Genomic DNA, 72,089 nt, shown 5'->3' on the forward strand with positions numbered 1-72,089 from the left:
TGGCTTTAGGGATGATCAGTGAGATACACCTGCTGGAGCGCGTGCTACGGGTGGGTATTGCCATCGTGACCAGTGAACTGAGATAAGACGGAGCTTTACCTAGCTTGGACTTGTAGATGACCTGGAGCCAGTGGGTCTGGCGACGAATATGTAGCGAGGGCCAGCCGACTAGAGTATACAGGTCGCAGTGGTGGGTGGTATAAGGTGCTTTAGTAAAAAAACGGATGGCACTGTGATAAACTGCATCCAGTTTGCTGAGTAGATTATTGGAAGCTATTTTGTAGATGACATCGCCGAAGTCGAGGATCGGTAGGATAGTCAGTTTTACTAGGGTAAGTTTGGCGGCGTGAGTGAAGGAGGCTTTGTTGTGGAATAGAAAGCCGACTCTAGATTTGATTTTAGATTGGAGATGTTTGATATGAGTCTGGAAGGAGAGTTTACAATCTAGCCAGACACCTAGGTACTTATAGATGTCCACATATTCTAGGTCGGAACCATCCAGGGTGGTGATGCTAGTCGGGCGTGCGGGTGCAGGCAGAGAACGGTTGAAATGCATGCATTTGGTTTTACTAGCTTTTAAGAACAGTTGGAGGCCACGGAAGGAGTGTTGTATGGCATTGAAGCTCGTTTGGAGGTTAGATAGCACAGTGTCCAAGGAAGGTCCAGAAGTATACAGAATGGTGTCGTCTGCATAGAGGTGGATCAGGGAATCGCCCGCAGTAAGAGCAACATCATTGATATATACAGAGAAAAGAGTCGGCCCGAGAATTGAGGCCGAGGTTGGAGTAGCCAGGAGGAAGGCATGGCCAGCCGTTGAGAAATGCTTGTTGAAGTTTTCGATTATCATAGATTTATCGGTGGTGACCGTGTTACCTAGCCTCAGTGCAGTGAGCAGCTGGGAGGAGGTGCTCTTGTTCTCCATGGACTTTACAGTGTCCCAGAATTTTTGGAGTCAGAGCTACAGGATGCACATTTCTGCTTGAAAAAGCTAGCCTTTGCTTTCCTGACTGACTGCCTGTATTGGTTCCTGACTTCCCTGAACAGTTGCATATCGCGAGGACTATTCGATGCTATTGCAGTCCGCCACAGGATGTTTTTGTGCTGGTCGAGGGCAGTCAGGTCTGGAGTGAACCAAGGGCTATATCTGTTCTTAGTTCTGCATTTTTTGAAAGGAGCATGCTTATCTAAGATGGTGAGGAAGTTACTTTTAAAGAATGACCAGGCATCCTCAACTGACGGGATGAGGTCAATATCCTTCCAGGATACCCGGGCCAGGTCGATTAGAAAGGCCTGCTCGCATAAGTGTTTTTGACTGCGGACCAGTAGCGGATACAGGCAATGAGGCAGTCATCGCTGAGATCCTGATTGAAGACAGCGGAGGTGTATTTGGAGGGCCAGTTGGTCAGGATAACGTCTATGAGGGTGCCCTTGTTTACAGATGTAGGGTTGTACCTGGTGGGTTCCTTGATGATTTGTGTGAGATTGAGGGCATCTAGCTTAGATTGTAGGACTGCCGGGGTGTTAAGCATATCCCAGTTTAGGTCACCTAACAGAACAAACTCTGAAGCTAGATGGGGGGGGGGCGATAAATTCACAAATGGTGTCCAGGGCACAGCTGGGAGCTGAGGGGGGTCGGTAGCAGGCGGCAACAGTGAGAGACTTATTTCTGGAGAGACGGTTCGAACGGTTTGGGTATGGACCTGGAAAGTATGACATTACTTTGCAGGCTAACTCCTCCCCCTTTGGCAGTTCTATCTTGACGGAAAATGTTATAGTTGGGTATGGAAATCTCAGAATTTTTGGTGGCCTTCCTAAGCCAGGATTCAGACACGGCAAGGACATCAGGGTTGGCAGTGTGCTAAAGCAGTGAGTAAAACAAACTTAGGGAGAGAGAGAGCGAAGATTGAAACAGCAGGTCCGTGACAAGGCATCTCGTCCGGAGCACACACATTTCTCTTCATGTGATACATGATGTTTGGCTGTGCTGTGCGAAGTGTTATCTTATGGGTTTGGTGATTGTTCTGTGTGAAGCCGTATTCTGCATTGCATCATGGAATGTGATGTGAAATCCCTGGGCCTATGGCTGTTGAAGATACTCCACTGCACTGCTGCTGTGAGCAGGAGTGGGAGAGAAGTCATGCTTTTATTATACTCTTGTTCTGTCACTCCTTCTCCTGCCTCTCCATCTCAAAGGCTGCCAAATATTTTGAAGAGTGGTTAAAGAGGTGGCTGTGTGTACACACACTCAGACTCCAACTCTATGTAGGTTTGTCTTATTCCAGAATACACCAATAATTGTGATCCACACAGTATGGTTCTATGTTTTCCACTCTGTGATTAAAAGTAGTTCTCAGAGTAGAGCTATTTTGAATTGACCAAAGCCCTTCTCCCCCGATTGCTCAGTTTTGCTCAGAGTCTTGGTGGTTCCAAACTTCTTCCGTTTAAGAATGATGGAGGTCATTCTGGTCCTTGGGGACCTTCAATATTGCAGAAATGTTTTGGTACCCTTCACCAGATCTGTGTCTTGACACAATCATGTCTCTGAGCTCATCTGACAATTCCTTCGACCTCATGGCTTGGTTTTTGCTCTGACATACACTGTCAACTGTTGGACCTTATATTTTCAACATATAGAAAACATCTCAGAGGGTTGATCTAGCTACAGATATTTAATTCTCCTCTATGTGTTTTCCCCTTGATGCTAATAAGCTCTTACCAATCTAACTAAATTAATAGAGAACATCTGGTTATCTGACTGTCTATGCAGCAACTATTGTATTAGAGTCGAGCTCTGGTTATTTTACTTATTTTACTAGACAAGGCAGTTAATAACAAATTCTTATTTACAATGACAGCTTAGGAACAGTGGGTTAACCAACACAAAAACATCCTATGGCGTTCTGCATTAGCATCGAACATCCCCCGTGATATGCAACTGTTCAGGGAAGCTAGAAACCAGGCAGTTAGAAAAGCCAAGGCTAGCTTTTAAAAAAAATACATATATTATTTTTTTACCCCTTTTTCTCCCCAATTTTCATGGTATCCAATTGTTGTAGTAGCTACTATCTTGTCTCATCGCTACAACTCCCGTACGGGCTCGGGAGAGACGAAGGTTGAAAGTCATGCGTCCTCCGATACACAACCCAACCAAGCCGCACTGCTTCTTAACACAGCGCGCATCCAACCCGGAAGCCAGCCGCACCAATGTGTCGGAGGAAACACTGTGAACCTGGCAACCTTGGTTAGCGCGCACTGCGCCCGGCCCGCCACAGGAGTCGCTGGTGCGAGATGAGACAAGGACATCCCTACCGACCAAGCGCTCCCTAACACGGACGACGCTAGGACAATTGTGCGTCGCACCACGGACCTCCCGGTCGCAGCCGGTTACGACAGAGCCTGGGCGCGAACCCAGGGACTCTGATGGCGCTGCAGTACAGCGCCCTTAACCACTGCGCCACCCGGGAGGCCAAAGCTAGCTTTTTCAAGCAGAAATTTGCTTCCTGCAACACCAACTCAAAAAAGTTCTGGGACAATGTAAAGTCCATGGAGAATAAGAACACCTCATCCCAGCTGCCCACTACACTGAAGATAGGAAACACTGTCACCACTGATAAATCCACTGTAATGAGAATTCTAACAGAAATCCAAACCCCAGCAGAAGATTACCCAGTTGACGTCACACGCAAGTCACAAGACCTGATCCCTAAAGTTATGGAGGTCTTCTGTGCATCGTCAGGCTGCTCTGAGACACAAGCCTATCCAGAGAACTTGAGGATTCATAAAGTCTACAGAGTCGTCTATAAAAATCTGTTGGAGGAGTTTGGCTCGGAGAAAATCCTCCAACAGGCCGTGTCGACTCAGGACTCTTCATTTGATAGGATTCTTGTCAAGTCTTTGAGTGAAGCGCTTCTCCACAGATGTAATGAGGCATTGAGGGCAGCCTCAAGAACATCAGTCAAAACCACCGGGCCTAAGGCTCTTCCACTGGCTGAGGATGTGAGGGCTAGCAGCGGGAAACTATCTTTTCTACAAAGGCTGGTCAGGCTGACAAGCAACTTAAAGGTACAGCAAACATATTTAAATGAACAGTTGTGAGTAAACAATGCTATTTAGTGTAAAAATATAAAACCATCCGTTCATTCCAAAACCAATCATAAATGTTGTTGTGCTGGTGTGGTAGGTGTGATTGTTATCATCATGAGGTTGTTCAGCTGTGACATTTTTTAAAACATGTTTTTCTCTTTAAATACTTAGCTATTCAAGAAGGGGAACAAGAAGGATTCCCACCGCTCTGAATCAGAACAAGTACAGACCACTGCTGAAGATGGCATGCGTAAGTTCACACAACAGGACAACAGTCTGTTTGAGAGATTGGTGTACAAATAAATGCCATTTCAAAATAACCTTACAAAGGTTATATACGCAATCAGTAGTCATCTCTTATGTAAAAGTAATTATATTCTCCAAAACTCAAGCTGTTGGTTCTCATTTTATCAGTGTCAGTTATGTTGAGTTGTAACATACATTACATCATTTCTGAATTAAAGTGCATGTAAACGCTCTCTCTCTCTTCTGTAGTGCCCAGCATAGTGCCACATGCTGCCATGTCTGCACTGCCAAAGGATCTCCCCGCCAGCTCCCAACAGGAGACGCCTCACAAACGTCCACTTCTCGTCAGGATGTTTTCTGCCATCTACAAAGGCCTGTTCAAGCCCTTCAAACAGTCCTTAAAGACCAAGTAACTTCAGACAATTTATTAAACGTCATTTATTGCAATAAATTGGCCTTTGTCTTCTTATGTGCTCCCGTTAACAGACCAGATTACAATACTGGTCTTTTAAATGTTAGCAGTGATAGCAACATTAACTATAGTGGTGTGTGTATAGCCCTTCTACACAGTCTGACTCTTCTGACACTGTGTGACATGCCCTCTGATCCAGTGATCTAGGATCTTCTGAGTGGCTTTAGGCCTGAATCTCTGCCCTCCGGCCCAAATAAAGGTTTTCTCTTCTGATATATCTGCCACTGTCAGCAGCCAGCAGGGGAAAACAGACAGCGCTGTTGAGAGCTTTCTTTTCTCCCTCATGACTAAAACACTGAGAAAGGCTTTTATCTATTGCAGCATATTCCATCTTTTGATTTAACCTATTATACGGTAGAAGTACCCATTATTTCCCAACGGTTATATCACAGGAAATGTGTTATAAAAAGTAAACTTACAGTGCATCCGGAAAGTATTCAGACCACTTGACTTTTTCCACATTGTTACGTTACAGCCTTATTCTAAAATGGATACAAATATTTTTTCCTCTCATTAAGCTACACAAAACACCTCATGACAAAGCGAAAAGTGTAGAACATTTTAGCAAATTTATTAAGAATAAAAACAGAATTACCTTATTTAAATAATTATTGAGACCCTTTGCTATGAGACTCGAAATTGATCTCAGGTGCATCCTGTTTCCATTGATCATCCTTGAGATGTTTCTACAACTTGTTTGGAGTCCTGTGGTAAATTCAATTGATTGGACATGATTTGGAAAGAAACACAGACCTGGGGGAAGGGTATGAGAAACAATATTCTCTGATCTGATGATACCGAGATTGAACTCTTTGGCCTGAATCAGGATCCTGGGAAAGATGAACGGAGCAAAGTACAGAGATCCTTGATGAAAACCTGCTCCAGAGGTTCACCTTCCAACAGGACAACGACCCTAAGCACACAGCCAAGACAATGCAGGAGTGGATTCGGGACAAGTCTCTGAATGTCCATGAATGGCTCAGCCAGAGCCCGGACCTGAACCCAATCGAACATCTCTGGAGAGACCTGAAAAAACTGCAGCGACTCTCCCCATCCAATCCGACAGAACATGAGAGGATCTGCAGAGAAAAATGGGAGAAACTCCCCAAATACAGGTGTACCAAGCTTGTAGCGTCATACCCAAGAAGACTCGAGGCTGTAATCGCTACCAAAGGTGCTTCAACAAAGTACTGAGTAAAGGGTCTGAATATTTGTAAATGTGATATCAGTATTTTATTTTTAGTACATAGGTTTTTGATTAAAAAAATAATAGAACAGTTTTTGCTTTCTTATTATGGGTTATTATCTGTAGGGGGGGGGGGGGGGGGGACGATTGAATCAATTTTAGAATAAGCCTGTAACGTAACAATGTGGAAAAGGTCAACGGGTCTGAATACTTTCCGAATGCACTTTATGTAATGAAAATATTAGCTGGTTGCCACTATAGATAGCTAGGTTATCCAGTGCAGTGGTAATACTGCCTGCCTTGGGAGATAACGTAGGATGCGTGCTTATCCGGGTGCCAGAGACACAATCACAAGCTTTCTTCAGACTACATAGCTCAAACTTACAACGTAAAGATATGATTATCACTACATAGGTTTTTTTTAACAAGAAGGGTCTTTTCTATATCTACCAACTATGAAATTACAGACATCATAAACGGTAAGCATGAGAATAATATCATCAAGGCGGACAGGGACAATGTATGAATACACAAAACATTATTCAAATGGACATTCCCCAAATGAGCTATGCACCAGCCCATAGCCACAGGATATCTATGGAGGAACATTAATATATTCATCAATTTAAAAAAAGGCATGAATATTGTTTTTCTGCTTTTCTGATCTTAAACCTCCCCCTGGATGTTGGTCCAGGTTTCCTCCAGGGGAGACCTTCTGAAACAGTCGCGAAGGAAACAGCCGACAGTTACAGTACTGTGTTGAAGATAGATGATGACACTCTTAAAAGACAGGTCATTCCTTTACATGGATCAGTTCCTTAAACCAGGTTAGATTCAACACAGCCACCTCAAACTGGACTCCACCACTCCTTCATAACGCTGGATCTCTTCATAATGCTGCTCCTCAGTCACTGAGTGCATTTACACTGATGAGATGTCCTGCTTAGCCTAGCTGAAAGGGGAGCTCTAACTAGTCCTGTGGGCACCTAGCTGCTGCCCCCGCCAGGCTTGGACTGGGTCTTGCCCCTCATAGCCCCTTCGCGAGCCTGGCCCTTGGCTGGCTGCTGCTGTACTGGGGACTCTGCTGCAGCGGAAACTGGGGCCTGTTGGGCCGGGCTGTGAGGAACGACTGATTTTTACCTTGTCAGCTCGGGGATTTGATCTGGCAACCTCTCGGTTACTGGCCCAATGCTCTAACCACGAGGCTACCTGCAGCCCCACATACATACATACATACATACATACATTGTATGTATGTATGTATGTATGTATGTATGTTATGTATGTATGTATGTATGTATGTATGTATGTATGTATGTATGTATGTATGGTGGAAAATAAGAATTTGGTCAATAACAAAAGTTTATCTCAATACTTTGTTATATACCCTTTGTTGGCAATGACAGAGGTCAAACGTTTTCTGTAAGTCTTCACAAGGTTTTCACACACTGTTGCTGGTATTTTGGCCCATTCCTCCATGCAGATCTCCTCTAGAGCAGTGATGTTTTGGGGCTGTTGCTGGGCAACACAGACTTTCAACTCCCTCCAAAGATTTTCTATGGGGTTGAGATCTGGAGACTTCAGGACCTTGAAATGATTCTTACGAAGCCACTCCTTTGTTGCCCGGGCGGTGTGTTTGGGATCATTGTCATACTGAAAGACCCAGCCACGTTTCATCTTCAATGCCCTTGCTGATGGAAGGAGGTTTTCACTCAAAATCTCACGATACATGGCCCCATTCATTCTTTCCTTTACACGGAGCAGTCGTCCTGGTCCCTTTGCAGAAAAACAGCCCCAAAGCATGCTGTTTCCACCCCCATGCTTCACAGTAGGTATGGTGTTCTTTGGATGCAACTCAGCATTCTTTGTTCTTTGAGTTTTTACCAAAAAGTTATATTTTGGTTTCATCTGACCATATGACATTCTCCCAATCTTCTTCTGAATCATCCAAATGCTCTCTAGCAAACTTCAGACGGGCCTGGACATGTACTGGTTTAAGCAGGGGGACACGTCTGGCACTGCAGGATTTGAGTCCCTGGCGGCGTAGTGTGTTACTGATGGTAGGCTTTGTGTGTGTGTGTGTGTGTGTGTATGTATGTCCTCTCACTGTCAACTGCAATTATTTTCAGGAAACGTAACACTTGTAAATATTTGTACGAACATAAGATTCAAAAACTGAGACAAACTGAACAAGTTCCAAAGATATGTGACGAACAGAAATTGAATAATGTGTCCCTGAACGAAAGGGGAAGGGCAAAATCAAAAGTAACAGTCAGTATCTGGTGTGGCCACCAGCAGCATTAAGTACTGCAGTGCATCTCCTCCTCATGGACTGCACCAGACTTGCCAGTTATTCCTGTGAGATGTTACCCCACTCTTCCACCAAGGCACCTGCAAGATCCCAGACATTTCTAGGGGGGAATGGCCCTGTCCTCTCCATCCGATCCAACAGGGCCTAGACATGCTCAATGTGATTGAGATCCGGGCTCTTTGCTGGCCATGGAAAAACACTGACATTCCTGTCTTGTAGGAAATCAGCCATACTGCTCGTTCTGTGCGTGGTGGCATTGTCATGCTGCAGGGTCATGTCAGGATGAGCCTGCAGGAAGGGTACCACATGAGGGAGGAGGATGTCTTCCCTGTAACGCACAGCATTGAGATTGCCTGCAATGACAACAAGCTCAGTCCAATGATGCTGTGACACACCGCCCCAGCCCATGACGGACCCTCCAACTCCAAATCGATCCCGCTGCAGAGTACAGGCTTCTGTAACGCTCATTCTTTCGACGATAAGCGCAAATCCGACCATCTCCCCTGGTGAGACAAAACCGCGACTCGCCAGCGACGGTGGGTTTGTGCCCATAGGTGACGTTGTTGCCGGTGATGTCTGGTGAGGACCTGCCTTACAACAGGCTTACAAGCCCCCAGTCCAGCCTCTCTCAGCCTATTATTCAGTCTATTCAGTCTGAGCACTGATGGAGGGATTTTGCTTTCCTGGTGTAACTCGGGCAGTTGTTGTTGCCATCCTGTACCTGTCCCGCAGGTGTGATGTTCGCATGTACCGATGCGGGTGTTGTTACACGTGGTCTGTGCAGGTGTTACACGTGGTCTGCCACTGCGAGGACCATCAGCTGTCCGTCCTGTCTCCCTGTAGCGCTGTCTTCGGCGTCTCACACTACGAACATTGCAATTTATTGCCCTGGCCACATCTTCAGTCCTCATAACTCCTTGCAGCATGCCTAAGGCATGTTCACGCAGATGAGCAGGGACCCTGGGCATCTTTCTTTTGGTGATTTTCAGAGTCAGTAGAAAGGCCTCTTTAGTGTCCTAAGTTTTCATAATTGTGACCTGAATTTCCTACCATCTGTAAGCTGTTAGTGTCTTAACGACCATTCTACAGGTGCATGTTCATTGTTTGGCGCCCCGGATAAACCTCCAGTATAAAGGATAAACCTCTAGTAGTTGGCAAACTCTAAAAATCACTGCACCTCTTTTACCGTGGTGGGAGTCGGCTAATTACGCACGGCTGCAACCCATACGGCATGACGAGGTACTCATAATGCCCTGAGGTGGTACTAAATTCGGTCTTACGCTCGTCTCCCTTCCGAATACGCACCAGATTGTACGCACTCCTGAGATCCAGTTTATTGAAGAAGCGAGCCCTGTGCATTGACTCAATCGCCATAGCAATAAGAGGTAGCGGGTAACTATACCTCACCGTGATTTTATTGAGACCTCGATAATCAATGCACGGGCACAAACCGCCATCCTTCTTCTTCACAAAAAAGAAACTCAAGGAGACAGGTGAAATGGAGGGCTGAATGTACCCCTGACGCAGGGATTCGGAGACATATGTCTCCATAGCCACCGTCTCCGCTTGCGACAGGGGATACACGTGACTCCTGGGAAGTGCAGCGTCTACCAGGAGATCTATCGCACAATCCCCCCGTCGATGGGGTGGTAATTGAGTCGCCTTCTTTTTACAGAAGGCGAGAGCCAAATCGGCATATTCTAGGGGAATGCGCATGGTGGAGACATGGTCTGGACTTTCCACCATAGTAGCACCAACGGAAACCCCTAAACACCTACATGAATACTCTCGCGACCACCCCGTGAGAGCCCTCTGTGGCCAAGAAACAGTGGGGTTATGACAAGCTAACCAGGGTAGGCCAAGCACCACGGAATACGCAGGAGAATCAATGAGAAAAATATTCATCTTTTCCCTGTGACCCCCCTGCGTTACCATACTCAAAGGAGCGGTTGCCTCCCTGATAAACCCTGACCCTAATGGTCGACTATCTAAGGCATGAACGGGGAAAGGCATATGCACAGGAACAATGGGGATCCCTAAACTATGAGCTAATCCTTTATTACTGAAATTCCCAGCCGCGCCTGAATCTACTAGCACCTTATGCTGGGAACACAGGGAAAATTCAGGAAAAGTAACAGAGACAAACATATGTGCAACAGCGGGCTCTGGATGAGAATGGTGCTTACTCACCTGGGGTGACGCCAGAGTGCCCTGCCTTCTACCTCGATTCCCAGAGGAACCAACCCGGCACCGACCAGCAGTGTGACCTCTGCGGCCACATATGGTGCACGAGAGGGAACCCCCTCCGGTCTCCCTGCGCACCGCACCTCCCAGCTCCATGGGTATCGGAGAGGGTGTGCGGGAGGATGGAACAACCAGACCCCGATCCTGACATCCGCGAGTAGCCAGCAGGTTGTCCAGCCGGATGGACAGGTCCACCAGCTGGTCGAAGGTGAGGGTGGTGTCTCTGCAGACCAGCTCCCGATGGACGTCCTCACATAGACTACAGCGGTAATTGTCGATCAGGGCCCTGTTGCTCCATCCAGCGCCGGCAGCCAGGGTCCTAAAGCCAGGGTATTTGGTCCTAAACTCCAGCTCAAACTTCTGTGCGCTCCTCATCTCCTGCCTCAGATGGTAGAGGCGCTCACCTGCCGCTCTGCCCTCGGGTGGGTGGTCGAATACTGTCCGGAAACAGCGGGTGAACTCCTCAAAATCTTCCAACTTCGCATCTCCCCCTCCACACACAGCTCCATCTCTGGGGTACCTTCTCCTGCTGACTTCATTTTGGTCGGAGATTCTATCACAGTCGTGTTTACACGTGGCAGGGAAGTCAGGCGCAGGATAATTAACACTTGGTGGAATGGAGTAGTTTAATAACTTAAAACACATAACTCCAAAACCATGAAATACAATGAAACAAAGTGGGTACGAGGACCCGTCGCGCACCAAATACAAAACACGAATACTGAACATAAAACAATCTCTGACAAAGACATGAGGGAAAACAGACGGTTAAATACACAACAGGTAATGAATGGGATTGAAACCAGGTGTATAGTAAGACAAGATAAAACCAATGGAAAATTAAAAATGGATCAATGATGGCTAGAAGACCGGTGACTTCGACCGCCGAGCACCACCCGAACAAGGAGAGGCTTCGACTTCCGCAGACGTTGTGACACCCACAGGGTGGGCTTTTTCATACATGCAGGATTTTCTTTCCCAATGTACCTCTAAATGTATTCTGCTCAACCAGTATCTCCGTCTCAGACAGATGACAACAAATCCCCAGCCGTGATACTATCCTGACTGAAGCAGTAGGGTATGTGTCAACACAAATATTGATAATATCTCTCTGACTGGAATAAGGTTCTCATTGGCAAGGCTTTTCTTCGTCAAAGAGAGACATCCATACAACGGTAAAAAAACACCCGGATCCCACTTTCTCTCACATTTGACACCGTTCAGAGGTAAATCAGGCACTCCTGAGATAAACACTTCATAGGATGCCTGCCCTGTGCCTGAGCAGAAAGATGAAACTGACTCTGAAAGCCCCACCAGCTCTACCCAGTACTGCTTTATCTGCTCTGTCGGAATGCGGGAGACACTGTCAAAGGAGATGAGGATATCAAAACACAATGCTACACTCCAAAGTGCTGCCGTGGGGCCTTCCTGAGCTGAACAAACTAGCTGTAAAACCTCTCGCTTTCACTGGCTTCTAGATCAGAGCGCTTGCATCATTGCTATTTTACAAGAGAATGAGAAATCGACTGAAGGGAAACAGTCAACCATGTTTCTTGTTTGAGAAATTTGACTTCATCTTGCCTCATTCTTAAAAAGCTAGGGATGAAAATGATCTATTACAATAATAAAAAGCTACAACAAACGAACGCACAATTCTGTATTTCATCACTTTCTACCTCTGTCAGACACACACACACACACGCACACACACACACACACACACACACACACACACACACACACACACACACACACACACACACACACACACACACACACACACACACACACACACACACACGCACACACACACACACACACACACACACAGGGAACAAGAGCAAAAAAGTGCGGTGATTCATCTACTGTCCTTAACACCATGACAGCTCCTGTCCTCTGAGGTCTGCTCAAACTGCTCCTATCCCAGGTTTAATGGGACCAGCCATTATGACCCTCAGAGGTTTCCTCTGTGCTGTGGTTTCTGGTTTTATGTCATGCCACAAAAACCCTTCATGCTTGCCTCTGCATTGACCCACAGTGAAATCCTCCAATCCCTCACACTAATAACTACAATGACCTGTTACTCTGTTCATGTCTGTGATCAGCCTGATCTCATAGACTAGACGGAACATAGTAAATGTAAATCCGGGACACTCAAATTAGTATAATATGTTATGTTTGGTATGGTTATATAAGACAAATGGTTATTTAAGGCAAAAACGAAAGTAGGGTGGTTGGTCAGGGTGGAGGGGTGGGCATACAGTATAACACGGATGTCTAACGATCCAAAGGTTATGATTTTGAATCTCATCACAGAGGACTTTAGCTAATTAGCAAACTTTCAACTACTTACTACTTTTTAGCTACTTTGTAACTACTTAGCATGTTAGCTAACCCTTCCCCTAACCCTTACAGCTAACCCTTCCCCTAACTCTAACCTTAACCCTTTAACCTAACTCCTAAACTTAACTCTAACCTTAACCCTAACCCCTAGCCTAACTAACTTTAACCAGGTAATTTGTTTTTGATGGAAGAGGGAGGTGCAGACATGGGATAGATGGTAGAAGAGCAATGATAGACGCTGCCATCGGTTTTCTGAAAAAAAGTGCCTGATTTTTATTTTTATTTTATTTCACCTTTATTTAACCAGGTAGGCTAGTTGAGATTAAATTCTCATTTACAACTGCGACCTGGCCAAGATAAAGCATAGCAGTGTGAACAGACAACAACACAGAGTTACACATGGAGTAAACAATAAACAAGTCAATAACACAGTAGGAAAAAAAGAGTATCTACATTGTGTGCAAAAGGCATGAGGAGGTAGGCGAATAATTACAATTTAGCAGATTAACACTGGAGTGATAAATGATCAGCTGGTCATGTGCAGGTAAAGATACTGGTGTGCAAAAGAGCAGAAAAGTAAATAAATAAAAACAGTATGAAAACAATGGAATCTCACCATACCTTCTCTGCTATGCAATCTGGTTTCAGAGCTGGTCATGGGTGCACCTCAGCCACGCGCAAGGTCCTAAACGCCATCGATAAGAAACAGTACTGTGCAGCCGTATTCATTGATCTGGCCAAGGCTTTCGACTCTGTCAATCACCACATCCTCATCGGCAGACTCGACAGCCTTGGTTTCTCAAAAGATTGCCTCGCCTGATTCACCAACTACTTCTCTGATAGAGTTCAGTGTGTCAAATCGGAGGGTCTGCTGTCCGGACCTCTGGCAGTCTCTATGGGGGTGCCACAGGGTTCAATTCTTGGACTGACTCTTTTCTCTGTATACATCAATGATGTCGCTCTTGCTGCTGGTGAGTCTCTGGCCCTTCTTTGGACACTGTGTTAACAACCCTCCAGGCAAGCTTCAATGCCATACAACTCTACTTCCGTGGCCTCCAATTGCTCTTAAATACAAGTAAAACTAAATGCATGCTCTTCAACCGATCGCTGCCTGCACCTGCCCGCCTGTCCAACATCACTACTCTGGACGGCTCTGACTTAGAATACGTGGACACTACAAATATCTAGGTGTCTGGTTAGACTGTAAACTCTCCTTCCAGACCCACATCAAACATCTCCAATCCAAAGTTAAATCTAGAATTGGCTTCCTATTTCGCAACAAAGCATCCTTCACTCATGCTGCCAAACATACCCTTGTAAAACTGACCATCCTACCAATCCTTGTCATTTACAAAATAGCCTCCAAAACCCTACTCAACAAATTGGATGCAGTCTATCACAGTGCAATCCGTTTTGTCACCAAAGCCCCATATACAGTGCCTTGCGAAAGTATTCGGCCCCCTTGAACTTTGCGACCTTTTGCCACATTTCAGGCTTCAAACATAAAGATATAAAACTGTATTTTTTTGTGAAGAATCAACAACAAGTGGGACACAATCATGAAGTGGAACGACATTTATTGGATATTTCAAACTTTTTTAACAAATCAAAAACTGAAAAATTGGGCGTGTAAAATTATTCAGCCCCCTTAAGTTAATACTTTGTAGCGCCACCTTTTGCTGCGATTACAGCTGTTAGTCGCTTGGGGTATGTCTCTATCAGTTTTGCACATCGAGAGACTGAAATTTTTTCCCATTCCTCCTTGCAAAACAGCTCGAGCTCAGTGAGGTTGGATGGAGAGCATTTGTGAACAGCAGTTTTCAGTTCTTTCCACAGATTCTTGATTGGATTCAGGTCTGGACTTTGACTTGGCCATTCTAACACCTGGATATGTTTATTTACTACCATTCCATTGTAGATTTTGCTTTATGTTTTGGATCATTGTCTTGTTGGAAGACAAATCTCCGTCCCAGTCTCAGGTCTTTTGCAGACTCCATCGGGTTTTCTTCCAGAATGGTCCTGTATTTGGCTCCATCCATCTTCCCATCAATTTTAACCATCTTCCCTGTCCCTGCTGAAGAAAAGCAGGCCCAAACCATGATGCTGCCACCACCATGTTTGACAGTGGGGATGGTGTGTTCAGCTGTGTTGCTTTTACGCCAAACATAACTTTTTGGCAACAATGCAAAACGTTACATTTTGGTTTCATCTGACCAGAGCACCTTCTTCCACATGTTTGGAGTGTCTCCCAGGTGGCTTGTGGCAAACTTTAAATGACACTTTTTATGAATATCTTTAAGAAATGGCTTTCTTCTTGCCACTCTTCCATAAAGGCCAGATTTGTGCAATATACGACTGATTGTTGACCTATGGACAGAGTCTCCCACCTCAGCTGTAGATCTCTGCAGTTCATCCAGAGTGATCATAGGCCTCTTGGCTGCATCTCTGATCAGTCTTCTCCTTGTATGAGCTGAAAGTTTAGAGGGACGGCCAGGTCTTGATAGATTTGCAGTGGTCTGATACTCCTTCCATTTCAATATTATCGCTTGCACAGTGCTCCTTGGGATGTTTAAAGCTTGGGAAATATTTTTGTATCCAAATCCGGCTTTAAACTTCTTCACAACAGTATCTCGGACCTGCCTGGTGTGTTCCTTGTTCTTCATGATGCTCTCTGCGCTTTTAACGGACCTCTGAGACTATCACAGTGCAGGTGCATTTATACGGAGACTTGATTACACACAGGTGGATTGTATTTATCATCATTAGTCATTTAGGTCAACATTGGATCATTCAGAGATCCTCACTGAACTTCTGGAGAGAGTTTGCTGCACTGAAAGTAAAGGGGCTGAATCATTTTGCACGCCCAATTTTTCAGTTTTTGATTTGTTAAAAAAGTTTGAAATATCCAATAAATGTCGTTCCACTTCATGATTGTGTCCCACTTGTTTTTGATTCTTCACAAAAAAATACAGTTTTATATCTTTATGTTTGAAGCCTGAAATGTGGCAAAAGGTCGCAAAGTTCAAGGGGGCCGAATACTTTCGCAAGGCACTGTACTACCCATCATTGCGACCTGTACGCTCTCATTGGCTGGCCCTCGCTTCATACTCGTCGCCAAACCCACTGGCTCCATGTCATCTACAAGACCCTGCTAGGTAAAGTCCCCCCTTATCTCAGCTCGCTGGTCACCATATTATCACCCACCTGTAGCACGCGCTCCAGCAGGTATATCTCTCTGGTCACCCCCAAAACCAATTCTTTCTTTGGCCACCTCTCCTTCCAGTTCTCTGCTGCCAATGACTGGGACGAACTACAAAAATCTCTGAAACTGGAAACACTTATCTCCCTCACTAGCTTTAAGCACCAACTATCAGAGCAGCTCACAGAGTACTGCACCTGTACATAGCCCACCTATAATTTAGCCCAATCAACTACCTCTTTTCCTACTGTATTTATTTTATTTTATTTATTTATTTATTTAGCTCCTTTGCACCCCATTATTTTTACTTCTACTTTGCACATTCTTCCACTGCAAATCTACCATTCCAGTGTTTTACTTGCTATATTGTATTTGCCACCATGGCCTTTTTTTGCCTTTACCTCCCTTATCTCACCTTATTTGCTCACATCGTATATAGACTTGTTTATACTGTATTATTGACTGTATGTTTGTTTTACTCCATGTGTAACTCTGTGTCGTTGTATGTGTCGAACTGCTTTGCTTTATCTTGGCCAGGTCGCAATTGTAAATGAGAACTTGTTCTCAACTTGCCTACCTGGTTAAATAAAGGTGAAATAAAAAATAATATTTAAAAAAATATAGAAAGCATCTCAGAGGGTTGATCTAGCTGCAGATAGCTAATTCTCCTCTATGTGTTTTCCCCTTGCTGCTAATAAGCTCTTACCAATCTAACTAAATTAATAGAGAACATCTGGTTATCTGACAGTCTATGCAGCAACTATTGTATTAGAGTCAAGCTGTGGTTATTTTATTTATTTTCCTAGACAAGTCAGTTCAGAACAAATTCTTATTTACAATGACAGCTTAGGAACAGTGGGTTAACTACCTTGTTCAGGAGCAGAACAACATATTTTTACATGGCCAGCTCAGGGATCTGACCTAGCAACCTTTCGGTTACTGGCCCAATGCTCTAACCACAAGGCTACCTGACGCCCTATGTCCTGCCAACTCAAAAGCTGAACAATAAATGTGTAACCAAGGGGGAACTAGTGCATTTCTCTGAGAAAATCTGCTTCAGTATTATCAATCTTCCAAAACACTTGAAATTCTTGTAAAATCATTGGCATTTATTTGATCAAATAGACTTTGAAAGGTTAGACATGCAGAAATTCCTCTTGTCAAAAGTCTTGCTGTTACAAAAGTAGTTCTTCATGCAGCGTAACAGGTTACAGGTTCTTCTTGGTGAAGCGCCTGAATGGCTTCATCATTGCTGAAAAGACCCTGACAATCAAGGATCGTTTTTTGACAGGCTGAGATTTGGAGGGAGAACCCTCTCCAACTGGAGCTAGAAACACAAGAGAAATTGATGGGGTAAGAGAGAGAGAGAGAGAGAGAGAGAGAGAGATGCAGTATAGTAACATTGAAAAATAACAGTGCTATGAGTTTGGTAGGCATTCCTATGTTTCTAACACACACCTAAACAAAACTACAAGCTATAGCAGAGCTCTAAAACATCCTTACCTATCCAATGTCCATCAGTAGAGCGAATCTCAGTCTGGTCCTGGACTGAATGGCAGTCCTTTTTGTTTCCTCTCTTGGAACGCTAACAGAAGAAAGGTAAAGAAAATGGTACAGAGAATAAATAAATGGAACACTTCTGAATCCAAGGCAACAATTTAGTGGTGAATAAAAAATATTTATTTCATGTATATGTCTTATCATAGCCACATCAATAACATCAGCACCTAACTGGAACCAAAAACAAATGCTAACTCCCTGCTATACCTTGAAGTTGATCCTGAGTTTGGTCATTGAAAAGCAAAGGAAGCTCCTTCTTGCTTTCTGCTCAGCCCCCCTCTCCATCTCAGCCTGGTCTGATGGGTTTGTTGCAGCAGAAGCTGGTCTTGACGCCTCCTTGCGTCCCTGCACCAGCTGCTGGGTCAAGGACTTTACCAGGACTCTGTCAAATGCAGGGTCCTGGGAGGACATAGCTGCTTCCAGGGTGTTATGAGAGCCAAACTCCTCCATGAGGTTTTTATGTACATCTCTGAACACCCTTTGGATGTTCAGGTTCTGGGAATATGCCTGTGTCCTGGATAATCTGGATGCAGCACAGAACTCAGACAGGACTTGTCTGATGAGTTGCTGAGATGTTTCTGTCAGATCTGCTGCCTGTTGGGAGGGTCCATCTAGGGCTGAGGGTCTGATCTCCGATAGCAACCTTATCACCAGTATGGTGACAAAACAGATGCCATCATCTTTGCTGGAGTCCATCAAGTACTGCAGTGGGAATGCAGTGGCACTGCTGATGTCCGGGATGATTAAGAGCTCCCTCAGATGGCCAGAGCTGCTGGGGATACACACCTCCTTCTCTTCAATGTCAATCCCCTCTCCCTTTGGTACCAAAGAGGTTCCCTTGCTGGTGAAAGACGGAGTGGAGGATCGAAAAGAGACTTTAGCACTCGGTGGTCGGCTGCTGTCAGTCATTGGACTGTTACGATGCAGGGGTTCATCTGTGTGTGCCATCATCTTGTCCCTGGTGTCGTTGCAGGAGCTCCTGACGATGGGGCAGGTCAGATCAAAAGGCACTTTGTCAGGGATGGGAGTGCCAGGGAGGTTGATCTCTAACTCACACTCTGACCTAGGACCCTTTGAAGAGCTGGACAAGGAACTACGACCATTTAAAGAAGTGGATAAAGATGAACAGGTTCGAGGGATGTCTTGGCAGACTTGTTCACTGTCATCCTCACTTTTCTCAATCTCCTTCAGCATAGTTCCTACCATATCATTGATCTGAAGGAGCTCCCTGGAATCCTTCATTCGCCCGAAGTTTGAGATTTCACTCTGGATAGCAACCAGGATTTCCCCAAGGGTCTCTTTGGAAGAAGCCATTTCTGTCCTTTCGGATCCGGATGGCTTCAGCCCTGTGAAGAAATCCTTAAGTGTGTTCTTCATACTGACGCAGATGTTCTTAGCTGTTGACCAAAGCTTCTCCTCTGATATTTTAACACTCAATTCAGTATAATCCAGTTGGGAGCCCCCGTGGGAGCACTGTGAAACTCTCCCACTTCTTTCCAGTAGCACAGTGTCAGTGGACTCATTTTTCTGGAAAATAGTCGCCATTCCTTTGACAAAGGTTTCCACTAATCCAGAGGCTGTATTCTCAGAGGACATGGAGGACATGGATTCTGAAAGGACATGGATCTCTGATGGTGAGCTAGATGATAAGCCAGCCTGCAGACTTTTCTGAAGACCAGTATGGCTGATCTGTGTGATAAAGGAATGACTGGATCTCATCAGCACTTTACTCACTGCCTCTTCTGCCTGAGTCTGAAAGTCATTGCTAGAGAGCTTCTTAATGCTCTGAATCAGACTAGTTGAGGACTCTGTGATTCTGACACTCCCTTCTGAGCTCAGTTGAGAATATTGAGTACTCACGCTCAAGTCTTCATTGGGTGAGGGTGACTGGGAAATAGTATAGTCATCAAGCTTTGATAGGACACCATCAACAAACCAACAAGCCTCTAGGGACTCATCAGATGAACTGACAACGGCTAAGGATTTACTCTCCACTTTTGATAACTCTGACTTGTAGATGGAAAAAACACTGCTAAGAACTGCTTGAGTACTGGTATCCAGATTGGAGAGACAGAGAGCTGGTATTGGTTGGCTCTCTCTGGGAACTCTACTGTGTTCGGTGCTGGGTAACTGGACCTCAACAGTTGAAACAGTTGCCTTTTCCAGGGTGTCTGAAGACTCCCGAAGAGAAGCATCCTTAGCCACACCTTCTTCTCGAGCGGCTAGAGTTAAAAGGTCCCTCAGCTTTGCTCGTATACGGCCATAGAGTGTGCCGGCTAGAGAGAAGGTTATCTTCTGTGAAGACCCTGTTTTGTGGTCATTTACAGGAACTGGCCAATCAACTGCTTCACATGTGTCTTCAAATGATGCTATCGTCTCCATGCCTCCCACAAATGCCTTAACAATCACTGTGGCAGTGGAGGTTACAGATGTCAGGGCTGTGCAGCTGGTATTCAGCGGGGCTTCAGTAAGGCTAGGAGCAGCACTAGAAGGCCTAGAGGAAGGAGCCATGCCAGAAGAGCTGCTGACTTTCCTTGTAAGGATGGTGCTCACCGCCTTCAGGGCTTTAGACTGAAAGTCGGGGCTAGAGAGGGTCTGAATCTTTCTGGCCACCACACTGGTAGAGGATCCAGTCTCTTTGAGAAAGTGAGTGGTCCCTTCCTTCCCAGATGGACACTCAACATCTAGGTCACATTGAAGATTGGTCAGAAATTTAGACCCCAAGATTGTCATCTTCTTGGCCAGATCCAATAGGATGTTGAAGTCCTGTGCCATTTTGTCCATTGTGCCGACAATGGCCTCCAGCACATCATCGGTCACAGGGTCCATGAGGGGCTCGATAAACCCTACCCACTCTGGCTCAGATGTTTGGCTCTGTAGCTCGGCCAGGATCTGAACCGAGGCTACCCGAATGACCTCCTTGCCTGCTGCTATGTCCTGACTGTCCATAGGGGGGCAACTCCCCGGGCTGGCCTGAATGGCCACTGAGAGGCCAGAGTTAAGCTGGTGTACCACCTCCCCCACGATAGCACAGCTCAACTCGGAGGAGCTGGAGGAGGTGGGGTTGGAGTGACCCTCAACCAGGGATATCAGAAGGCTCTCTTCCGTTACCCCAAAAAGAGCCTTCAGAGGCTCCTCCATGAGGGGAGCCTCTCTAGTTGCAGGCAAGCTCTGCAATGAGGTCTGGGACCTTGAAGATAAACACACAATCACCACTTAAGCCATGCAAATGTAACCAACTGTATCTAATCTGGGTCATTAGTGAGCCTGAAAACCAAATTAGAGCAATGATGGATTACTTCTCATACCACCGTAGTTCTAGAAGCCTAAAGCCAACTGACACGATTTTTTGCCTGATTTTTATGTTTATACGACATCAGAATATGATTATATCTGAAAGGCATGTACCTGATCTATTTATTCATAGATGACTTCATGGCTTACCCAGTTAAAAATGACTTTCACCTGGACCCCCCCCCCCCCCCCCCCCCCCCCAGTGGCAACATTTCTGACCAGAACTTAAAACTACAAGGTGTGAATTCCAAGTTAATAATTTATGATAAGTATGGATCAGGTCTTGCAATTATTATGTTGAAATATTGCTGTGAACATACCTCTTAGGCGAACAGCATGGTGATGAGGTTCTGCGAGTGGATTTTTGGCGGCATCCTGCACTGCCATTCCTCCTCCTCTCCTTAGTCCAGTAGTTCATCTCACTGATCAGCAGCCTTTTCTCTCTCTCATCCAGACCGCCTAAGGAATCCTCAGACCCTGTCAGAGAGCACTGGGATTCTGGGGAGGTTGCCCCACTCCTCAGGTTCACCCCCATGATACGAGCTAGCGCTGGTAGGAGAATGCGGAGGGCTGTCTGGGTCACGACTTTAACAATCTTCAGACACAGCATGGAGAGCTGCTCGAATGTGAGCTATGGCCAACAAACAGAGTAATGTTTTTGTCAATCAAGCAATTCCATGACACCATTCCCTATATAGCGCACAACTTTTGACCAGAACCTTATGTGGAGAGACTTACATTATTTTTCATGCCCTGCTGAATCACTCTCCATTGGCTAGAGAAAAGAAAAGAAAGGAAACATATTTTACCTGCACACTGGTGTTGAGTTAGTGGAGTCACTAGATAGCCATGTCAGGGAAAATAAACGTGTATTTATTTAAGCAATTAGCAAGTCCATGAGATATTTTGTTCTTGATTTACAGGAAGAGTTAGGTGTGTGGTTACAGTGATGTTAGGGTTAGGTGTAGTGTTTGAAATCCCATTTGTGGTTAGAAGGTGCACTATGACTATAAATTCAGAGTTGTTGTATGTGAGGTTGGAAAAAGACATGGGACTTGCTCATCAGTTAGACTCCTCAGGAAGGAGAGGAGGATTGGGGCACAGCATGTCCCAATCTTGAGAGAAGGCATTAGAGTCCTCTGAGCCTCCTTCTCCAGCTGCTCAATGATAGATCCCCTTTCCCGGAAACCACACCCGGGTGTCTGAGAAGACTCTGGGAAACCGCAAAGAGAAATCTAAAGTTGAATCTGAACTTGATCCCTAATTTCCTTCACCTTTAGGGATTTGATTGCACTGGACAGGTAAAAGCACATCTCTCTGCGGGCCTCCACTATATTGCTTTCACCTATATAGATACTATCTACTCAGATCGGTGCTGATGAATTTGAACACGACCTGCACCCAACATGAAGTAATCTCGGACCTGCACCAATGCTGCTGTCCTCCTCCACGGAAGTCTTCTTGGCACCGCCACTGGACTTACGTTTAGCCTACATGACAACAGATTATAGGTCTAATAGCAGATCTAAGGTCAGTGTAGCGTCTCCTCCTAATGCTTTAAGGCTAGGATTTAGTGATAGTAAACTAATCCTAGATCTGTGCCTTAGTAGGCAGAGCATGTGTAAAGGACAGCATATTTCTTACCTTGCCTCCTGTCCTGTTCTTGTTGGTCTCATGTGTCTCTGTTTCCTTCATGTTCTCCACGACTTTATTTTGGTCATCCGGGGGATCCTCCCATTTCACGCTCTGGTGGATAAATAAGAGGTCAATATCAGTCCTAGGTTGTGACTTTATGAAACAACTTATTCGCTCCTATTTTAAACAAAACGGCAATAGTGGTCAGATTTCAGGCCATGGATCAAACCAGTGAGACCTATTGCTGTGTTAGTGACCTACTATATTGTTAGTAATTTCTCCTCTAAACTCAAAATAGGCAAATGAACCATACCTTGCTGTCATCTGACATGATGAGTAGCTTATTGTTGTAGGCTGTTTAGAGGAAATACTAATACCTCCTTTGAAAAAACGTCAGTGAACCATCGGCAGACAACTGAAGTGAATATGAACGTCCTTGAATTATGCCAAAGCATTGTTGAATACTCGATTCCGATTGGCTGAAGCCAGAGCATTCTTCAAAGATGTCATACACACATGATGTCACAATTAGGCCTAAGTCTAATATCTATATGAATTGTCAATTTCATTAGAAAACAAATCAAAGCTTGTCAAAGTTCTGCCAAACGAAAATATGTCTAAGTGCACGTTTTTGCGTTTAATTTATGGTTTATCATGCATCGTCATTCATCACCATGCACAAAAACGTAACTCGCTGCCATCCATTAGCTATAATTCTGAGGTTGCAAAGCTGCAAAACTAGGACGTGCAATAAATTATAACCACTTGCAGAATAATTTCAAATCAGACGTTCAAGGGGGCTTGAACTATTTCAGCACTGTGGAGCTGTCCGCTGCATAGAGCTGACACGTTTCTTGGCATCAGGGGACCGTCCCATTTCGCTGAAATGTTTCGAGTCTGGGCAGCACCTGAGACCGCGGCATGGTGCTGAAATGGAGCAGGGCTCAGCTCTATGGATATCTCATGCGGATTTTCCTGCTAGCCTATGTATAACGATACTATAATTACATTATTTTCATCCATCCGTCAACACAAATGGCATGTCAACGTTCCCCAAATAATAATGCAATGAAGCCAAGCCGAGATGTATGGTTCTTCATCCAGAGGACGAAGCACCACTGTATCATCTAAAACCTTCAGAGAGATCCCTTAAAACTGTAGTATAAATTCTCCACGGCTGTTATGGTAGCTAGGTTAATTTAGCGAGACATGGGCAAATCCAACACATAGCGTTTCTACTGAGTCCTGCTTAGAGGTGACTGACCGTCATGTTGCTAGTTGTAATGACACTTTTAAAACAAGAATAGTTATTTGTAATTGCTCTGGGAGCTAATTATTGCAGAGCCCAGCTACACATCCTGCTCGCTGGGCTCATTATGGACAGCCAATGAGCAGTTCAGGTGAAAAAGTCAGCCAGATCTGATCCCTATAACATACATGATACTAGGATCCTGTAGCAACCTGCCGGCCTGCACAATCCTCCATGGCACGAATGTTACACGCGCAATATGGTAGGCTAACATCCCACAACAATTCCCCAATTGGAATTACTTGCCTAAACTTCCAATCATACTTATTTTCTAATATCAACCATAGTTTCTGCACTTAAGGCAGACTTGCCATTAGAACAAGATGGAATTAGGACAACTGTAAAGCTCGTAGGCTAAAATGAACCTTACCTGGCTGTCGTCAGCCATTATGTGTAGCCCGTTAATTAAGGCTCTGCGCCTCTGATACTGCAGCTATTCTGTAACTGTTAAACTCGTCTAATCGTATCCGTTGAAAACCCGTCAGTGAACCGTCCTCAAACACAATGAACTGATGTCAATATGGACATTAACCTTCACATAAAGATATCAAATACATGACGTCAGATATGTCTAATCAGAATATATATCATAGTGTCACAGTACGTGCTGTTGACAGCCTACCCCGAAATCAAACAGGAACATGGATTATGTGAAATCTGTTGTTAATGTATCGGGAATGTTTTTACAATTGTATAACTGCCTTCATTTTACTGGACCCCATGAAGAGTAGCTGCTGCAGCTAAAGGGGATCCACAATAAATACAAATGCAAACCCAATGCACCATGTATCAACTTGTTTTGACATATCACATGGGATATGACAGTTCCTGATTCTGAGATACTGTAAATCAACAGACCTTGAGAGGAGATAAAACATCATCTGTTGATCTATTTCACAGGTTTCTGGTGGTTTCTAAGCATTCTACATGTGTTGGGGAAGGAGGGTGGGATCTGTCCAGAGCATCTAATTACATCAAGTCTTGCTGTTACAGTATAACTTTAGACCGTCCCCTCGCCCATACCCGGGCGCGAACCAAGGACCCTCTGCACACATCAACAACAGTCACCCTCGAAGCATCGTTACCCATCGCTCCACAAAAGCCCTCTGCACACAGCAACAACAGTCACCCACGAAGCGTCGTGACCCATCACTCCACAAAAGTCGCGGCCCTTGCAGAGCAAGGGGAACCACTACTTCAAGGTCTCAGAGCAAGTGACGTCACCGATTGAAACACTATTTAGCGCGAACCACCGCTAACTAAGCTAGCGTTTCACATCCGTTACATTGCCATGCATGTGATATGAGATAATGTTATGCACCACGTAAATATACATTGTAAATATACACTGTAAATTTACATTGCCTAAGGCTGCATCAAACAACAACATTGACGAATACGCTGATTCGGTGAGCGAGTTCATTAGAACGTGCTTTGAAGATATCGTTCCCACAGCAACGATTAAAACATTCCCAAACCAGAAACCGTGGATTGATGGCAGCATTCGCGTGAAACTGAAAGCGCGAACCACTGCTTTTAATCAGGGCTAGGTGACCGGAAACATGACGAATACAAACAGTGTAGCTATTCCCTCCGCAACGCAATCAAACAAGCTAAGCGTCAGTATAGAGACAAAGTAGAATCACAATTCAACGGCTCAGACACAAGAGGTATGTGGCAGGGTCTACAGTCAATCACGGATTACAAAAAGAAAACCAGCCCAGTCACGGACCAGGATGTCTTGCTCCCAGGCAGACTAAATAACTTTTTTGCCCGCGTTGAGGACATTACAGTGCCACTGACACGGCCCGCAACCAAAACATGCGGACTCTCCTTCACTGCAGCCGAGGTGAGTAAAACATTTAAACGTGTTAACCCTCGCAAGGCTGCAGGCCCAGACGGCATCCCCAGCCACGCCCGCAGAGCATGCGCAGACCAGCTGGCTGGTGTGTTTACGGACATATTCAATCAATCCTTATCCCAGTCTGCTGTTCCCACATGCTTCAAGAGGGCCACCATTGTTCCTGTTCCCAAGAAAGCTAAGTTAACTGAGCTAAACGACTACCGCCCCGTAGCACTCAGTTCCGTCATCATGAAGTGCTTTGAGAGACTAGTCAAGGACCATATCACCTCCACCCTACCTGACACCCTAGACCCACTCCAATTTGCTTACCGCCCAAATAGGTCCACAGATGATGCAATCTCAACCACACTGCACACTGCCCTAACCCATCTGGACAAGAGGAATACCTATGTGAGAATGCTGTTCATCGACTACAGCTCAGCATTTAACACCATAGTACCCTCCAAACTCGTCATCAAGCTCGAGACCCTGGGTCTCGACCCCGCCCTGTGCAACTGGGTACTGGACTTCCTGACGGGCCGCCCCCAGGTGGTGAGGGTAGGTAACAACATCTCCACCCCGCTGATCCTCAACACTGGGGCCCCACAAGGGTGCGTTCAGAGCCCTCTCCTGTACTCCCTTTTCACCCACGACTGCGTGGCCACGCACGCCTCCAACTCAATCATCAAGTTTGCGGACGACACAACAGTGGTAGGCTTGATTACCAACAACGACTAGACGGTCTACAGGGAGGAGGTGAGGGCCCTCGGAATGTGGTGTCAGGAAAATAACCTCACACTCAACGTCAACAAAACTAAGGAGATGATTGTGGACTTCAGGAAACAGCAGAGGGAACACCCCCCTATCCACATCGATGGGACAGTAGTGGAGCGGGTAGTAAGTTTTAAGTTCCTCGGCGTACACATCACAGACAAACTGAATTGGTCCACCCACACAGACTGCATCGTGAAGAAGGCGCAGCAGCGCCTCTTCAACCTCAGGAGGCTGAAGAAATTTGGCTTGTCACCAAAAGCACTCACAAACTTCTACAGATGCACAATCGAGAGCATCCTGTCGGGCTGTATCACCGCCTGGTACGGCAACTGCTCCGCCCACAACCGTAAGGCTCTCCAGAGGGTAGTGAGGTCTGCACAACGGATCACCGGGGGCAAACTACCTGCCCTCCAGGACACCTACACCACCCGATGTCACAGGAAGGCCATAAACTTCATCCACCCGAGCCACTGCCTGTTCACCCCACAATCATCCAGAAGGTGAGGTCAGTACAGGTGCATCAAAGCTGGGACCGAGAAGCTGTTTTTCAGTCTCTATCTCAAGGCCATCAGACTGTTAAACAGCCACCACTAACATTGAGTGGCTGCTGCCAACACACTGACTCAACTCCAGCCACTTTAATAATGGGAATTGATGGGAATTGATGTAAAATATATCACTAGCCACTTTAAACAATGCTACTTAATATAATGTTTACATACCCTACATTATTCATCTCATATGTATACGTATATACTGTACTCTATATCATCTACTGCATCTTTATGTAATACATGTATCACTATGCCACTTTGTTTACATACTCATCTCATATGTATATACTGTACTCGATACCATCTACTGAATCTTGCCTATGCCGCTCTGTACCATTACTCATTCAGGTTTCCTTATGTACATATTCTTTATCCCTTTACACTTGTGTGTATGAGGTAGTAGTTTTGGAATTGTTAGTTAGATTACTCGTTGGTTATTACTGCATTGCCGGAACTAGAAGCACAAGCATTTCGCTACACTCGCATTAACATCTGCTAACCATGTGTATGTGACAAATAGATTTGATTTGATTTTGATTTATACTCCATGGAGGCAGTGCCCAATGTTCATTTTACATGATGGATATATGCTACTCCATTTCATACAATCAATCATCAATCAATCAGTACAATTTATTTATAAAGCCCTTTTTACATCGGCAGATGTCACAAAATGCTTATTCCGACACCCAGCTTAAAACCTCAAATAGCATGCAATGCAGATTTAGAAGCACGGTGGCTAGGAAAAACTCTAGAAAAACAGGAACCTAGGAAGAAACCTAGAGAGGAACCAGGCTCTGAGGGGTGGCTAGTCCTCTTCTGGCTGTGCCGGTGGAGATTATAAGCGTACATGGCCAGAATGTAAGGCCAGATCGTTCTTCAAGTACTGTAGTTCAAACATTCTTCATAGATGACAGCAGAATCAACAAAATAATGTGGTTACAGAGGGTGCAACAGGTCAGCACCTCCGGAGTAATTGTCAGTTGGCTTTTCATAGCCAAACATTCAGAGGTCGAGACAACAGGTGTGGTAGAGAGAGAGAGAGAGAGAGAGAGAGAGAGAAAGAAAGAGAGAGAGGTGGGGGAGAGGGAGAGCGAAGATCAAAACAGCAGGTCCATGACAAGGTACCACGTCTGGAGAACACACATGCCTCTTCATGTGATGCATGATGTTTGGCTGTGCTAAGTGTTATCTTATGGGTTTGGTGATTGTTCTGTGTGAAGCCATATTCTGCATTCCATCATGGAATGTGATGTGAAATCCCTGGGCCTATGGCTGTTGAAGCTACTCCACTGCACTGCCCTTCCCCCGATTGCTCAGTTTGGCCTGGCGGCCAGCTCTAGGAAGAGTCTTGGTGGTTCCAAACTTCTTCCGTTTAAGAATGATGGAGGCCACTGTGTCCTTGGGGACCTTCAATATTGCAGAAACATTTTGGTACCCTTCACCAGATCTGTGTCTTGACACAATCATGTCTCTGAGCTCTATGGACAATTCCTTCGACCTCATGGCTTGGTTTTTGCTCTGACATACACTGTCAACTGTTGGACCTTATATTTTCAACATATAGAAAATATCTCAGAGGGTTGATCTAGCTGCAGATAGCTAATTCTCATCTATGTGTTTTCCCCTTGCTGCTAATAAGCTCTTACCAATCTAACTAAATTAATAGAGAACATCTGGTTATCTGACAGTCTATGCAGCAACTATTGTATTAGAGTCAAACTGTGGTTATTTTATTTATTTTCCTAGACAAGTCAGTTTAGAACAAATTCTTATTTACAATGACAGCTTAGGAACAGTGGGTTAACTACCTTGTTCAGGAGCAGAACGTCATATTTTTTACATGGTTAGCTCAGGGATCTGACCTAGCAACCTTTCAGTTACTGGCCCAATGCTCTAACCACAAGGCTACCTGCTGCCCAAGTCCTGCCAACTCAAAAACTGCACAATAAATGTGTAACCAAGGGGGAACTAGTGCATTTCTCTAAGAAAAGCTGCTTCAGTTTTACCAATCTTCCAAAACACTTGAAATTCTTGTAAAATAATTTGCATTTATTTGATCAAATAAACTTTGAAAGGGTAGACATGCAGAAATTCCTCTTGTCAAAAGTCTTGCTGTTACAAAAGTAGTTCTTCATGCAGCGTAACAGGTTACAGGTTCTTCTTGGTGATGCGCCTGAATGGCTTCATCATTGCTGAAAAGACCCGTACAATCAAGGATCGTTTTTTGACAGGCTGAGATATGGAGGGAGAAACCTCTCCAACGGGGGGGGGGGGGGGATGCAGTATAGTAACATTGAATAATAACAGTGCTATGAGTTTGATAGGCATACCTATGTTTCTAACACACACCTAAACAAAACTACAAGCTATAGCAGAGCTCTAAAACATCCTTACCTATGCAATGTCCATCAGTAGAGGGAATCTCAGTCTGTTCCTGGACTGAATGGCAGTCCTTTTTGTTTGCTCTCTTGGAACGCTAACAGAAGAAAGGTAAAGAAAATGGTACAGAGAATAAATAAATAAATGGAAAACTTCTGAATCCAAGGCAACAATTTAGTGATGAATAAAGCAAATGTATTTCATGTATTTGTCTTATCATCAATAACATCAGCACCTAACTGGAACCAAAAACAAATGCTAACTCCCTGCTATACCTTGAAGTTGATCCTGAGTTTGGTAATTGAAAAGCAAAGGAAGCTCCTTCTTGCTTTCTGCTCAGCCCCCCTCTCTGTCTCAGCCTGGTCTGATGGGTTTGTTGCAGCAGAAGCTGGTCTTGACGCCTCCTTGCATCCCTGTACCAGCTGCTGGGTCAAGGACTTTACCAGGACTCTGTCAAATGCAGGGTCCTGGGAGGAAATAGCTGCTTGCAGGGCAGAGCCTAACTCCTCAATTAGGTTTTTATGTACACCTCTGAACACCCTTTGGATGTTCAGGATCTGGGAATATGCCTGTGTCCTGGAGAATCTGGATGCAGCACAGAACTCAGACAGGACTTGTCTGATGAGTTGCTGAGATGTTTCTGTCAGATCTGCTGCCTGTTGGGAGGGTCCATCTAGGGCTGAGGGTCTGATCTCCGATATCAACCTTATCACCAGTATGGTGACAAAACAGATGCCATCATCTTTGCTGGAGTCCATCAAGTACTGCAGTGGCACTGCTGATGTCCGGGGTTATTAAGAGCTCCCTCAGATGGCCAGAGCTGCTGGGGATACACACCTCCTTCTCTTCAATGTCAATCTCATCTCCCTTTGGTACCAAAGAGGTTCCCTTGCTGGTGAAAGATGGAGTGGAGGATCGAAAAGAGGCTTTAGCACTCGGTGGTCGGCTGCTGTCAGTCATTGGACTGTTACGATGCAGGGGTTCATCTGTGTGTTCCATCATCTTTGTCTTTAGGTCACTTGAAGAAATTTCTGGCATTTTAGAGACCCTGGTGTCGATGCAGGAGCTCCTGACGATGGGGCAGGTCAGATCAAAAGACACTTTGTCAGGGATGGGAGTGCCAGGGAGGTTGATCTCTAACTCACACTCTGACCTAGGACCCTTTGAAGAGCTGGACAAGGAACTACGACCATTTAAAGAAGTGGACAAAGATGAACAGGTTCTAGGGATGTCTTGGCAGACTTGTTCACTGTCATCCTCACTTTTCTCAACCTCCTTCAGCATAGTTCCTACCATATCATTGATCTGAAGGAGTTCCCTGGAATCCTTCATTCGCCCTAAGTTTGAGATCTCACTCTGGATTGCAACCAGGATTTCCCCAAGGGTCTCTTTGGAAGAAGCCTTTTCTGTCCTTTCGGATCCAGATGGCTTCAGCCCTGTGAAGAAATCCTTAAGTGTGTTCTTCATACTGACGCAGCTGTTGACCAAAGCTTCTCCTCTGATATTTTAACACTCAATTCAGTATCATCCAGTTGGGAGCCCCCGTGGGAGCACTGCGAAACTCTCCCACTTCTTTCCAGTAGCACAGTGTCAGTGGACTCATTTTTCTGGAAAATAGTCGCCATTCCTTTGACAAAGGTTTCCACTAATCCAGAGGCTGTATTCTCAGAGGACATGGAGGACATGGATTCTGAAAGGACATGGATCTCTGATGGTGAGCTAGATGATAAGCCAGCCTGCAGACTTTTCTGAAGACCAGTATGGCTGATCTGTGTGATAAAGGAATGACTGGATCTCATCAGCACTTTACTCACTGCCTCTTCTGCCTGAGTCTGAAAGTCATTGCTAGAGAGCTTCTTAATGCTCTGAATCAGACTAGTTGAGGACTCTGTGATTCTGACACTCTCTTCTGAGCTCAGTTGAGAATATTGAGTACTCACGCTCAAGTCTTCATTGGGTGAGGGTGACTGGGAAATAGTATAGTCATCAAGCTTTGATAGGACACCGTCAACAAACCAACAAGCCTCTAGGGACTCATCAGATGAACTGACAACGGCCAAGGATTTACTCTCCACTTTTGATAACTCTGACTTGTAGATGGAAAAAACACTGCTAAGAACTTATTGAGTACTGGTATCCAGATTGGAGAGACAGAGAGCTGGTATTGGTTGGCTCTCTCTGGGAACGTCTACTAAGTTCGGTGCTGGGTAACTGGACCTCAACAGTTGAAACAGTTGCCTTTTCCAGGGTGTCTGAAGACTCCAGAAGAGAAGCATCCTTAGCCACACCTTCTTCTCGAGCGGCTAGAGTTGAAAGGTCCCTCAGCTTTGCTCGTATACGGCCGTAGAGTGTGTGGGCTAGAGAGAGGGTTATCATCTGTGAAGGTCCTGTTTTGTGGTCATTTACAGGAACTGGCCAATCAACTGCTTCACATGTGCCTTCAAATGATGCTATCGTCTCCATGCCTCCCACAAATGCCTTAACAATCACTGTGGCAGTGGATGTTACAGATGTCAGGGCTGTGCAGCTGGTATTCAGGGGGGCTTCAGTAAGGCTAGGAGCAGCACTAGAAGGCCTAGAGGAAGGAGCCATGCCAGAAGAGCTGCTGACTTTCCTTGTAAGGATGGTGCTCACCGCCTTCAGGGCTTTAGACTGAAAGTCGGGGCTAGAGAGGGTCTGAATCTTTCTGGACGCCACACTGGTAGAGGATCCAGTCTCTTTGAGAAAGTGAGTGGTCCCTTCTTTCCCAGATGGACACTCAACATCAAGGTCACATTGAAGATTGGTCAGAAATTTAGACCCCAAGATTGTCATCTTCTTGGCCAGATCCAATAGGATGTTGAAGTCCTGTGCCATTTTGTCCATTGTGCCGACAATGGCATCCAGCACATCATCGGTCACAGGGTCCATGAGGGGCTCGATAAACCCTACCCACTCTGGCTCAGACGTTTGGCTCTGTAGCTCGGCCAGGATCTGCACCGAGGCTACCCGAATGACCTCCTTGCCTGCTGCTATGTCCTGACTGTCCATAGCTGGCCTGAATGGCCACTGAGAGGCCAGAGTTAAGCTGGTGTACTACCTCCCCCACGATAGCACAGCTCAACTCGGAGGAGCTGGAGGAGGTGGGGATGGAGTGACCCTCAACCAGGGATATCAGGAGGCTCTCTTCCGTTACCCCAAAAAGAGCCTTCAGAGGCTCCTCCATGAGGGGAGCCTCTCTAGTTGCAGGCAAGCTCTGCAATGAGGTCTGGGACCTTGAAGATAAACACACAATCACCACTTAAGCCATGCAAATGTGACCAACTGTATCTAATCTGGGTCATTAGTGAGCCTGAAAACCAAATTAGAGCAATGATGGATTACTTCTCATACCACCGTAGTTCTAGAAGCCTAAAGCCAACTGACACGATTTTTTGCCTGATTTTTATGTTTGTACGACATCAGAATATGATTAATTCTGAAAGGCATGTACCTGATCTATTTATTCATAGATGACTTTATGGCTTACCCAGTTAAAAATGACTTTCACCTGGACCCACCCCCTCAGTGGCAACATTTCTGACCAGAACTTAAAACTACAAGGTGTGAATTCCAAGTTAATAATTTATGATAAGTATGGATCAGGTCTTGCAATTATTATGTTGAAATATTGCTGTGAACATACCTCTTAGGCGAACAGCATGGTGATGAGGTTCTGCGAGTGGATTTTTGGCGGCATCCTGCACTGCCATTCCTCCTCCTCTCCTTAGTCCAGTAGTTCATCTCACTGATCAGCAGCCTTTTCTCTCTCTCATCCAGACTGCCTAAGGAATCCTCAGACCCTGTCAGAGAGCACTGGGATTCTGGGGAGGTTGCCCCACTCCTCAGGTTCACCCCCATGATACGAGCTAGCGCTGGTAGGAGAATGCGGAGGGCTGTCTGGGTCACGACTTTAACAATCTTAACAATCCGTGACACCATTCCCTGTATAGCGCACAACTTTTGACCAGAACCTTATGTGGAGAGACTTATTTTTCATGCCCTGCTGAATCACTCTCCATTGGCTAGAGAAAATAAAAGAAAGGAAACATATTTTACCTGTACCCTGGTGTTGAGTTAGTGGAGTCACTAGATAGCCATGTTAAGGAAAATAAAAGTGTATTTAATTAAGCAATTAGCAAGTACATGAGAGACTTTGATCTTGATTTACAGGAAGAGTTAGAGGTGTGGTTACAGTAATGTTAAATCAAATCAAATTTTATTTGTCACATACACATGGTTAGCAGATGTTAATGCGAGTGTAGCGAAATGCTTGTGCTTCTAGTTCCGACAATGCAGTAATAACCAACGAGTAATCTAGCTAACAATTCCAAAACTACTACCTTAGGGTTAGGTGTAATGTTTGAAATCCCATTTGTGGTTAGAAGGTGCACTATGACTATAAATTCAGAGTTGTATGTGAGGTTGGAAAAAGACATGGGACTTGCTCATCAGTTAGACTCCTCAGGAAGGAGAGGAGGATTGGGGCACAGCATGTCCCAATCTTGAGAGAAGGCATTAGAATCCTCTGATCCTCCTTCTCCAGCTGCTCAATGATAGATCCCCTTTCCCGGAAACCACACCCGGGTGTCTGAGAAGACTCTGGGAAACCGCAAAGAGAAATCTAAAGTTGAATCTGAACTTGATCCCTAATTTCCTTCACCTTTAGGTATTTGATTGCACTGGACAGGTAAAGGCACATCTCTCTGCGGGCCTCCACTATATTGCTTTCACCTATATAGATACTATCTTCTCAGATTAGTGCTGATGAATTTGAACACAACCTGCACCCAACATGAAGTAATCTCGGACCTGCACCAATGCTGCTGTCCTCCTCCACGAAAGTCTTCTTGGCACAGCCACTGGACTTATGTTTAGCCTACATGACAACAGATTATAGGTCTCATAGCAGATCTAAGGTCAGTGTAGCGTCTCCTCCTAATGCTGTAAGGCTAGGATTTAGTGATAGTAAACTAATCCTAGATCTGTGCCTAAGTAGGCAGAGCATGTGTAAAGGACAGCATATTTCTTACCTTGCCTCTTGTCCTGTTCTTGTTGGTCTCATGTGTCTCTGTTTCATCCTTCATGTTCTCCACGACTTTATTTTGGTCATCCGGGGGATCCTCCCATTTCACGCTCTGGTGGATAAATAAGAGGTCAATATCAGTGACTTTATGAAACAACTTATTCGCTCCTATTTTAAACAAAACGGCAATAGTGGTCAGATTTCAGGCCATGGATCAAACCAGTGAGACCTATTGCTGTGTTAGTGACCTACTATATTGTTAGTAATTTCTCCTCTAAACTCAAAATAGGCTAAATGACCATACCTTGCTGTCATCTGACATGATGTGTAGCTTATTGTTGTAGGCTGTTTAGAGGAAATACTAATACCTCCTTTGAAAAAACGTCAGTGAACCATCGGCAGACAACTGAAGTGAATATGAACGTCCTTGAATTATGCCAAAGCATTGTTGAATACTCGATTCCGATTGGCTGAAGCCAGAGCATTCTTCAAAGATGTCATACACACATGATGTCACAATTAGGCCTAAGTCTAATGTCTATATGAATTGTCAATGTCATTAGAAAACAAATAAAAGCTTGTCAAAGTTCTGCCAAACGAAAATATGTCTAAGTGCACGTTTTTGCGTTTAATTTATGGTTTATCATGCATCGTCATTCATCACCATGCACAAAAACGTAACTCGCTGCCATCCATTATCTATAATTCTGAGGTTGCAAAGCTGCAATACTAGGACGTGCAATAAATTATAACCACTTGCAGAATAATTTCAAATCAGACGTTCAAGGGGGCTTGAACTATTTCAGCACTGTGGAGCTGTCCGCTGCATAGAGCTGACACGTTTCTTGGCATCAGGGGAACGTCCCATTTCGCTGAAATGTTTCGAGTCTGGGCAGCACCTGAGACCGCGGCATGGTGCTGAAATGGAGCAGGGATCAGTTCTATGGATATCTCATGCGGATTTTCCTGCTAGCCTATGTATAACGATACTATAATTACATTATTTTCATCCATCCGTCAACAAAAATGGCATGTCAACGTTCCCCAAATAATAATGCAATGAAGCCAAGCCGAGATGTATGGTTCTTCATCCAGAGGACGAAGCACCACTGTATCATCTAAAACCTTCAGAGAGATCCCTTAAAACTGTAGTATAAATTCTCCACGGCTGTTATGGTAGCTAGGTTAATTTAGCGAGACATGGACAAATCCAACACATAGCGTTTCTACTGAGTCCTGCTTAGAGGTGACTGACCGTCATGTTGCTAGTTGTAATGACGCTTTTAAAACAAGAATAGTTATTTGTAATTGCTCTGGGAGCTAATTATTGCAGAGCCCAGCTACACATCCTGCTCGCTGGGCTCATTATGGACAGCCAATGAGCAGTTCAGGTGAAAAAGTCAGCCAGATCTGATCCCTATAACATACATGATACTAGGATCCTGTAGCAACCTGCCGGCCTGCACAATCCTCCATGGCACGAATGCTACACGCGCAATATGGTATGCTAACATCCCACAACAATTCCCCAATTGGAATTACTTGCCTAAACTTCCAATCATACTTATTTTCTAATATCAACCATAGTTTCTGCACTTAAGGCAGACTTGCCATTAGAACAAGATGGGATTAGGACAACTGTAAAGCACATTAAACGTAGGCTAAAATGAACCTTACCTGGCTGTCGTCAGCCATTATGTGTAGCCCGTTAATTAAGGCTCTGCGCCTCTGATACTGCAGCTGTTCTGATAGGCTACTGTAGCTGTTCTGTAACTGTTAAACTAGTCTAATCGTATCCGTTGGAAACTGGTCAGTGAACCGTCCTCAAACACAATGAACTGATGTCAATATGGACATGAACCTTCACATAAAGATATCAAATACATGACGTCAGATATGCCTAGAGGTATTGTTGACTTATCATAGTGTCACAGTACGTGCTGTTGACAGCCTGCCCCGAAATCAAAAAGGAACATGGATTTTGTGAAATCTGTTGTGAATGTATCGGGAATGTTTTTACAATTATATAACTGCCTTCATTTTACTGGACCCCATGAAGAGTAACTGCTGCAGCTAAAGGGGATCCACAATAAATACAAACCCAATGCACCATGTATCAACTTGTTTTGACATATCACATGGGATATGACAGTTCCTGATTCTGAGATACTGTAAATCAACAGACCTTGAGAGGAGATAAAACATCATCTGTTGATCTATTTCACAGGTTGCCATGCATGTGATATGAGATAATGTTATGCACCACGTAAATATACATTGCCTAAGGCTGCAGTGCTATACTCCATGGAGACAGTGCTCAATGTTCATTTTACATGATGGATATATGCTACTCCATTTCATACAATCAATCATCAATCAATCAGTACAATTTATTTATAAAGCCCTTTTTACATCAGCAGATGTCACAAAATGCTTATTCCGACACCCAGCTTAAAACCTCAAATAGCATGCAATGCAGATTTAGAAGCACGGTGGCTAGGAAAAACTCTCTAGAAAAACAGGAACCTAGGAAGAAACCTAGAGAGGAACCAGGCTCTGAGGGGTGGCTAGTCCTCTTCTGGCTGTGCCGGTGGAGATTATAAGTGTACATGGCCAGATCGTAAGGCCAGATCGTTCTTCAAGTACTGTAGTTCAAACATTCTTCATAGATGACCAGCAGAGTCAACAAAATAATGTGGTTACAGAGGGTGCAACAGGTCAGCACCTCCGGAATAATTGTCAGTTGGCTTTTCATAGCCGAACATTCAGAGGTCGAGACAAAAGGTGTGGTAGAGGGAGAGAGAGAGGTGGGGGAGAGGGAGAGAGAGAGCGAAGATCAAAACAGCAGGTCCATGACAAGGTATCACGTCTGGAGAACACACATGCCTCTTCATGTGATACATGATGTTTGGCTGTGCTAAGTGTTATCTTATGGGTTTGGTGATTGTTCTGTGTGAAGCCGTATTCTGCATTGCATCATGGAATGTGATGTGAAATCCCTGGGCCTATGGCTGTTGAAGATACTCCACTGCACTGCCCTTCTCCCCCGATTGCTCAGTTTGGCCTGGCGGCCAGCTCTAGGAAGAGTCTTGGTGGTTCCAGACTTCTTCCGTTTAAGAATGATGGAGGCCACTGTGTCCTTGGGGACCTTCAATATTGCAGAAACGTTTTGGTACCCTTCACCAGATCTGTGTCTTGACACAATCATGTCTCTGAGCTCTGGACAATTCCTTCGACCTCATGGCTTGGTTTTTGCTCTGACATACACTGTCAACTGTTGGACCTTATAGTTTCAACATATAGAAAACATCTCAGAGGGTTGATCTAGCTGCAGATAGCTAATTCTCCTCTATGTGTTTTCCCCTTGCTGCTAATAAGCTCTTACCAATCTAACTAAATTAATAGAGAACATCTGGTTATCTGACAGTCTATGCAGCAACTATTGTATTAGAGTCAAGCTGTGGTTATTTTATTTATTTTCCTAGACAAGTCAGTTCAGAACAAATTCTTATTTACAATGACAGCTTAGGAACAGTGGGTTAACTACCTTGTTCAGGAGCAGAACGTCATATTTTTACATGGTTAGCTCAGGGATCTGACCTAGCAACCTTTCAGTTACTGGCCCAATGCTCTAACCACAAGGCTACCTGCTGCCCCAAGTCCTGCCAACTCAAAAACTGCACAATAAATGTGTAACCAAGGGGGAACTAGTGCATTTCTCTGAGAAAATCTGCTTCAGTATTATCAATCTTCCAAAACACTTGAAATTCTTGTAAAATCAATGGCATTTATTTGATCAAATAGACTTTGAAAGGGTAGACATGCAGAAATTCCTCTTGTCAAAAGTCTTGCTGTTACATAAGTAGTTCTTCATGCAGCGTAACAGGTTACAGGTTCTTCTTGGTGAAGCGCCTAAATGGCTTCATCATTGCTGAAAAGACCCTGACAATCAAGGATCGTTTTTTGACAGACTGAGATATGGAGGGAGAAACCTCTCCAACTGGGGGGGGGGGGGGGGGGGGGGGGGGGGGGGCAGAATAGTAACGTTGAAAAATAACAAGTGCTATGAGTTTGGTAGGCATACCTATGTTTCTAACACACACCTAAAGCAAAACTACAAGCTATAGCAGAGCTCTTAAACATCCTTACCTATGCAATGTCCATCAGTAGAGGGAATCTCAGTCTGTTACTAGTAGGCCGGGTAGGCCGGGAGGTGGGCCTTAGGGATAGCTTCGGTACTGGATGCCACGATGAGTGCAAGCTAGCTGTGAGCTAGTTAGCTGCAAGCTGTGATCTAGCTGTGAAGATCAGAAGTAGTGGTCCAGGGATTACGGCAGGAATCCGGCTTTGTTGTGGAGAGACAGTCCGATACTAGTAGACTGGCGAGTATTATCCAGGCTAAGAACAGGGCTGGTATCTGTGCAGAAGGTAAAAGCCGCTAGCATTGGCTAACAATGACTAAATAGCTTTTAGCTAATTAGCAAGTTAGCTTCTGGAGGTTCTTGAATGTGTTCTAAAATTTAAAAAAAATAATAATAATAGCGATACCGTATCACATTGGGTGAAGCAGGTTACCGGAACAAAGAGTGTTACCTCTTTACTATTAAAGTGTATTGCTCTCTGTTTATGACTGATAATAGGACGTAACACAGGGATGAGGAGAAAACAATCATTTGGATCCTACACAACACGTTGTTGTACCTAAATAATTCCACAAGAGGGCGACATATAAACATTTCTTAAAACCAATTAACCTCTACTGCCTTCAGTCCATGACGTCCCCGATTAACTAAAAATCTGCGTCTGCAAAAATGCTCTTTTATCATAACTCGACATGAAAGTAGCAAAGCCAAAACAGTCAATGACATGCTTTTCGGGATATACAATTAGCTATGGTGGAAGAAAAGGTAAGTGAAATATAGGGGAAGGTAGAACATGTTTTACAGTAAGTTTAAAGTTGTTATCACCAATTTAGCTCTGATAGGCCTTCTGCAATCCAAGCTTTTGGGATCGTACTCAAGGCTACTTGGTTTAGGCCTGGCTATAGCCTAGGGATACAGTCCAATAATATCTCCCTTCTCCTGAAGTGTACACTTTCGTTCGCTTCTTCCTACAAATCTAAAATCATTGGATTGGTGGAGGCATGGGCTAGAGAGGAATATGCTACCAAATAGCACCTTATTCCCTAATGTAGGCCTACTTTTAAGGAATGCACTATAAGGAATAGATCAATCAACTGGCTCACTAAATGGGGTACCGAAATAAATCCACAAGAGGTCGACACGAAATTAGACTAGGTTTATTTCTGTTTTGACCTGCTGAGTCGCAGTGCTTAGTGAACAGATTTTGGGCCTAGCTGTATCGAAAACGGTTGATGGGGAAAGTGTGTAATCTGATCAATATATTTCCCCCCCAATATTAATGAGAGAATGGGAATGTGCATAAAGGTCTAACATTCCATGACGTGGTATGAAGTTCTTAATTCGTCAGTGGCTGCAATATTGTCCTCAGTAAAACAACACAGATAAGGACACGTTTTTCGAGATATAAAAAATACTGTATGCTATTATGGATGAAGAAAAGGTAGGTTAAATGACACTAAATATTTGGGAATGTAACTAAGGAAAACGTCATTTAAGATAACATAGGCTATTGCAAAACAAATGTCTAATTCTCTCTATTAAGTCAATCACCAGTTTAGCTCTGATATGGCTGTAGCTCTATGATGTCCTTTGCAAGAATCTAATCTGACATTGACATGAAATTCCTATGTCCTCTTGGTAGTACAGAGAGATGATGATGATCCCCCGAGGGAGGGGGAGGGAGGTTGTTGAGGAAGAACCAGTGGCCCAGCTCAAGAAGGAGCCCAAGAAGACAGGAAAGGTAAAATGGCAGGAGTGACAGGGCAACTACTAGACTAGTAACACTCAATTGTCACAATAGCTGCATTGACCTGATGTAACATGTCTATTATTTGTGATCTGGAATCTATTCTATTATATTCTATCCAAGGCGAAGAGGAAAAGTAGTGCCAAGAAGTCAGGGGAGCAGGGCACTGATACGGATGCAGGTCATAGATTTTCCCTCTGTAGTATGTTGGTTCTCTAAACCTGCATATCATAGATAAAGGTCATGTTAGAAACTGTAGTCAGTAAGAAATGTTGCATGGATAGTTTTATTCAATAGTCCTATTGTAGCAATTTTATCAAAGTATTGTATTAAGAGAAAAGCGTCTGACTTATCCTGAATTGTCCTATATGGTAATAACATATTTAGGATTGAGGAATAAACACCCGGACAGAGGATCTGTTATTGAGCTCTTGGAGAAGAATGCTCTTAAGGCTGCATTCGGCCCAGGCAACAAAGATGAGATGGAGGACTGCTACCCAATCCTCATCTCATTCATGCGCAATCTTACTGATGAGTATGTTAGAACCATGTTTTGCTCTAGCCTCACATATTTTGTGCAGAAGGAAATAAAAAGTAAGTAAAACACATTTCTTTTTTCTTTTCTAGGCAATGGCAAGTGATCTATAAAGGATTTAAAGTGCAAGACCATTGTCAACTTCATTGCACAGACCACCCTGCAGATCCTGCTGCCGGCCCTGGCCCGCATTCTAGGGGTGACGGGCTTTTATGACAACGCTGACTCACTCAAGAGGGGTGGCAGTGCAAGATCCTTCACTGCCTTTGAGCAGAAAAGACTGGAGCTCATCCAGGAAGTTAAATATTTGGCGAAGTAACTGTGGCGGCAGGGCTCTCCGACCAAGGTCTAGCACACCCTCTTCCAAGAGGTACTGTATGTTCCCCATAATGTGTGTGTGTGTGTGTGTGCAGTTAATCCTAACCCTCAAACTGATGAACAATAATTTCCCCATTTCAATATTTTCCAGCTTTCTAACAGGTGTGTTTTGCAATATCTAATGCACACATATAAATTACATTTAGAATACTCAATTATAATGCTTGTTAGATTTGTTAGCACTAAGATATCGATTTTCCAACTTCAGACAGCAATTAACATGCTTTGCTTGTTCATTTTAAAGTTCCCAGACCTCACTGAAAGTCCACCTGGGAATGCCAGAGGACAGTATCATCAGCAGTGTCCAGGAGCAACTGTCAAAATCTGACCAAATGGTGGCTGCAGGACAGCTTTCACAAATAGATAAAGTGGTTGGAACTATGCTGGAGAACATTGAGAAGATAAGCAGCGAATGTGGCGAGGAATTGGTCTATCAAGAGTCACTGCGGTCTTCCTCCTCGTTGTAGGATTGGTGCTCTCTCCCGTGATCTCAGTCACCAAGTCAACCTCATAATTTCCGATAGCAACTTGACCCCTCTGGGACTGACAGTGGCGGCTGGAAAGAGTGCATCTGATACCATCCTTTCGAAGCTGAAGAGGAATGACAAGGTGGGGGAGCCCACAACTTACGAGCTGGTTCAGCTGTTTGTAGAGGAGTCTGTTAAGTGCCTCCTGCTTCCTAGTTTTGTGCCCTATTCAACTTCAATGAGTTTGGCTCAGGGGGCCAAGGTGTTGGCTAGAGTGTCTGAAGATAGAATTTCATGCTCTTCTTCTTCTTCATCAGTATTTAGTGACAGTCAGTCTCTTTACCAAAGTTATGGTAAGCCAGGTCATGTACTCTGTGGATTCTGATGCAGAAAGTAGAGGATCCTCTCCAACTGAATCTCTCCAAACATCTGAAACCACTATATCTGATGTAGGAAATCTATTGAGTGGCAAGTCCTCCCCTCGGCTGTCTCCTTCTGGCTCCATTATGGCAACAAGCGAGACCTCCAATGCAGCACAAATCTTGAAGGCCAACATTGATGGAGAGGAAGTGGATACCACCAGTCATTCTGGTGTAGCTCAAAACATTGTCAGGGACGATATGTCAACCAGCCCAGACATGGTCAAAGATGTCACACTTCCAACCCCATCCTCTGATAACTTGGGCAGTGATGATGACGTCACCGGCCTCATCAGCATGTTAGTAATGAGAATTCTAACAGAAATCCAAACCCCAGCAGAAGATTACCCAGTTGACGTCACACGCAAGTCACAAGACCTGATCCCCAAAGTTATGGAGGTCTTCTGTGCATGGTCAGGCTGCTCTGAGACACAAGCCTATCCAGAGAACTTGAGGATTCATAAAGTCTACAGAGTCGTCTATAAAAATCTGTTGGAGGAGTTTGGCTCTGAGAAAATCCTCCAACAGGCCGTGTCGACTCAGGACTCTTCATTTGATAGGATTCTTGTCAAGTCTTTGAGTGAAGCGCTTCTCCACAGATGTAAGGAGGCATTGAGGGCAGCCTCAAGAACATCAGTCAAAACCACCGGGCCTAAGGCTCTTCCACTGGCTGAGGATGTGAGGGCTAGCAGCGGGAAACTATCTTTTCTACAAAGGCTGGTCAGGCTGACAAGCAACTTAAAGGTACAGCAAACGTATTTAAATGAACAGTTGTGAGTAAACAATGCTATTCAGTGTAAAAAATATAAAACCATCCGTTCATTCCAAAACCAATCATAAATGTTGTTGTGCTGGTGTGGTAGGTGTGATTGTTATCATCATGAGGTTGGTCAGCTGTGACATTTTTTAAAACATGTTTTTCTCTTTAAATACTTAGCTATTCAAGAAGGGGAACAAGAAGGATTCCCACCGCTCTGAATCAGAACAAGTACAGACCACTGCTGAAGATGGCATGCGTAAGTTCACACAACAGGACAACAGTCTGTTTGAGATATTGGTGTACAAAGAAATGCCACTTCAAAATAACCTTACAAAGGTTATATACGCAATCAGTAGTCATCTCTTATGTAAAAGTAATTATATTCTCCAAAACTCAAGCTGTTGGTTCTCATTTTATCAGTGTCAGTTATGTTGAGTTGTAACATACATTACATCATTTCTGAATTAAAGTGCATGTAAACGCTCTCTCTCTCTTCTGTAGTGCCCAGCATAGTGCCACATGCTGCCATGTCTGCACTGCCAAACGATCTCCCCGTCAGCTCCCAACAGGAGACGCCTCACAAACGTCCACTTCTCGTCAGGATGTTTTCTGCCATCTCCAAAGGCCTGTTCAAGCCCTTCAAACAGTCCTTAAAGACCAAGTAACTTCAGACAATTTATTAAACGTCATTCATTGCATTAAATTGGCCTTTGTCTTCTTATGTGCTCCCGTTAACAGACCAGATTACAATACTGGTCTTTTAAATGTTAGCAGTGATAGCAACATTAACTATAGTGGTGTGTGTATAGCCCTTCTACACAGTCTGACTCTTCTGACACTGTGTGACATGCCCTCTGATCCAGTGATCTAGGATCTTCTGAGTGGCTTTAGGCCTGAATCTCTGCCCTCCTGCCCAAATAAATGTTTTCTCTTCTGATATATCTGCCACTGTCAGCAGCCAGCAGGGGAAAACAGACAATGCTGTTGAGAGCTTTCTTTTCTCCCTCATGACTAAAACACTGAGAAAGGCTTTTATCTATTGCAGCATATTCCATCTTTTGATTTAACCTATTATACGGTAGAAGTACCCATTATTTCCCAACGGTTATATCACAGGAAATGTGTTATAAAAAGTAAACTTACAGTGCATCCGGAAAGTATTCAGACCACTTGACTTTTTCCACATCGTTACGCCTTATTCTAAAAATGATACAAATATTTTTTCCTCTCATTAAGCTACACAAAACACCTCATGACAAAGCGAAAAGTGTAGAACATTTTAGCAAATTTATTAAGAATAAAAACAGAATTACCTTATTAAAATAATTATTGAGACCCTTTGCTATGAGACTCGAAATTGATCTCAGGTGCATCCTGTTTCCATTGATCATCCTTGAGATGTTTCTACAACTTGTTTGGAGTCCTGTGGTAAATTCAATTGATTGGACATGATTTGGAAAGAAACACAGACCTGGGGGAAGGGTATGAGAAACAATATTCTCTGATCTGATGATACCGAGATTGAACTCTTTGGCCTGAATCAGGATCCTGGGAAAGATGAACGGAGCAAAGTACAGAGATCCTTGATGAAAACCTGCTCCAGAGGTTCACCTTCCAACAGGACAACGACCCTAAGCACACAGCCAAGACAATGCAGGAGTGGATTCGGGACAAGTCTCTGAATGTCCATGAATGGCCCAGCCAGAGCCCGGACCTGAACCCAATCGAACATCTCTGGAGAGACCTGAAAAAACTGTGCATCCCCATCCAATATGACAGAACATGAGAGGATCTGCAGAGAAAAATGGGAGAAACTCCCCAAATACAGGTGTACCAAGCTTGTAGCGTCATACCCAAGAAGACTCGAGGCTGTAATCGCTACCAAAGGTGCTTCAACAAAGTACTGAGTAAAGGGTCTGAATATTTGTAAATGTGATATCAGTATTTTATTTTTAGTACATAGGTTTTTGATTAAAAAAATAATAGAACAGTTTTTGCTTTCTTATTATGGGTTATTATCTGTAGAGGGGGGGGGGGGGGGGGCGATTGAATCAATTTTAGAATAAGCCTGTAACGTAACAATGTGGAAAAGGTCAAGGGGTCTGAATACTTTCTGAATGCACTTTATGTAATGAAAATATCAGCTGGTTGCCACTATAGATAGCTAGGTTATCCAGTGCAGTGGTAATACTGCCTGCCTTGGGAGATAACGTAGGATGCGTGCTTATCCGGGTGCCAGAGACACAATCACAAGCTTTCTTCAGACTACATAGCTCAAACTTACAACGTAAAGATATGATTATCACTACATAGGTTTTTTTTAACAAGAAGGGTGTTTTCTATATCTACCAACTATGAAATTACAGACATCATAAACGGTAAGCATGAGAATAATATCATCAAGGCGGACAGGGACAATGTATGAATACACAAAACATTATTCAAATGGACATTCCCCAAATGAGCTATGCACCAGCCCATAGCCACAGGATATCTATGGAGTAACATTAATATATTCATCAATTTAAAAAAAGGCATGAATATTGTTTTTCTGCTTTTCTGATCTTAAACCCTGGATGTTGGTCCAGGTTTCCTCCAAGGGAGACCTTCTGAAACAGTTGCGAAGGAAACAGCCGACAGTTACAGTACTGTGTTGAAGATAGATGATGACACTCTTAAAAGACAGGTCATTCCTTTACATGGAGCAGTTCCTTAAACCAGGTTAGATTCAACACAGCCACCTCAGACTGGACTCCACCACTCCTTCATAACGCTGGATCTCTTCATAATGCTGCTCCTCAGTCACTGAGTGCATTTACACTGATGAGATGTCCTGCTTAGCCTAGCTGAAAGGGGAGCTCTAACTAGTCCTGTGGGCACCTAGCTGCTGCCCCCGCTAGGCTTGGACTGGGTCTTGCCCCTCATGGCCCCTCCGCGAGCCTGGCCCTTGGCTGGCTGCTGCTGTACTGGGGACTCTGCTGCAGCGGAAACTGGGGCCTGTTGGGCCGGGCTGTGAGGAGGGGCGGTCTGTATCTGAAGCGAGGCAGCTGCAGTCACCACCTGCTGCTGGAGGAGCTTCTGCTGAACCACCTGGGCTGTGCCTGCTGGAATCATCTGGACCTGGGGATGTAGTCTGGGTCAGGGCAACCGTCAGGGGCTGGATCTGTTACGAGACAGGATGAGGGTCACATTAAATCAGACAGAAAACAACATGTTATAAAGTGTAAGTTGATACCTCGTGGTTGTAATCTGTTGGCACCGTCCCTAGGTGTCACTTCTGTAGCAGTATTGTTAAGAGTGTATGATTGTTTTTTTAAATTTTAACTTTAGGCAAGTCAGTTAAGAACAAATTCTTATTTACAACGACGGCCATAGGAACAGTGGGTTAATTGCCTTGTTCAAGGGCAGAACGACAGATTTTTACCCTGTCAGCTCGGGGATTTGATCTGGCAACCTCTCGGTTACTGGCCCAATGCTCTAACCAGGAGGCTACCTGCAGCCCCACATACATACATACATACATACATACATTGTATGTATGTATGTATGTATGTATGTATGTATGTATGTATGTATGTATGTATGTATGTATGTATGTATGTATGTATGTATGTATGTATGTATGTATGTATGTATGTATGTATGTATGTATGTATGTATGTATGTATGTATGGTGGAAAATAAGAATTTGGTCAATAACAAAAGTTTATCTCAATACTTTGTTATATACCCTTTGTTGGCAATGACAGAGGTCAAACGTTTTCTGTAAGTCTTCACAAGGTTTTCACACACTGTTGCTGGTATTTTGGCCCATTTTGGCCCATTCCTCCATACATACAGACCTCCTCTAGAGCAGTGATGTTTTGGGGATGTTGCTGGGCAACACGGACTTTCAACTCCCTCCAAAGATTTTCTATGGGGTTGAGATCTGGAGACTGGCTAGGCCATTCCAGGACCTTGAAATGCTTCTTACGAAGCCACTCCTTCGTTGCCCGGGCGGTGTGTTTGGGATCATTGTCATACTGAAAGACCCAGCCACGTTTCATCTTCAATGCCCTTGCTGATGGAAGGAGGTTTTCACCCAAAATCTCACGATACATGGCCCCATTCATTCTTTCCTTTACACGGAGCAGTCGTCCTGGTCCCTTTGCAGAAAAACAGCCCCATGCTTCACAGTAGGTATGGTGTTCTTTGGATGCAACTCAGCATTCTTTGTCCTCCAAACACGACGAGTTGAGTTTTTACCAAAAAGTTATATTTTGGTTTCATCTGACCATATGACATTCTCCCAATCTTCTTGTGGATCATCCAAATGCTCTCTAGCAAACTTCAGACGGGCCTGGACATGTACTGGCTTAAGCAGGGGGACACGTCTGGCACTGCAGGATTTGAGTCCCTGGCGGCGTAGTGTGTTACTGATGGTAGGCTTTGTGTGTGTGTGTGTGTGTGTGTGTGTGTGTGTGTGTGTGTGTGTGTGTGTGTGTGTGTGTGTGTGTGTGTGTGTGTGTGTGTGTGTGTGTGTATGTATGTATGTCCTCTCACTGTCAACTGCAATTATTTTCAGCAAACGTAACACGTGTAAATATTTGTACGAACATAAGATTCAAAAACTGAGACAAACTGAACAAGTTCCACAGATATGTGACGAACAGAAATTGAATAATGTGTCCCTGAACGAAAGGGGAAGGGCAAAATCAAAAGTAACAGTCAGTATCTGGTGTGGCCACCAGCAGCATTAAGTACTGCAGTGCATCTCCTCCTCATGGACTGCACCAGACTTGCCAGTTATTCCTGTGAGATGTTACCCCACTCTTCCACCAAGGCACCTGCAACATCCCAGACATTTCTAGGGGGGAATGGCCCTGTCCTCTCCATCCGATCCAACAGGTCCTAGACATGCTCAATGGGATTGAGATCCGGGCTCTTTGCTGGCCATAGCAAAACACTGACATTCCTGTCTTGTAGGAAATCAGCCATACTGCTCGTTCTGTGCGTGGTTGCATTGTCATGCTGCAGGGTCATGTCAGGATGAGCCTGCAGGAAGGGTACCACATGAGGGAGGAGGATGTCTTCCCTGTAACGCACAGCATTGAGATTGCCTGCAATGACAACAAGCTCAGTCCAATGATGCTGTGACACACCGCCCCAGCCCATGACGGACCCTCCAACTCAAATCGATCCCGCTGCAGAGTACAGGCCTCTGTAACGCTCATTCTTTCGACGATAAACGCAAATCCGACCATCACCCCTGGTGAGACAAAACCGCGACTCGTCAGTGAAGAACACTTTTTGCCAGTCCTGTCTGGTCCAGCGACGGTGGGTTTGTGCCCATAAGTGACGTTGTTGCCGGTGATGTCTGGTGAGGACCTGCCTTACAACAACAGGCCTACAAGCCCCCAGTCCAGCCTCTCTCAGCCTATTATTCAGTCTATTCAGTCTGAGCACTGATGGAGGGATTGTGCTTTCCTGGTGTAACTCGGGCAGTTGTTGTTGCCATCCTGTACCTGTCCTGCAGGTGTGATGTTCGCATGTACCGATGCGGGTGTTGTTACACGTGGTCTGTGCAGGTGTTACACGTGGTCTGCCACTGCGAGGACCATCAGCTGTCCGTCCTGTCTCCCTGTAGCGCTGTCTTCGGCGTCTCACACTACGAACATTGCAATTTATTGCCCTGGCCACATCTTCAGTCCTCATAACTCCTTGCAGCCTGCATGTTCACGCAGATGAGCAGGGACCCTGGGCATCTTTCTTTTGGTGATTTTCAGAGTCAGTAGAAAGGCCTCTTTAGTGTCCTAAGTTTTCATAATTGTGACCTGAATTGCCTACCATCTGTAAGCTGTTAGTGTCTTAACGACCATTCTACAGGTGCATGTTCATTGTTTGGCGCCCCGGATAAACCTCCGGTAGTAGTTGGCAAACTCTAAAAGTCACTGCACCTCCTTTACCTTGGTGGGAGTCGGCTAATTACACACGGCTGCAACCCATACGGCATGACGAGGTACTCATAATGCCCTGAGGTGGTACTAATTGCCGTCTTACGCTCGTCTCCCTTCCGAATACACACCAGATTGTACGCACTCCTGAGATCCAGTTTATTGAAGAAGCGAGCCCTGTGCATTGACTCAATCGCCATAGCAATAAGAGGTAGCGGGGTAACTATACCTCACTGTGATTTTATTGAGACCTCGATAATCAATGCACGGGCACAAACCTCCATCCTTCTTCTTCACAAACAAGAAACTCAAGGAGACAGGTGAAATGGAGGGCTGAATGTACCCCTGACGCAGGGATTCGGAGACATATGTCTCCATAGCCACCGTCTCCGCTTGCGACAGGGGATACACGTGACTCCTGGGAAGTGCAGCGTCAACCAGGAGATCTATTGCACAATCCCCCCGTCGATGGGGTGGTAATTGAGTCGCCTTCTTTTTACAGAAGGTGAGAGCCAAATCGGCCTGTTTCTGGGGGAATGCGCACTGTGGAGACCTGGTCTGGACTTTCCACCTTAGTAGCACCAACGGAAACCCCTAAACACCTACCTGAGCACTCTCTCGACCACCCCATGAGAGCCCTCTGTGGCCAAGAAACAGTGGGGTTATGACAAGCTAACCAGGGTAGGCCCAGCACCACGGAATACGCAGGAGATTCAATAAGAAAAAGACTCATCTTTTCCCTGTGACCCCCCTGCGTTACCATACTCAAAGGAGCAGTTGCCTCCCTGATAAACCCTGACCCTAATGGTCGACTATCTAAGGCATGAACGGGGAAAGGCATATGCACAGGAACAATGGGGATCCCTAAACTATGAGCTAATCCTTTATTAAGGAAATTCCCAGCCGCGCCTGAATCTACTAGCACCTTATGCTGGGAACGCGGGGAAAATTCAGAAAAAGTAACAGAGACAAACATATGTGCAACAGAGGGCTCTGGATGAGAATGGTGCCTACTCACCTGGGGTGACGCCAGATTGCCCTGTCTGCTACCTCGATTCCCAGAGGAACCAACCCGGCACCGACCAGCAGTGTGACCTCTGCGGCCACATATGGTGCACGAGAGAGAACCCCCTCCGGTCTCCCTGCGCTCCGCACCACCCAGCTACATGGGTATCGGAGAGGGTGTGCGGGAGGATGGAACAACCAGACCCCGATCTGGACGTCCGCGAGTAGCCAGCAGGTTGTCCAGCCGGATGGACAGGTCCACCAGCTGGTCGAAGGTGAGGGTGGTGTCTCTGCAGACCAGCTCCCGACGGAGGTCCTCACGTAGACTACAGCGGTAATGGTCGATCAGGGCCCTGTTGCTCCATCCAGCGCCGGCAGCCAGGGTCCTAAACTCCAGCGCAAACTTCTGTGCGCTCCTCATCTCCTGCCTCAGATGGTAGAGGCGCTCACCCGCCGCTCTGCCCTCGGGTGGGTGGTCGAATACTGTCCGGAAACAGCAGGTGAACTCCTCAAAATCGTCCAATGCCTCATCTCCCCCTCCACACACAGCGCTGGCCCACTCCAGGGCTTTCCCGGTGAGGGACGAGACGAGGGCAAAACTCTTCTCACGGTCCGATGGAGCTGGGTGGACCGTGGCCAGGTACATGCTTCGTTTTAGGAGGAAACCCTGGCATCCGGCAGAATCTCCGTCGTATCCCTGTGGTATGGATAGATGGATCCTGCTAGGTTCAGGTGGGAAAGGGGTGTTCAGGGTAGACCCCGGTTGTCCTGGTAGAGGCACTGGAAAAACTCCCTGTGTCTCCCAGCGGTCCATGTTCTGGACAACGCGATCCATGGCTGCGCTCAGTTTGGAAATCATCGCCGCATGTTCCATGACGCGCTCCTCCACCTCCACGGCTGGGGTACCTTCTCCTGCTGACTTCATTTTGGTCAGAGATTCTATCACAGTCGTGTGTATAGGTGGCAGGGAAGTCAGGCACAGGATAATTAAAACTTGGTGGAATGGAGTAGTTTAATAACTTAAAACACATAACTCCAAAACCATGAAATACAATGAAACAAAGTGGGTACGAGGACCCGTCGCGCACCAAATACAAAACACGAATACTGAACATAAAACAATCTCTGACAAAGACATGAGGGAAAACAGACGGTTAAATACACAACAGGTAATGAATGGGATTGAAACCAGGTGTGTAGTAAGACAAGATAAAACCAATGAAAAATGGATCAATGATGGCAAAAAGACCGGTGACGTCGACCGCCAAGCACCGCCCGAACAAGGAGAGGCTTCGACTTCCGCAGACGTTGTGACACCCACAGGGTGGGCTTTTTCATACATGCAGGATTTTCTTTCCCAATGTACCTCTAAATGTATTCTGCTCAACCAGTATCTCCGTCTCAGACAGATGACAACAAATCCCCAGCCGTGATGCTATCCTGACTGAAGCAGTAGGGTATGTGTCAACACAAATATTGATAATATCTCTCTGACTGGAATAAGGTTCTCATTGGCAAGGCTTTTCTTCGTCAAAGGGAGACATCCATACAATGGTAAAAGAACACCCGGATCCCACTTTCTCTCACATTTGACACCATTCAGAGGTAAATCAGGCACTCCTGAGATAAACAGTTCATAGGATGCCTGCCCTGTGCCTGAGCAGAAAGATGAAACTGACTCTGAAAGCCCCACCAGCTCTACCCAGTACTGCTTTATCTGCTCTGTCGGAATGCGGGAGACACTGTCAAAGGAGATGAGGATATCAAAACACAATGCTACACTTCAAAGTGCTGCCGTGGGGCTTTCCTGAGCTGAACAAACTAGCTGTAAAACCTCTCGCTTTCACTGGCTTCTAGATCAGAGCGCTTGCATCATTGCTATTTTACAAGAGAATGAGAAATCGACTGAAGGGAAACAGTCAACCATGTTTCTTGTTTGAGAAATTTGACTTCATCTTGCCTCATTCTTAAAAAGTTAGGGATGAAAATGATCTATTACAATAATAAAAAGCTACAACAAACGAACGCACAATTCTGTATTTCATCACGTTCTACCTCTGTCAGACACACACACACAGACACACACACACACACACACACACAGAGAATAAGAGCAAAAAAGTGTGGTAATTCATCTACTGTCCTTAACACCATGACAGCTCCTGTCCTCTGAGGTCTGCTCAAACTCCTCCTCCCCCAGGTTTAATGGGACCAGCCATTATGACCCTCAGAGGTTTCCTCTGTGCTGTGGTTTCTGGTTTTATGTCATGCCACAAAAATCCTTCATGCTTAGCTCTGCATTGACCCACAGTGAAATCCTCCAATCCCTTACACTCATAACTACAATGACCTGTTACTCTGTTCATGTCTGTGATGAGCCTGATCTCATAGACTAGACGTAACATAGTAAATGTAAATCCGGGACACTCAAATTAGTATAATATGTTATGTTTGGTATGGTTATATAAGACAAATGGTTATTTAAGGCAAAAACGAAAGTAGGGTGGTTGGTCAGGGTGGAGGGGTGGGCATACAGTATAACACGGATGTCTAACGATCCAAAGGTTATGATTTTGAATCTCATCACAGACAACTTTAGCTAATTAGCAAACGTTCAACTACTTACTACTGTTTAGCTACTTTGTAACTACTTAGCATGTTAGCTAACCCTTCCCCTAACCCTTATAGCTAACCCTTCCCCTGACTCTAACCTTAACCTTTTAACCTAACTCCTAAACGTAACTCTAACCTTAACCCTAACCCCTAGCCTAACTACCTTTAACCAGGTAATTTGTTTTTGATGGAAGAGGGAGGTGCAGACATGGGATAGATGGTAGAAGAGCAATGATAGACGCTGCCATCGGTTTTCTGAAAAAAAGTGCCAGATTTTTATTTTTATTTTATTTCACCTTTATTTAACCAGGTAGGCTAGTTGAGAACAAGTTCTCATTTACAACTGCGACCTGGCCAAGATAAAGCATAGCAGTGTGAACAGACAACAACACAGAGTTACACATGGAGTAAACAATAAACAAGTCAATAACACAGTAGAAAAAAAAGAAAAAAAGAGTCTATATACATTGTGTGCAAAAGGCATGAGGAGGTAGGCGAATAATTACAACTTAGCAGATAAACACTGGAGTGATAAACGATCAGATGGTCATGTGCAGGTAGAGATACTGGTGTGCAAAAGAGCAGAAAAGTAAATAAATAAAAACAGTATGGGGATGAGGTAGGTCAATTGGGTGGGCTATATACCGATGGACTATGTACAGCTGCAGCGATCGGTTAGCTGCTCAGATAGCAGATGTTTAAAGTTGGTGAGGGAAATAAAAGTCTCCAACTTCATCGATTTTTGCAATTCGTTCCAGTCACAGGCAGCAGAGAACTACTAGGCGGCCAAATGAGGTGTTGGCTTTAGGGATGATCAGTGAGATACACCTGCTGGAGCGCGTGCTACGGGTGGGTATTGCCATCGTGACCAGTGAACTGAGATAAGACGGAGCTTTACCTAGCATGGACTTGTAGATGACCTGGAGCCAGTGGGTCTGGCGACGAATATGTAGCGAGGGCCAGCCGACTAGAGTATACAGGTCGCAGTGGTGGGTGGTATAAGGTGCTTTAGTAAAAAAACGGATGGCACTGTGATAAACTGCATCCAGTTTGCTGAGTAGATTATTGGAAGCTATTTTGTAGATGACATCGCCGAAGTCGAGGATCGGTAGGATAGTCAGTTTTACTAGGGTAAGTTTGGCGGCGTGAGTGAAGGAGGCTTTGTTGTGGAATAGAAAGCCGACTCTAGATTTTATTTTAGATTGGAGATGTTTGATATGAGTCTGGAAGGAGAGTTTACAATCTAGCCAGACACCTAGGTACTTATAGATGTCCACATATTCTAGGTCGGAACCATCCAGGGTGGTGATGCTAGTCGGGCGTGCGGGTGCAGGCAGAGAACGGTTGAAATGCATGCATTTGGTTTTACTAGCTTTTAAGAGCAGTTGGAGGCCACGGAAGGAGTGTTGTATGGCATCGAAGCTCGTTTGGAGGTTAGATAGCACAGTGTCCAAGGAAGGTCCAGAAGTATACAGAATGGTGTCGTCTGCATAGAGGTGGATCAGGGAATCGCCCGCAGTAAGAGCAACATCATTGATATATACAGAGAAAAGAGTCGGCCCGAGAATTGAGGCCGAGGTTGGAGTAGCCAGGAGGAAGGCATGGCCAGCCGTTGAGAAATGCTTGTTGAAGTTTTCGATTATCATAGATTTATCGGTGGTGACCGTGTTACCTAGCCTCAGTGCAGTGAGCAGCTGGGAGGAGGTGCTCTTGTTCTCCATGGACTTTACAGTGTCCCAGAATTTTTGGAGTTAGAGCTACAGGATGCAAATTTCTGCTTGAAAAAGCTAGCCTTTGCTTTCCTGACTGACTGCCTGTATTGGTTCCTGACTTCCCTGAACAGTTGCATATCGCGGGGACTATTCGATGCTATTGCAGTCCGCCACAGGATGTTTTTGTGCTGGTCGAGGGCAGTCAGGTCTGGAGTGAACCAAGGGCTATATCTGTTCTTAGTTCTGCATTTTTTGAAAGGAGCATGCTTATCTAAGATGGTGAGGAAGTTACTTTTAAAGAATGACCAGGCATCCTCAACTGACGGGATGAGGTCAATATCCTTCCAGGATACCCGGGCCAGGTCGATTAGAAAGGCCTGCTCGCAGAAGTGTTTTAGGGAGCGTTTGACAGTGATGGGGGGTGGTCGTTTGACTGCGGACCCGTAGCGGATACAGGCAATGAGGCAGTGATCGCTGAGATCCTGATTGAAGACAGCGGAGGTGTATTTGGAGGGCCAGTTGGTCAGGATAACGTCTATGAGGGTGCCCTTGTTTACAGATGTAGGGTTGTACCTGGTGGGTTCCTTGATGATTTGTGTGAGATTGAGGGCATCTAGCTTAGATTGTAGGACTGCCGGGGTGTTAAGCATATCCCAGTTTAGGTCACCTAACAGAACAAACTCTGAAGCTAGATGGGGGTGGCGATCAATTCACAAATGGTGTCCAGGGCACAGCTGGGAGCTGAGGGGGGTCGGTAGCAGGCGGCAACAGTGAGAGACTTATTTCTGGAGAGACGGTTCGAACGGTTTGGGTATGGACCTGGAAAGTATGACATTACTTTGCAGGCTAACTCCTCCCCCTTTGGCAGTTCTATCTTGACGGAAAATGTTATAGTTGGGTATGGAAATCTCAGAATTTTTGGTGGCCTTCCTAAGCCAGGATTCAGACACGGCAAGGACATCAGGGTTGGCAGTGTGCTAAAGCAGTGAGTAAAACAAACTTAGGGAGAGAGAGAGCGAAGATTGAAACAGCAGGTCCGTGACAAGGCATCTCGTCCGGAGAACACACATTTCTCTTCATGTGATACATGATGTTTGGCTGTGCTGTGCGAAGTGTTATCTTATGGGTTTAGTGATTGTTCTGTGTGAAGCCGTATTCTGCATTGCATCATGGAATGTGATGTGAAATCCCTGGACCTATGGCTGTTGAAATACTCCACTGCACTCCTGCTGTGAGCAGGAGTGGGAGAGAAGTCATGCTTTTATTATACTCTTGTTCTGTCACTCCTTCTCCTGCCTCTCCATCTCAAAGGCTGCCAAATATTTTGAAGATTGGTTAAAGAGGTGGCTGTGTGTACACACACTCAGACTCCAACTCTATGTAGGTTTGTCTTATTCCAGAATACACCAATAATTGTGATCCACACAGTTCTATGGTTCTATGTTTTCCACTCTGTGATTAAAAGTAGTTCTCAGAGTAGAGCTATTTTGAATTGACCAAAGCCGTTCTCCCCCGATTGCTCAGTTTTGCTCAGAGTCTTGGTGGTTCCAAACTTCTTCCGTTTAAGAATGATGGAGGCCACTGTGTCCTTGGGGACCTTCAATATTGCAGAAATGTTTTGGTACCCTTCACCAGATCTGTGTCTTGACACAATCATGTCTCTGAGCTCTACTGACAATTCCTTCGACCTCATGGCTTGGTTTTTGCTCTGACATACACTGTCAACTGTTGGACCTTATATTTTCAACATATAGAAAACATCTCAGAGGGTTGATCTAGCTACAGATATTTAATTCTCCTCTATGTGTTTTCCCCTTGCTGCTAATAAGCTCTTACCAATCTAACTAAATTAATAGAGAACATCTGGTTATCTGACTGTCTATGCAGCAACTATTGTATTAGAGTCAAGCTCTGGTTATTTTACTTATTTTACTAGACAAGGCAGTTAATAACAAATTCTTATTTACAATGACAGCTTAGGAACAGTGGGTTAACCAACACAAAAACATCCTATGGCGTTCTGCATTAGCATCGAACATCCCCCGTGATATGCAGCTGTTCAGGGAAGCTAGAAACCAGGCAGTTAGAAAAGCCAAGGCTTTTAAAAAAAATACATATATTATTTTTTTACCCCTTTTTCGTGGTATCCAATTGTTGTAGTAGCTACTATCTTGTCTCATCGCTACAACTCCCGTACGGGCTCGGGAGAGACGAAGGTTGAAAGTCATGCGTCCTCCGATACACAACCCAACCAAGCCGCACTGCTTCTTAACACAGCGCGCATCAAACCCGGAAGCCAGCCGCACCAATGTGTCGGAGGAAACACTGTGAACCTGGCAACCTTGGTTAGCGCGCACTGCGCCCGGCCCGCCACAGGAGTCACTGGTGCGCGATGAGACAAGGACATCCCTACCGACCAAGCGCTCCCTAACACGGACGACGCTAGGCCAATTGTGCGTCGCACCACGGACCTCCCGGTCGCAGCCGGTTACGACAGAGCCTGGGCGCAAACCCAGGGACTCTGATGGCACAGCTGGCGCTGCAGTACAGCGCCCTTAACCACTGCGCCACCCGGGAGGACAAGGCTAGCTTTTTCAAGCAGAAATTTGCTTCCTGCAACACCAACTCAAAAAAGTTCTGGGACACTGTAAAGTCCATGGAGAATAAGAACACCTCATCCCAGCTGCCCACTACACTGAAGATAGGAAACACTGTCACCACTGATAAATCCACTATAATTGAGAATTTCAATAAGTATTTTTCTACGGCTGGCCATGCTTTCCACCTGGCTACTCCTACCCCGGTCAACAGCACTGCACCCCCCACAGCAACTCGCCCAAGCCTTCCCCATTTCTCCTTCTCCCAAATCCAGTCAGCCAGTCAGCTGATGTTCTTAAAGAGCTGCAAAATCTGGACCCCTACAAATCAGCCGGGCTAGACAATCTGGACCCTTTCTTTCTAAAATTATCTGCCGAAATTGTTGCCACCCCTATTACTAGCCTTTCTTTCGTGTCGTCTAAGATTCCCAAAGATTGGAAAGCAGCTGCGGTCATCCCCCTCTTCAAAGAGGGGGACAATCTTGACCCATACTACTACAGACCTATATCTATCCTACCCTGCCTTTCTAAGGTCTTCGAAAGCCAAGTCAACAAACAGATTACCGACCATTTCGAATCTCACCATACCTTCTCTGCTATGCAATCTGGTTTCAGAGCTGGTCATGGGTGCACCTCAGCCACGCTCAAGGTCCTAAACGATATCTTAACTGCCATCGCTAAGAAACATTACTGTGCAGCCGTATTCATTGATCTGGCCAAGGCTTTCGACTTTGTCAATCACCACATCCTCATCGGCAGACTCGACAGCCTTGGTTTCTCAAATGATTGCCTTGCCTGGTTCACCAACTACTTCTCTGATAGAGTTCAGTGTGTCAAATCGGAGGGTATGCTGTCCGGACCTCTGGCAGTCTCTATGGGGGTGCCACAGGGTTAAATTCTTGGACCGACTCTCTTCTCTCTATACATCAATGATGTCGCTCTTGCTGCTGGTGAGTCAATGATCCACCTCTACGCAGACGACACCATTCTGTATACTTCTGGCCCTTCTTTGGACACTGTGTTAACAACCCTCCAGGCAAGCTTCAATGCCATACAACTCTCCTTCCGTGGCCTCCAATTGCTCTTAAATACAAGTACAACTAAATGCATGCTCTTCAACCGATCGCTGCCTGCACCTGCCCGCCTGTCCAACATCACTACTCTGGACGGCTCTGACTTAGAATACGTGGACAACTACAAATACCTAGGTGTCTGGTTAGACTGTAAACTCTCCTTCCAGACCTAAATAAAACATCTCCAATACAAAGTTAAATCTAGAATTGGCTTCCTATTTCGCAACAAAGCATCCTTCACTCATGCTGCCAAACATACCCTTGTAAAACTGACCATCCTACCAATCCTCGACTTCGGCAATGTCATTTACAAAATAGCCTCCAATACCCTACTCAACAAATTGGATGCAGTCTATCACAGTGCAATCCGTTTTGTCACCAAAGCCCCATATACTACCCACCATTGCGACCTGTACGCTCTCATTGGCTGGCCCTCGCTTCATACTCGTCGCCAAACCCACTGGCTCCATGTCATCTACAAGACCCTGCTAGGTAAAGTCCCCCCTTATCTCAGCTCGCTGGTCACCATAGCATCACCCACCTGTAGCACGCGCTCCAGCAGGTATATCTCTCTGGTCACCCCCAAAACCAATTCTTTCTTTGGCCGCCTCTCCTTCCAGTTCTCTGCTGCCAATGACTGGGACAAACTACAAAAATCTCTGAAACTGGAAACACTTATCTCCCTCACTAGCTTTAAGCACCAACTGTCAGAGCAGCTCACAGATTACTGCACCTGTACATAGCCCACCTATAATTTAGCCCAATCAACTACCTCTTTCCCTACTGTATTTATTTTATTTATTTATTTAGCTCCTTTGCACCCCATTATTTTTTACTTCTACTTTGCACATTCTTCCACTGCAAATCTACCATTCCAGTGTTTTACTTGCTATATTGTATTTACTTTGCCACCATCGCCTTTTTTTGCCTTTACATCCCTTCTCTCACCTCATTTGCTCACATCGTATATAGACTTGTTTATACTGTATTATTGACTGTATGTTTGTTTTACTCCATGTGTAACTCTGTGTCGTTGTATGTGTCGAACTGCTTTGCTTTATCTTGGCCAGGTCGCAATTGTAAATGAGAACTTGTTCTCAACTTGCCTACCTGGTTAAATAAAGGTGAAATAAAAAATATAGAAAAAAAATATAGAAAGCATCTCAGAGGGTTGATCTAGCTGCAGATAGCTAATTCTCCTCTATGTGTTTTCCCTTGCTGCTAATAAGCTCTTACCAATCTAACTAAATTAATAGAGAACATCTGGTTATCTGACAGTCTATGCAGCAACTATTGTATTAGAGTCAAGCTGTGGTTATTTTATTTATTTTCCTAGACAAGTCAGTTTAGAACAAATTCTTATTTACAATGACAGCTTAGGAACAGTGGGTTAACTACCTTGTTCAGGAGCAGAACGACATATTTTTACATGGCCAGCTCAGGGATCTGACCTAGCAACCTTTCAGTTACTGGCCCAATGCTCTAACCACAAGGCTACCTGACACCCTATGTCCTGCCAACTCAAAAGCTGAACAATAAATGTGTAACCAAGGGGGAACTAGTGCATTTCTCTGAGAAAATCTGCTTCAGTATTATCAATCTTCCAAAACACTTGAAATTCTTGTAAAATCATTGGCATTTATTTCATCAAATAGACTTTGAAAGGTTAGACATGCAGAAATTCCTCTTGTCAAAAGTCTTGCTGTTACAAAAGTAGTTCTTCATGCAGCGTAACAGGTTACAGGTTCTTCTTGGTGAAGCGCCTGAATGGCTTCATCATTGCTGAAAAGACCCTGACAATCAAGGATCGTTTTTTGACAGGCTGAGATATGGAGGGAGAAACCTCTCCAACTGGAGCTAGAAACACAAGAGAAATGGATGGGGTAAGAGAGAGAGAGAGAGAGATGTAGTATAGTAACGTTGAAAAATAACAGTGCTATGAGTTTGGTAGGCATTCCTATGTTTCTAACACACACCTAAACAAAACTACAAGCTATAGCAGAGCTCTAAAACATCCTTACCTATGCAATGTCCATCAGTAGAGGGAATCTCAGTCTGGTCTTGGACTGAATGGCAGTCCTTTTTGTTTCCTCTCTTGGAACGCTAACAGAAGAAAGGTAAAGAAAATGGTACAGAGAATAAATAAATGGAACACTTCTGAATCTATGGCAACAATTTAGTGGTGAATAAAAAATATTTATTTCATGTATTTGTCTTATCATAGCCACATCAATAACATCAGCACCTAACTGGAACAAAAAACAAATGCTAACTCCCTGCTATACCTTGAAGTTGATCCTGAGTTTGGTCATTGAAAAGCAAAGGAAGCTCCTTCTTGCTTTCTGCTCAGCCCCCCTCTCCATCTCAGCCTGGTCTGATGGGTTTGTTGCAGCAGAAGCTGGTCTTGACGCCTCCTTGCATCCCTGTACCAGCTGCTGGGTCAAGGACTTTACCAGGACTCTGTCAAATGCAGGGTCCTGGGAGGACATAGCTGCTTGCAGGGTGTTATAAGAGCCAAACTCCTCCATGAGGTTTTTATGTACACCTCTGAACACCCTTTGGATGTTCAGGTTCTGGGAATATGCCTGTGTCCTGGATAATCTGGATGCAGCACAGAACTCAGACAGGACTTGTCTGATGAATTGCTGAGATGTTTCTGTCAGATCTGCTGCCTGTTGGGAGGGTCCACCTAGGGCTGAGGGTCTGATCTCCGATAGCAACCTTATCACCAGTATGGTGACAAAACAGATGCCATCATCTTTGCTGGAGTCCATCAAGTACTGCAGTGGGAATGCAGTGGCACTGCTGATGTCCGGGATGATTAAGAGCTCCCTCAGATGGCCAGAGCTGCTGGGGATACACACCTCCTTCTCTTCAATGTCAATCCCCTCTCCCTTTGGTACCAAAGAGGTTCCCTTGCTGGTGAAAGACGGAGTGGAGGATCGAAAAGAGACTTTAGCACTCGGTGGTCGGCTGCTGTCAGTCATTGGACTGTTACGATGCAGGGGTTCATCTGTGTGTGCCATCATCTTTGTCTTTAGGTCACTTGTAGAAATCTCTGGCATTTTAGAGTCCCTGGTGTCGATGCAGGAGCTCCTGACGATGGGGCAGGTCAGATCAAAAGGCACTTCGTCAGGGATGGGAGTGCCAGGGAGGTTGATCTCTAACTCACACTCTGACCTAGGACCCTTTGAAGAGCTGGACAAGGAACTACGACCATTTAAAGAAGTGGATAAGGATGAACAGGTTCGAGGGATGTCTTGGCAGACTTGTTCACTGTCATCCTCACTTTTCTCAATCTCCTTCAGCATAGTTCCTACCATATCATTGATCTGAAGGAGCTCCCTGGAATCCTTCATTCGCCCGAAGTTTGAGATTTCACTCTGGATAGCAACCAGGATTTCCCCAAGGGTCTCTTTGGAAGAAGCCATTTCTGTCCTTTCGGATCCGGATGGCTTCAGCCCTGTGAAGAAATCCTTAAGTGTGTTCTTCATACTGACGCAGATGTTCTTAGCTGTTGACCAAAGCTTCTCCTCTGATATTTTAACACTCAATTCAGTATAATCCAGTTGGGAGCCCCCGTGGGAGCACTGCGAAACTCTCCCACTTCTTTCCAGTAGCACAGTGTCAGTGGACTCATTTTTCTGGAAAATAGTCGCCATTCCTTTGACAAAGGTTTCCACTAATCCAGAGGCTGTATTCTCAGAGGACATGGAGGACATGGATTCTGAAAGGACATGGATCTCTGATGGTGAGCTAGATGATAAGCCAGCCTGCAGACTTTTCTGAAGACCAGTATGGCTGATCTGTGTGATAAAGGAATGACTGGATCTCATCAGCACTTTACTCACTGCCTCTTCTGCCTGAGTCTGAAAGTCATTGCTAGAGAGCTTCTTAATGCTCTGAATCAGACTAGTTGAGGACTCTGTGATTCTGACACTCTCTTCTGAGCTCAGTTGAGAATATTGAGTACTCACGCTCAAGTCTTCATTGGGTGAGGGTGACTGGGAAATAGTATAGTCATCAAGCTTTGATAGGACACCATCAACAAACCAACAAGCCTCTAGGGACTCATCAGATGAACTGACAACGGCTAAGGATTTACTCTCCACTTTTGATAACTCTGACTTGTAGATGGAAAAAACACTGCTAAGAACTTCTTGAGTACTGGTATCCAGATTGGAGAGACAGAGAGCTGGTATTGGTTGGCTCTCTCTGGGAACTCTACTGTGTTCGGTGCTGGGTAACTGGACCTCAACAGTTGAAACAGTTGCCTTTTCCAGGGTGTCTGAAGACTCCCGAAGAGAAGCATCCTTTGCCACACCTTCTTCTCGAGCGGCTAGAGTTAAAAGGTCCCTCAGCTTTGCTCGTATACGGCCATAGAGTGTGCCGGCTAGAGAGAAGGTTATCTTCTGTGAAGACCCTGTTTTGTGGTCATTTACAGGAACTGGCCAATCAACTGCTTCACATGTGTCTTCAAATGATGCTATCGTCTCCATGCCTCCCACAAATGCCTTAACAATCACTGTGGCAGTGGAGGTTACAGATGTCAAGGCTGTGCAGCTGGTATTCAGCGGGGCTTCAGTAAGGCTAGGAGCAGCACTAGAAGGCCTAGAGGAAGGAGCCATGCCAGAAGAGCTGCTGACTTTCCTTGTAAGGATGGTGCTCACCGCCTTCAGGGCTTTAGACTGAAAGTCGGGGCTAGAGAGGGTCTGAATCTTTCTGGCCACCACACTGGTAGAGGATCCAGTCTCTTTGGGAAAGTGAGTGGTCCCTTCCTTCCCAGATGGACACTCAACATCTAGGTCACATTGAAGATTGGTCAGAAATGTAGACCCCAAGATTGTCATCTTCTTGACCAGATCCAATAGGATGTTGAAGTCCTGTGCCATTTTGTCCATTGTGTCGACAATGGCCTCCAGCACATCATCGGTCACAGGGTCCATGAGGGGCTCGATAAACCCTACCCACTCTGGCTCAGATGTTTGGCTCTGTAGCTCGGCCAGGATCTGAACCGAGGCTACCCGAATGACCTCCTTGCCTGCTGCTATGTCCTGACTGTCCATAGGGGGGCAACTCCCCGGGCTGGCCTGAATGGCCACTGAGAGGCCAGAGTTAAGCTGGTGTACCACCTCCCCCACGATAGCACAGCTCAACTCGGAGGAGCTGGAGGAGGTGGGGTTGGAGTGACCCTCAACCAGGGATATCAGAAGGCTCTCTTCCGTTACCCCAAAAAGAGCCTTCAGAGGCTCCTCCATGAGGGGAGCCTCTCTAGTTGCAGGCAAGCTCTGCAATGAGGTCTGGGACCTTGAAGATAAACACACAATCACCACTTAAGCCATGCAAATGTAACCAACTGTATCTAATCTGGGTCATTAGTGAGCCTGAAAACCAAATTAGAGCAATGATGGATTACTTCTCATACCACCGTAGTTCTAGAAGCCTAAAGCCAACTGACACGATTTTTTGCCTGATTTTTATGTTTGTACGACATCAGAATATAATTATTTCTGAAAGGCATGTACCTGATCTATTTATTCATAGATGACTTCATGGCTTACCCAGTTAAAAATGACTTTCACCTGGACCCACCCCCCCCAGTGGCAACATTTCTGACCAGAACTTAAAACTACAAGGTGTGAATTCCAAGTTAATAATTTATGATAAGTATGGATCAGGTCTTGCAATTATTATGTTGAAATATTGCTGTGAACATACCTCTTAGGCGAACAGCATGGTGATAAGGTCCTGCGAGTGGATTTTTGGCGGCATCCTGCACTGCCATTCCTCCTCCTCTCCTTAGTCCAGTAGTTCATCTCACTGATCAGCAGCCTTTTCTCTCTCTCATCCAGACCGCCTAAGGAATCCTCAGACCCTGTCAGAGAGCACTGGGATTCTGGGGAGGTTGCCCCACTCCTCAGGTTCACCCCCATGATACGAGCTAGCGCTGGTAGGAGAATGCGGAGGGCTGTCTGGGTCACGACTTTAACAATCTTCAGACACAGCATGGAGAGCTGCTCGAATGTGAGCTATGGCCAACAAACAGAGTAATGTTTTTGTCAATCAAGCAATTCCATGACACCATTCCCTATATAGCGCACAACTTTTGACCAGAACCTTATGTGGAGAGACTTACATTATTTTTCATGCCCTGCTGAATCACTCTCCATTGGCTAGAGAAAAGAAAAGAAAGGAAACATATTTTACCTGCACACTGGTGTTGAGTTAGTGGAGTCACTAGATAGCCATGTCAGGGAAAATAAACGTGTATTTATTTAAGCAATTAGCAAGTCCATGAGATATTTTGTTCTTGATTTACAGGAAGAGTTAGGTGTGTGGTTACAGTGATGTTAGGGTTAGGTGTAGTGTTTGAAATCCCATTTGTGGTTAGAAGGTGCACTATGACTATAAATTCAGAGTTGTTGTCTGTGAGGTTGGAAAAAGACATGGGACTTGCTCATCAGTTAGACTCCTCAGGAAGGAGAGGAGGATTGGGGCACAGCATGTCCCAATCTTGAGAGAAGGCATTAGAGTCCTCTGAGCCTCCTTCTCCAGCTGCTCAATGATAGATCCCCTTTCCCGGAAACCACACTCGGGTGTCTGAGAAGACTCTGGGAAACCGCAAAGAGAAATCTAAAGTTGAATCTGAACTTGATCCCTAATTTCCTTCACCTTTAGGGATTGGATTGCACTGGACAGGTAAAAGCACATCTCTCTGCGGGCCTCCACTATATTGCTTTCACCTATATAGATACTATCTACTCAGATTAGTGCTGATGAATTTGAACACAACCTGCACCCAAAAATCTCGGAAATCTCGGACCTGCACCAATGCTGCTGTCCTCCTCCACGGAAGTCTTCTTGGCACCGCCACTGGACTTACGTTTAGCCTACATGACAACAGATTATAGGTCTAATAGCAGATCTAAGGTCAGTGTAGCGTCTCCTCCTAATGCTTTAAGGCTAGGATTTAGTGATAGTAAACTAATCCTAGATCTGTGCCTAAGTAGGCAGAGCATGTGTAAAGGACAGCATATTTCTTACCTTGCCTCCTGTCCTGTTCTTGTTGGTCTCATGTGTCTCTGTTTCCTTCATGTTCTCCACGACTTTATTTTGGTCATCCGGGGGATCCTCCCATTTCACGCTCTGGTGGATAAATAAGAGGTCAATATCAGTCCTAGGTTGTGACTTTATGAAACAACTTATTCGCTCCTATTTTAAACAAAACGGCAATAGTGGTCAGATTTCAGGCCATGGATCAAACCAGTGAGACCTATTGCTGTGTTAGTGACCTACTATATTGTTAGTAATTTCTCCTCTAAACTCAAAATAGGCAAATGAACCATACCTTGCTGTCATCTGACATGATGAGTAGCTTATTGTTGTAGGCTGTTTAGAGGAAATACTAATACCTCCTTTGAAAAAACGTCAGTGAACCATCGGCAGACAACTGAAGTGAATATGAACGTCCTTGAATTATGCCAAAGCATTGTTGAATACTCGATTCCGATTGGCTGAAGCCAGAGCATTCTTCAAAGATGTCATACACACATGATGTCACAATTAGATCTAAGTCTAATATCTATATGAATTGTCAATGTCATTAGAAAACAAATCAAAGCTTGTCAAAGTTCTGCCAAACGAAAATATGTCTAAGTGCACGTTTTTGCGTTTAATTTATGGTTTATCATGCATCGTCATTCATCACCATATACAAAAACGTAACTCGCTGCCATCCATTTGCTATAATTCTGAGGTTGTAGAGCTGCAAAACTAGGACGTGCAATAAATTATAACCACGTGCAGAATAATTTCAAATCAAAGACATTCCGCTGCACAGAGCTGACAAGTTTCTTGGCGTCAGGGGACAGTGCCATGGTGCTGAAATGTTTCGAGTCTGGGCAGCACCTGAGACCGCGGCATGGTGCTGAAATGGAGCAGGGCTCAGTTCTATGGATATCTCATGCGGATTTTCCTGCTAGCCTATGTATAACGATACTATAATTACATTATTTTCATCCATCCGTCAACACAAATGGCATGTCAACGTTCCCCAAATAATAATGCAATGAAGCCAAGCCGAGATGTATGGTTCTTCATCCAGAGGACGAAGCACCACTGTATCATCTAAAACCTTCAGAGAGATCCCTTAAAACTGTAGTATAAATTCTCCACGGCTGTTATGGTAGCTAGGTTAATTTAGCGAGACATGGACAAATCCAACACATAGCGTTTCTACTGAGTCCTGCTTAGAGGTGACTGACCGTCATGTTGCTAGTTGTAATGACGCTTTTAAAACAAGAATAGTTATTTGTAATTGCTCTGGGAGCTAATTATTGCAGAGCCCAGCTACACATCCTGCTCGCTGGGCTCATTATGGACAGCCAATGAGCAGTTCAGGTGAAAAAGTCAGCCAGATCTGATCCCTATAACATACATGATACTAGGATCCTGTAGCAACCTGCCGGCCTGCACAATCCTCCATGGCACGAATGCTACACGCGCAATATGGTATGCTAACATCCCACAACAATTCCCCAATTGGAATTACTTGCCTAAACTTCCAATCATACTTATTTTCTAATATCAACCATAGTTTCTGCACTTAAGGCAGACTTGCCATTAGAAAAAGATGGGATTAGGACAACTGTAAAGCACATTAAACGTAGGCTAAAATGAACCTTACCTGGCTGTCGTCAGCCATTATGTGTAGCCCGTTAATTAAGGCTCTGCGCCTCTGACACTGCAGCTGTTCTGATAGGCTACTGTAGCTGTTCTGTAACTGTTAAACTAGTCTAATCGTATCCGTTGGAAACTGGTCAGTGAACCGTCCTCAAACACAATGAACTGATGTCAATATGGACATGAACCTTCACATAAAGATATCAAATACATGACGTCAGATATGCCTAGAGGTATTGTTGACTTATCATATTGTCACAGTACGTGCTGTTGACAGCCTGCCCCGAAATCAAAAAGGAACATGGATTTTGTGAAATCTGTTGTGAATGTATCGGGAATGTTTTTACAATTATATAACTGCCTTCATTTTACTGGACCCCATGAAGAGTAACTGCTGCAGCTAAAGGGGATCCACAATAAATACAAACCCAATGCACCATGTATCAACTTGTTTTGACATATCACATGGGATATGACAGTTCCTGATTCTGAGATACTGTAAATCAACAGACCTTGAGAGGAGATAAAAAATCATCTGTTGATCTATTTCACAGGTTGCCATGCATGTGATATGAGATAATGTTATGCACCACGTAAATATACATTGCCTAAGGCTGCAGTGCTATACTCCATGGAGACAGTGCTCAATGTTCATTTTACATGATGGATATATGCTACTCCATTTCATACAATCAATCATCAATCAATCAGTACAATTTATTTATAAAGCCCTTTTTACATCAGCAGATGTCACAAAATGCTTATTCCGACACCCAGCTTAAAACCTCAAATAGAATGCAATGCAGATTTAGAAGCACGGTGGCTAGGAAAAACTCTCTAGAAAAACAGGAACCTAGGAAGAAACCTAGAGAGGAACCAGGCTCTGAGGGGTGGCTAGTCCTCTTCTGGCTGTGCCGGTGGAGATTATAAGTGTACATGGCCAGATCGTAAGGCCAGATCGTTCTTCAAGTACTGTAGTTCAAACATTCTTCATAGATGACCAGCAGAGTCAACAAAATAATGTGGTTACAGAGGGTGCAACAGGTCAGCACCTCCAGAATAATTGTCAGTTGGCTTTTCATAGCCGAACATTCAGAGGTCGAGACAAAAGGTGTGGTAGAGGGAGAGAGAGAGGTGGGGGAGAGGGAGAGAGAGAGCGAAGATCGAAACAGCAGGTCCATGACAAGGTATCACGTCTGGAGAACACACATGCCTCTTCATGTGATACATGATGTTTGGCTGTGCTAAGTGTTATCTTATGGGTTTGGTGATTGTTCTGTGTGAAGCCGTATTCTGCATTGCACCAATCCCTGGGCCTATGGCTGTTGAAGATACTCCACTGCACTGCCCTTCTCCCCCGATTGCTCAGTTTGGCCTGGCGGCCAGCTCTAGGAGGAGTCTTGGTGGTTCCAGACTTCTTCCGTTTAAGAATGATGGAGGCCACTGTGTCCTTGGGGACCTTCAATATTGCAGAAACGTTTTGGTACCCTTCACCAGATCTGTGTCTTGACACAATCATGTCTCTGAGCTCTGGACAATTCCTTCGACCTCATGGCTTGGTTTTTGCTCTGACATACACTGTCAACTGTTGGACCTTATAGTTTCAACATATAGAAAACATCTCAGAGGGTTGATCTAGCTGCAGATAGCTAATTCTCCTCTATGTGTTTTCCCCTTGCTGCTAATAAGCTCTTACCAATCTAACTAAATTAATAGAGAACATCTGGTTATCTGACAGTCTATGCAGCAACTATTGTATTAGAGTCAAGCTGTGGTTATTTTATTTATTTTCCTAGACAAGTCAGTTCAGAACAAATTCTTATTTACAATGACAGCTGAGGAACAGTGGGTTAACTACCTTGTTCAGGAGCAGAACGTCATATTTTTACATGGTTAGCTCAGCGATCTGACCTAGCAACCATTCAGTTACTGGCCCAATGCTCTAACCACAAGGCTACCTGCTGCCCCAAGTCCTGCCAACTCAAAAACTGCACAATAAATGTGTAACCAAGGGGGAACTAGTGCATTTCTCTGAGAAAATCTGCTTCAGTATTATCAATCTTCCAAAACACTTGAAATTCTTGTAAAATCAATGGCATTTATTTGATCAAATAGACTTTGAAAGGGTAGACATGCAGAAATTCCTCGTCAAAAGTCTTGCTGTTACATAAGTAGTTCTTCATGCAGCGTAACAGGTTACAGGTTCTTCTTGGTGAAGCGCCTAAATGGCTTCATCATTGCTGAAAAGACCCTGACAATCAAGGATCGTTTTTTGACAGACTGAGATATGGAGGGAGAAACCTCTCCAACTGGGGGGGGGGGGGGGGGGGGGGGGGGGGGGGGGAGAGGCAGAATAGTAACGTTGAAAAATAACAAGTGCTATGAGTTTGGTAGGCATACCTATGTTTCTAACACACACCTAAAGCAAAACTACAAGCTATAGCAGAGCTCTTAAACATCCTTACCTATGCAATGTCCATCAGTAGAGGGAATCTCAGTCTGTTACTAGTAGGCCGGGTAGGCCGGGAGGTGGGCCTTAGGGATAGCTTCGGTACTGGATGCCACGATGAGTGCAAGCTAGCTGTGAGCTAGTTAGCTGCAAGCTGTGATCTAGCTGTGAAGATCAGAAGTAGTGGTCCAGGGATTACGGCAGGAGAGACAGTCCGATACTAGTAGACTGGCGAGTATTATCCAGGCTAAGAACAGGGCTGGTATCTGTGCAGAAGGTAAAAGCCGCTAGCATTGGCTAACAATGACTAAATAGCTTTTAGCTAATTAGCAAGTTAGCTTCTGGAGGTTCTTGAATGTGTTCTAAAATTTTAAAAAAATAATAATAATAGCGATACCGTATCACATTGGGTGAAGCAGGTTACCGGAACAAAGAGTGTTACCTCTTTACTATTAAAGTGTATTGCTCTCTGTTTATGACTGATAATAGGACGTAACACAGGGATGAGGAGAAAACAATCATTTGGATCCTACACAACACGTTGTTGTACCTAAATAATTCCACAAGAGGGCGACATATAAACATTTCTTAAAACCAATTAACCTCTACTGCCTTCAGTCCATGACGTCCCCGATTAACTAAAAATCTGCGTCTGCAAAAATGCTCTTTTATCATAACTCGACATGAAAGTAGCAAAGCCAAAACAGTCAATGACATGCTTTTCGGGATATACAATTAGCTATGGTGGAAGAAAAGGTAAGTGAAATATAGGGGAAGGTAGAACATGTTTTACAGTAAGTTTAAAGTTGTTATCACCAATTTAGCTCTGATAGGCCTTCTGCAATCCAAGCTTTTGGGATCGTACTCAAGGCTACTTGGTTTAGGCCTGGCTATAGCCTAGGGATACAGTCCAATAATATCTCCCTTCTCCTGAAGTGTACACTTTCGTTCGCTTCTTCCTACAAATCTAAAATCATTGGATTGGTGGAGGCATGGGCTAGAGAGGAATATGCTACCAAATAGCACCTTATTCCCTAATGTAGGCCTACTTTTAAGGAATGCACTATAAGGAATAGATCAATCAACTGGCTCACTAAATGGGGTACCGAAATAAATCCACAAGAGGTCGACACGAAATTAGACTAGGTTTATTTCTGTTTTGACCTGCTGAGTCGCAGTGCTTAGTGAACAGATTTTGGGCCTAGCTGTATCGAAAACGGTTGATGGGGAAAGTGTGTAATCTGATCAATATATTTCCCCCCCAATATTAATGAGAGAATGGGAATGTGCATAAAGGTCTAACATTCCATGACGTGGTATGAAGTTCTTAATTCGTCAGTGGCTGCAATATTGTCCTCAGTAAAACAACACAGATAAGGACACGTTTTTCGAGATATAAAAAATACTGTATGCTATTATGGATGAAGAAAAGGTAGGTTAAATGACACTAAATATTTGGGAATGTAACTAAGGAAAACGTCATTTAAGATAACATAGGCTATTGCAAAACAAATGTCTAATTCTCTCTATTAAGTCAATCACCAGTTTAGCTCTGATATGGCTGTAGCTCTATGATGTCCTTTGCAAGAATCTAATCTGACATTGACATGAAATTCCTATGTCCTCTTGGTAGTACAGAGAGATGATGATGATCCCCCGAGGGAGGGGGAGGGAGGTTGTTGAGGAAGAACCAGTGGCCCAGCTCAAGAAGGAGCCCAAGAAGACAGGAAAGGTAAAATGGCAGGAGTGACAGGGCAACTACTAGACTAGTAACACTCAATTGTCACAATAGCTGCATTGACCTGATGTAACATGTCTATTATTTGTGATCTGGAATCTATTCTATTATATTCTATCCAAGGCGAAGAGGAAAAGTAGTGCCAAGAAGTCAGGGGAGCAGGGCACTGATACGGATGCAGGTCATAGATTTTCCCTCTGTAGTATGTTGGTTCTCTAAACCTGCATATCATAGATAAAGGTCATGTTAGAAACTGTAGTCAGTAAGAAATGTTGCATGGATAGTTTTATTCAATAGTCCTATTGTAGCAATTTTATCAAAGTATTGTATTAAGAGAAAAGCGTCTGACTTATCCTGAATTGTCCTATATGGTAATAACATATTTAGGATTGAGGAATAAACACCCGGACAGAGGATCTGTTATTGAGCTCTTGGAGAAGAATGCTCTTAAGGCTGCTTTCGGCCCAGGCAACAAAGATGAGATGGAGGACTGCTACCCAATCCTCATCTCATTCATGCGCAATCTTACTGATGAGTATGTTAGAACCATGTTTTGCTCTAGCCTCACATATTTTGTGCAGAAGGAAATAAAAAGTAAGTAAAACACATTTCTTTTTTCTTTTCTAGGCAATGGCAAGTGATCTATAAAGGATTTAAAGTGCAAGACCATTGTCAACTTCATTGCACAGACCACCCTGCAGATCCTGCTGCCGGCCCTGGCCCGCATTCTAGGGGTGACGGGCTTTTATGACAACGCTGACTCACTCAAGAGGGGTGGCAGTGCAAGATCCTTCACTGCCTTTGAGCAGAAAAGACTGGAGCTCATCCAGGAAGTTAAATATTTGGCGAAGTAACTGTGGCGGCAGGGCTCTCCGACCAAGGTCTAGCACACCCTCTTCCAAGAGGTACTGTATGTTCCCCATAATGTGTGTGTGTGTGTGTGTGCAGTTAATCCTAACCCTCAAACTGATGAACAATAATTTCCCCATTTCAATATTTTCCAGCTTTCTAACAGGTGTGTTTTGCAATATCTAATGCACACATATAAATTACATTTAGAATACTCAATTATAATGCTTGTTAGATTTGTTAGCACTAAGATATCGATTTTCCAACTTCAGACAGCAATTAACATGCTTTGCTTGTTCATTTTAAAGTTCCCAGACCTCACTGAAAGTCCACCTGGGAATGCCAGAGGACAGTATCATCAGCAGTGTCCAGGAGCAACTGTCAAAATCTGACCAAATGGTGGCTGCAGGACAGCTTTCACAAATAGATAAAGTGGTTGGAACTATGCTGGAGAACATTGAGAAGATAAGCAGCGAATGTGGCGAGGAATTGGTCTATCAAGAGTCACTGC

At 44.7% G+C, this 72,089-nt stretch overlaps 2 protein-coding genes across 2 annotated transcripts; both read right to left on the reverse strand.

Annotated features, from left to right (window-relative positions):
* Window positions 1–17,292: 17,292 nt before the first annotated feature.
* On the reverse strand, window positions 17,293–24,270 carry LOC118936463 (uncharacterized). The gene is made up of 9 exons (XM_036980364.2): window positions 24,253–24,270; window positions 22,583–22,684; window positions 22,362–22,428; window positions 21,998–22,151; window positions 21,677–21,713; window positions 21,259–21,569; window positions 17,852–20,834; window positions 17,588–17,669; window positions 17,293–17,411 (listed from the first exon to the last, which is right to left on the reverse strand). Exons 1-9 carry the CDS (start codon window positions 24,268–24,270, stop codon window positions 17,293–17,295), a joined length of 3,873 nt encoding a protein of 1,290 aa, XP_036836259.2.
* A 35,328-nt stretch (window positions 24,271–59,598) lies between these two features.
* On the reverse strand, window positions 59,599–66,564 carry LOC110513487 (uncharacterized). Its single transcript, XM_036980288.2, has 9 exons — window positions 66,547–66,564; window positions 64,905–65,006; window positions 64,684–64,750; window positions 64,318–64,471; window positions 63,997–64,033; window positions 63,579–63,889; window positions 60,146–63,167; window positions 59,882–59,963; window positions 59,599–59,717 (listed from the first exon to the last, which is right to left on the reverse strand). The coding sequence occupies exons 1-9, from the start codon at window positions 66,562–66,564 to the stop codon at window positions 59,599–59,601; spliced, it is 3,912 nt and encodes a 1,303-aa protein (XP_036836183.2).
* Window positions 66,565–72,089: the final 5,525 nt, after the last annotated feature.

Source organism: Oncorhynchus mykiss, chromosome 6 (genome assembly GCF_057628025.1).
Source record: "Oncorhynchus mykiss isolate SJ-2025 chromosome 6, ASM5762802v1, whole genome shotgun sequence".
Lineage (NCBI taxonomy): Eukaryota > Metazoa > Chordata > Actinopteri > Salmoniformes > Salmonidae > Oncorhynchus > Oncorhynchus mykiss.

Excerpts from the sequence above, each read along its gene's own strand:
- LOC110513487 (XM_036980288.2), bottom strand. Across the intron at positions 64,751-64,904 it reads AGAACAGGACAGGAGGCAAG|GCTAAACGTAAGTCCAGTGG; the intron begins GTAAGAAATATG and ends GTTGTCATGTAG. Across the intron at positions 64,472-64,683 it reads GGACAGCAGCATTGGTGCAG|AGTCTTCTCAGACACCCGAG; the intron begins GTCCGAGATTTC and ends GCGGTTTCCCAG.
- LOC118936463 (XM_036980364.2), bottom strand. Across the intron at positions 22,152-22,361 it reads GGACAGCAGCATTGGTGCAG|AGTCTTCTCAGACACCCGGG; the intron begins GTCCGAGATTAC and ends GCGGTTTCCCAG. Across the intron at positions 17,670-17,851 it reads AACTCAGGATCAACTTCAAG|CGTTCCAAGAGAGGAAACAA; the intron begins GTATAGCAGGGA and ends TTCTTCTGTTAG.